Raw genomic sequence first — 64,102 nt, 5'->3', positions numbered from 1 at the left:
CCTGGACTGGAGTTCACAGCCTCCAGGCCAGAGCAACGCCTCATTTGAAAGCTAAGACCTACAAACCTCTTCCCAGCTTTTAAAGGGATGTTTGTTTGTAACTCATGCAGTTCTTATGTTTGAAGAGCTACGTGGTGCGAGGCTAATGCTAGGCTAATGCTAGGCTAATGCTAGGCTAGTGCTACCAAACTTCAAATATATATCTATCTCCTCCTGTCCTTGTTTTCCAGATTGAACCCGTGTGTGCGTGAGAGGCTCTGCCCGGGGCCTCACCTCTGCCCCGGAGCCTCGCTCTGACTCGCCCGCCATTCCTGGGCCATCTGGGGCGGCTAAAGCGTGTCCCGTAAACCCGAGGAGCACGAGGAGGAACAGGAGGAGGAACAGGAGGAGGAGGAACAGCTTTCCCTCATGTTATTCTGTCACTCCCTCATTAAAAACATGGCTGAAGTGTTGCCTTGGCACATTCACGTATTTCTGAGAAATCTGTAAAAACTCTGATGGCGGCCATTTTAGGGATAGGTTTGCCTGAGTCCTCCTAGGAACGCCCCCACCTCCTGGAGACGCCTCCGAGCTTTGGTCACCAGCCGAGTAACCGACCACTGCTCCTCAGCAGAACCCCCTCCCCACTGATGCCACAGACAGCGTGTGGAGGGGGCGTGTCTAAAGGCTCAGAGGTTCTTAAAGAGACAGAGGCCTATTTCAACACATTCACTACAGCCATTTTGAGAGAGACATTTAACCCCTTAACTCCCACCTGAACCGAGCACATTTTCTCCAGTTTGGCTTTACCCCAATCCAAAAGCTCCTGGACAAAAGCTGTGAAAATAGCAACAAAACTGAGACGAAAACAATGATGGAAATGTGACGAAAAAGTGAGAAAACATTGACAAAAAAGGGACGAAAAATTGATGATTAAGTGGCAAAAATGTCACAAGAAATTGCAGAAAAAAATACAAAAAATGTGACCAAAAAATTACAAAAATGTAACGAAAAAATGATAAAAATTTGATAAAAAAAAAAAAAGACAAAAATTGACAAAAAAAAGACAAGAAATTGATAAAAAATGGACGAAAACAATGATGGAAATGTGACAAAAAAGTGACGAAAAATTGATTAAAAAAAGTGGCAAAAATGTCACAAGAAATTGACAAAAATGTGACAAAAAAAAAAAAAATGTAACGAAAAAATGACAAAAATTTGATTTAAAAAAAAGACAAAAATTGACAAAAAATTACAAAAAAAAAAAGACAAAAATTTGATAAAAAATCAAAAAAATGTAACCAAAAAATGACAAAAATTGGATAAAAAGTTGACAAAAAAATGCAAAAAATGACGAAAAAAAGACAAAAATTTGATAAAAAATGGACGAAAAAATGACAAATGTGACAAAAAAAATACAAGAATGTGATTTAAAAAATTACAAAAATTGTGCTAAAAATGAGTTGAACACCCAGAAAAAAAAATGATGGAAAAAAAATGTGATGACGTGAGGAAAAAGATCCTCTCGGTTCAGGTGGGAGTTAAGAGGTTCTTAAAGAGACAGAGGCCGATTTCAAGACATTCACTACAGCCATTTTGAGAGAGACATTTTATACAAGGCAGTTATTCTAATTTACTGCATTTACAGACCAACAGAAGGTTTGTCATCATTGTAGTGAGATATAGACTGGTGCTGTGGGACTGACAAAAGCAGAACACCCCCTCTTTAAGACATTCCTTTTTTTTTACACCACAAATAATGTCTGATCTTTTGTCTGATGTCACTTCTTCCCCCCACGTTTCCTCCCAATTCCACACAACACCCCCCCCATCGGTCAATGATTTCTTCTCCAAACCTTTAAACACGTCTCGTTTATTTACACAAACAATATAAAAGTGAAAAAGTCGAGTGCAACAAAAACATGAAACGGATCGAAAACAGAAAGACTTTCACGGAACAGAAAACACGTTTCTATTTTCTGAACAGTCGCAGATTCTCTTCCTTTAAACGAGTGGAAACGTCCCTTTAAAGAGCGCCTTCACAATAAAAGTCTACAGTGTCGAGACGTCAAAATAAGAGCAGTAACTTGCATTGATCAATAATAATGAATAAAAAAAAAAGAAAATTCTCCTGTACACGATATTTACACATTTAAATTAAACCACAAACAAATATTTACAGCGGCTTTTCTACTCATTTCACTGTTATTATTATTTATTATTATTTATTATTGAAATATATTAAAAACATCACGAGTCCATTTTCTTTACGAAAGTCACAACGGAAGAGTTTAATCTGGTTTCATCCGTTTTTAACTGGTTTCATCTGGTTTATTCTGGTTTTATCTTTTTTTCATCTGGTTTTATTTGGTTTTAATCTGGTTTATTCTGGTTTTAATCTAGTTTTATCTAGTTTTATCTGGTTTTAATCTAGTTTCATCTGGTTTTATCTGGTTTTTATCTGGTTTTAATCTGGTCTCATCTGGTTTGATCTGTTTTTATCTGGTTTAATTCAGTTTATTCCGGTTTGAATCAGGTTTAATCCGGTTTGAATCAGGTTTAATCCGGTTTGAATCAGGTTTAATCCGGTTTGAATCAGGTTTAAACTTTTTTTTTCTGTTTCATCTGGTTTTATCTGGTTTAATCTGGTTTGAATCTGTTTTTTATCTGGTTTTATCTGGAGGCGGCGCTGCAGAGGAAACGCTTCAGTTTTAAGAAATCGATTTAAAACTTCCGTGACGTGTTGGAAGTTCATGTTTTTGTACAAAAATAAGTTTTTTCTGCAGAAAAACGGACAAAATGGACAAAATCAAATAATGAACAGGTTTAAATGTGACAGAAAAGTGAAAAAGATTCACTCAGAGGGATTTAGGATCTGGTTTAGTTTTGGAATAAACTCGTGAAGAATTGAAAAAAATGAAAAAATCTTGGAAAAAACTGTTTTTCACCTATTTTTTTCAAATTTTTCACCTATTTTATTTTTTTTCAATTCTCTTCTTGGAACAGATGGGGAATAATCTAATGCGGGGAAAGTTGTGAAAAAAGATTGAGGAAACGTTTAAAATAATGGTGAAAAATTTGAGGAAAAAAATTTGGAAAAGAATTGAAAAAAATGAAAAAAATCTTGGAAAAATGTTTTTCCCCATTTTTTTCAATTCTTTTCTTGGAAAAAAATGTTAAAAAGTTGGAAAAAAATCCTGGAGAAAAAAGTGAAAATCTTGAGATAAAAATGGGGAAAAACATCTTGGAAAAAATTGAGTCTTGAAAAATGTGGTAAAATCTAATAAAAATGGGGGGTGGGGTGTAAATAAAAGTAAAAAAAAGTAAAAAAAAAAAAAAAATGTAAAAATAAATAAATTATATATATAATGCGGGGGAAATTGTGAAAAAGATTGGGGGGAAAAGTTTGAAATAAAGAAAAAATGTGTAAATATTTTCTCAGAGGGATTTTGGATCTGGTTTAGTTTTGGAATAAACTGGTCATCAGATTCGAAGCTGAATAAACCCTCAGAATCAGATGAGTAAAAATCCTCATGAGGGATTTATGTCCCTTTAGTTTTGGATCTGTTTCAATCAAAGCCTGGTTTGGTTTCTCTGCATTTTTCAGGGAATCCGGCGACAGAAAAGCAGAAACGCTGAGAGGCACATTTTGATGAAAACGACTGGAACAGTTTATCCTGAGCTTTGAGTCGCGTGAAGGAAAGTGTGGGCGAAGTTTCAGGACCCGAGGAAACGGAAACGCTTTGAGTCACTGTCAGTGAAAGCGTTTCTTTCACTGACAGCGTATCTCTCTGTGGTTTGTCCCGGACGTGGAGTTTCTCTGGGTCTGAAGCAGCGACTGAAGGGCGGATGGGAAAGCTTAGTCCCTGTGGTGCTACACGTGGATACCAAACATGTGTGTTTGTGAAAGAATAAGCGTAGGAAAGACCAGGGACACAGACATGAGTTACTTCCTGGATAAACGTCAGAATAAACTTCGGAAAGAGAGTTTTTAAATCTGTGTTTCTAATCTGTCACTAAATAAAGTAAATGAACCTCGGTCTCTTTTCTTTCCTCTGCAGCGTCTCGTCTCGACTCGACTCGACTCGACTCAAAGTTCTTTTGTTGAAGCCAAACCTTAGCCCCGCCCCCGAGCCTCAGACCTCCTCTGATTGGCCGAGGAGGAAGCCGACGGGGCGGCGCCTCTGCAGCGGGGGCCTGTGATTGGCCGAGGCGGGCGGGTGGTGGTGCGAGCTGTGGTTGCCGTGGTGATGGGGCTGCGTGTCTCCGTGGTGAGGGCGAGCGCCGGGCGGCGGCTCGCGGAGAGAAGGCGGGACCGACGACGACTTTATGGGGACGATACGAGTGTCCATGACCTCACAGTCCACCTGCATCATCATCTCATATCCCCGCGACGCGTTATACAGGCTCTCTGTGGGTATATAACATATATATAACATGTATATAACATATATATAACATGTATATAACATATATATAACATGTATGACCTCACAGTCCACCTGCATCATCATCTCATATCCCCGCGACGCGTTATACAGGCTCTCTGTGGATATATAACATATATATAACATATATATAACATGTATGACCTCACAGTCCACCTGCATCATCATCTCATATCCCCGCGACGCGTTATACAGGCTCTCTGTGGGTATATAACATATATATAACATGTATATAACATATATATAACATGTATGACCTCACAGTCCACCTGCATCATCATCTCATATCCCCGCGACGCGTTATACAGGCTCTCTGTGGGTATATAACATATATATAACATGTATATAACATATATATAACATGTATGACCTCACAGTCCACCTGCATCATCATCTCATATCCCCGCGACGCGTTATACAGGCTCTCTGTGGGTATATAACATATATATAACATGTATATAACATATATATAACATGTATGACCTCACAGTCCACCTGCATCATCATCTCATATCCTCGCGACGCGTTATACAGGCTCTCTGTGGGTATATAACATATATATAACATATATATAACATGTATGTAACATGTATGACCTCACAGTCCACCTGCATCATCATCTCATATCCCCGCGAGGCGTTATACAGGCTCTCTGTGGATATATAATATATATATAACATATATATAACATGTATGACCTCACAGTCCACCTGCATCATCATCTCATATCCCCGCGACGCGTTATACAGGCTCTCTGTGGATATATAACATATATATAACATATATATAACATGTATGACCTCACAGTCCACCTGCATCATCATCTCATATCCCCGCGACGCGTTATACAGGCTCTCTGTGGATATATAATATATATATAACATATATATAACATGTATATAACATGTATGACCTCACAGTCCACCTGCATCATCATCTCATATCCCCGCGACGCGTTATACAGGCTCTCTGTGGGTATATAACATATATATAACATGTATATAACATGTATGACCTCACAGTCCACCTGCATCATCATCTCATATCCCCGCGACGCGTTATACAGGCTCTCTGTGGGTATATAACATATATATATAACATATATAAAACATACATACATATGTATATATATATATATAAACATGTATATAAACATGTATATAAACATATATATAAACACGTTTATATACATGTTTATATATATGTTTATATACACGTTTATATATATATATACATATGTATGTATGTTTTATATATGTTTATATACATGTTTATATACATGTATATAAACATATATATAAACGTGTATATAAACATATATATAAACGTGTATCTATCCCCGTCACGTCTGTTGGAAACACAGGCTGTCAGAAGGTTTGGATCAGAGGCTTAGACACTGACCGTTGACCGACATATATATATAAACATACTGTATATATAAATATATATATATATAAACATATATACATTTATATATATATATATATATATATATATATATATATATATATATATATATATATATATATATTTATATATATATATAAACATACTGTATATATAAACATATATACATTTATATATATATATATATTTATATATATATATAAACATATATATATATATAAACATATACATATATATATAAACATTTATACTTATATATAAACGTGTTTGGATCAGAGGACACTGACCGTTGACCGACATGGCCGGCATCACCAGGGACATCTTGGGCCTCCTGGTCTTGTTGTGGCTGATGGCCGGCAGCAGCAGATGGTCCTAAAGCAGAACACAGGTCATCTCAGGTCATCTCAGGTCATCTCAGACTCACGGAGATAAAGAGACGCTGGAGTCGTACCCGTCTGAAGGAAACCACGTAGAAGGTGTCCTCTCTGCGGTCGATGGCGTCCAGGAAGTCACTGTAGGAGAGTTCAGGCCCGGAGACCACCTGCAGCTGACTGTGGAAACATCAGGAGAACATCAGGAGAACATCAGGGGAACATCAGGAGAAACATCAGGACAAACATCAGGACAAACATCAGGGGAACATCAGGAGAAACCTCAAGGTAAACATCAGGAGAAACATCAGGGGAACATCAGGGGAACATCAGGAGAAACATCAGGGGAACATCAGGGGAACATCAGGAGAACATCAGGGGAACATCAGGGGAACATCAGGGGAACATCAGGGGAACATCAGGGGAACATCAGGGGAACATCAGGAGAAACATCAGGAGAAACATCAGGGGAACATCAGGAGAAACCTCAAGGTAAACATCAGGAGAAACATCAGGGGAACATCAGGGGAACATCAGGAGAAACATCAGGACAAACATCAGGAGAAACATCAGGAGAACATCAGGGGAACATCAGGGGAACATCAGGGGAACATCAGGGGAACATCAGGGGAACATCAGGGGAACATCAGGAGAAACATCAGGAGAAACATCAGGGGAACATCAGGAGAAACATCAGGAGAAACATCAGGAGAAACATCAAGGTAAACATCAGGAGAAACATCAGATATGAGATAATTTCTCACATATTTCTCGCATTTTTGTTGAATTTTTGTTGAATTTTTGTTGAATTTTTGTTGAATTTTTGTTTTTTTGTTGAATTTTTGTTGAATTTTTGTCACATTTTTGTTTTTTTGTTGAATTTTTGTTGAATTTTTGTTGAATTTTTGTTGAATTTTTGTTTTTTTGTTGAATTTTTGTTGAATTTTTGTCACATTTTTGTTTTTTTGTTGAATTTTTGTTGAATTTTTGTCACATTTTTGTTTTTTTGTTGAATTTTTGTTGAATTTTTGTTGAATTTTTGTTGATTTTTGTTGAATTTTTGTCACATTTTTGTCACATTTTTGTTGAATTTTTGTTGGATTTTTGTTGATTTTTGTTGAATTTTTGTTGAATTTTTGTTGATTTTTTGTTGATTTTTTGTTGAATTTTTGTCACATTTTTGTTGATTTTTTGTTGATTTTTGTTGAATTTTTGTTGATTTTTTGTTGAATTTTTGTTGAATTTTTGTCACATTTTTGTCACATTTTTGTTGAATTTTTGTTGAATTTTTGTTGAATTTTTGTTGAATTTTTGTCACATTTTTGTTGATTTTTTGTTGATTTTTTGTTGAATTTTTGTCACATTTTTGTTGAATTTTTGTTGATTTTTTGTTGAATTCTTGTCACATTTTTGTCACATTTTTGTTGAATTTTTGTTGATTTTTGTTGAATTTTTGTTGAATTTTGTTGATTTTTTGTTGAATTTTTGTTGATTTTTGTTGATTTTTTGTTGAATTTTGTTGAATTTTTGTTGAATTTTTGTCACATTTTTGTTTATAAAAAATTACAAAAAAAATGACAGAAAGTGACAAAAAAATGAGACAGGAGAAACATCAGGACAAACATCAGGACAAACATGAGGAGAAACATCAGGACAAACATCAGGACAAACATCAGGACAAACATCAGGAGAAACAACAGGACAAACATCAGGAGAAACAACAGGAGAAACATCAGGAGAAACATCAGGACAAACATCAGGAGAAACAACAGGAGAAACATCAGGACAAACATCAGGACAAACATCAGGACAAACATCAGGAGAAACAACAGGACAAACATCAGGAGAAACAACAGGAGAAACATCAGGAGAAACATCAGGACAAACATCAGGAGAAACAACAGGAGAAACATCAGGACAAACATCAGGACAAACATCAGGACAAACATCAGGACAAACATCAGGAGAAACATCAGGAGAAACATCAGGACAAACATCAGGAGAAACATCAGGACAAACATCAGGAGAAACATCAGGAGAAACATCAGGACGGCGATGGAGACGTTACCTCTCGATGGAGCGATGCGTCTGCACAGGCAGGTATCTGGAGAAGTTGGTCTTTCTCTGCTGAGCTTTCTGAGGAAACATCAAACAAACCCATGAGTGAGAAGATCCAGAGCTGCTCAGAGGAGGAGGAGCTTCAGGTCATTCTGTTTATACCACAGATACAGAGGGGGCGTGGCCTTGTCCAGAGGGAACAGAGGAGTCAGAGGAGGGGGCGTGGCCTTGTCCAGGGGGAACAGAGGCGTCAGAGGAGGGGGCGTGGCCTTGTCCAGGGGGAACAGAGGCATCAGAGGAGGGGGCGTGGCCTTGTCCAGGGGGAACAGAGGCGTCATAGGAGGGGGCGTGGCCTTGGCCTTGTCCAGGGGGAACAGAGGCGTCAGAGGAGGGGGCGTGGCCTTGTCCAGGGGGAACAGAGGCGTCATAGGAGGGGGCGTGGCCTTGTCCAGGGGGAACAGAGGCGTCAGAGGAGGGGGCGTGGCCTTGTCCAGGGGGAACAGAGGCGTCAGAGGAGGGGGCGTGGCCTTGTCCAGGGGGAACAGAGGCATCAGAGGAGGGGGCGTGGCCTTGTCCAGGGGGAACAGTCATAGGAGGGGGCGTGGCCTTGTCCAGGGGGAACAGAGGCGTCATAGGAGGGGGCGTGGCCTTGTCCAGGGGGAACAGAGGAGTCATAGGAGGGGGCGTGGCCTTGTCCAGGGGGAACAGAGGAGTCAGAGGAGGGGGCGTGGCCTTGTCCAGGGGGAACAGAGGAGTCATAGGAGGGGGCGTGGCCTTGTCCAGGGGGAACAGAGGAGTCATAGGAGGGGGCGTGGCCTTGTCCAGGGGGAACAGAGGAGTCATAGGAGGGGGCGTGGCCTTGTCCAGGGGGAACAGAGGAGTCAGAGGAGGGGGCGTGGCCTTGTCCAGGGGGAACAGTCATAGGAGGGGGCGTGGCCTTGTCCAGGGGGAACAGAGGAGTCATAGGAGGGGGCGTGGCCTTGTCCAGGGGGAACAGAGGAGTCAGAGGAGGGGGCGTGGCCTTGTCCAGGGGGAACAGAGGCGTCAGAGGAGGGGGCGTGGCCTTGTCCAGGGGGAACAGAGGAGTCATAGGAGGGGGCGTGGCCTTGTCCAGGGGGAACAGAGGAGTCATAGGAGGGGGCGTGGCCTTGTCCAGGGGGAACAGTCATAGGAGGGGGCGTGGCCTTGTCCAGGGGGAACAGTCATAGGAGGGGGCGTGGCCTTGTCCAGGGGGAACAGTCATAGGAGGGGGCGTGGCCTTGTCCAGGGGAACAGAGGCGTCAGAGGAGGGGGCGTGGCCTTGTCCAGGGGGAACAGTCATAGGAGGGGGCGTGGCCTTGTCCAGGGGGAACAGAGGCGTCAGAGGAGGGGGCGTGGCCTTGTACAGGGGGAACAGAGGAGTCATAGGAGGGGGCGTGGCCTTGTCCAGGGGGAACAGAGGAGTCAGAGGAGGGGGCGTGGCCTTGTCCAGGGGGAACAGTCATAGGAGGGGGCGTGGCCTTGTCCAGAGGGAACAGAGGCATCAGAGGAGGGGGCGTGGCCTTGTTCAGGGGGAACAGAGGAGTCAGAGGAGGGGGCGTGGCCTTGTCCAGGGGGAACAGTCATAGGAGGGGGCGTGGCCTTGTCCAGGGGGAACAGAGGAGTCATAGGAGGGGGCGTGGCCTTGTACAGGGGGAACAGAGGAGTCATAGGAGGGGGCGTGGCCTTGTCCAGGGGGAACAGAGGCGTCAGAGGAGGGGGCGTGGCCTTGTCCAGGGGGAACAGTCATAGGAGGGGGCGTGGCCTTGTCCAGAGGGAACAGAGGAGTCATAGGAGGGGGCGTGGCCTTGTTCAGGGGGAACAGAGGAGTCAGAGGAGGGGGCGTGGCCTTGTCCAGGGGGAACAGAGGCGTCAGAGGAGGGGGCGTGGCCTTGTCCAGGGGGAACAGAGGCGTCAGAGGAGGGGGCGTGGCCTTGTCCAGGGGGAACAGTTATAGGAGGGGGCGTGGCCTTGTCCAGGGGGAACAGAGGCGTCAGAGGAGGGGGCGTGGCCTTGTCCAGGGGGAACAGAGGCGTCAGAGGAGGGGGCGTGGCCTTGTCCAGGGGGAACAGAGGAGTCAGAGGAGGGGGCGTGGCCTTGTCCAGGGGGAACAGAGGCGTCAGAGGAGGGGGCGTGGCCTTGTCCAGGGGGAACAGAGGAGTCATAGGAGGGGGCGTGGCCTTGTACAGGGGGAACAGAGGAGTCATAGGAGGGGGCGTGGCCTTGTCCAGGGGGAACAGAGGCGTCAGAGGAGGGGGCGTGGCCTTGTCCAGGGGGAACAGAGGCGTCAGAGGAGGGGGCGTGGCCTTGTCCAGAGGGAACAGTCATAGGAGGGGGCGTGGCCTTGTCCAGGGGGAACAGAGGAGTCATAGGAAGGGGCGTGGCCTTGTCCAGGGGGAACAGAGGCGTCAGAGGAGGGGGCGTGGCCTTGTCCAGGGGGAACAGTCATAGGAGGGGGCGTGGCCTTGTCCAGAGGGAACAGAGGAGTCATAGGAGGGGGCGTGGCCTTGTCCAGAGGGAACAGAGGAGTCATAGGAGGGGGCGTGGCCTTGTCCAGGGGGAACAGAGGAGTCATAGGAGGGGGCGTGGCCTTGTACAGGGGGAACAGAGGAGTCATAGGAGGGGGCGTGGCCTTGTACAGGGGGAACAGAGGAGTCATAGGAGGGGGCGTGGCCTTGTCCAGGGGGAACAGAGGAGTCATAGGAGGGGGCGTGGCCTTGTACAGGGGGAACAGAGGAGTCATAGGAGGGGGCGTGGCCTTGTCCAGGGGGAACAGAGGCGTCAGAGGAGGGGGCGTGGCCTTGTCCAGGGGGAACAGAGGAGTCATAGGAGGGGGCGTGGCCTTGTCCAGGGGGAACAGAGGCGTCAGAGGAGGGGGCGTGGCCTTGTCTAGGGGGAACAGAGGCGTCAGAGGAGGGGGCGTGGCCTTGTCCAGGGGGAACAGAGGCGTCAGAGGAGGGGGCGTGGCCTTGTCCAGGGGGAACAGAGGAGTCATAGGAGGGGGCGTGGCCTTGTCCAGGGGGAACAGAGGCGTCAGAGGAGGGGGCGTGGCCTTGTCTAGGGGGAACAGAGGCGTCAGAGGAGGGGGCGTGGCCTCATATCTCACATATCAGATCTTTTATCAAATATAAGATCATTTCTCACATATTAGATCTTTTCTCACATATTAGATCTTTTCTCATATATTAGATCTTTTCTCACATATCAGATCTTTTCTCACATATAAGATCTTTTCTCACATATAAGATCTTTTCTCACATATCAGATCTTTTCTCACATATAAGATCTTTTCTCACATATTAGATCTTTTCTCACATATTAGATCTTTTCTCACATATAAGATCTTTTCTCACATATAAGATCTTTTCTCACATATAAGATCTTTTCTCACATATTAGATCTTTTCTCACATATCAGATCTTTTCTCACATATAAGATCTTTTCTCACATATCAGATCTTTTCTCACATATCAGATCTTTTCTCACATATCAGATCTTTTCTCACATATCAGATCTTTTCTCACATATAAGATCTTTTCTCACATATCAGATCTTTTCTCACATATAAGATCTTTTCTCACATATTAGATCTTTTCTCACATATTAGATCTTTTCTCACATATTAGATCATTTCTCACATATTAGATCTTTTCTCACATATTAGATCTTTTCTCACATATCAGATCTTTTCTCACATATTAGATCTTTTCTCACATATTAGATCATTTCTCACATATTAGATCTTTTCTCACATATCAGATCTTTTCTCACATATAAGATCTTTTCTCACATATCAGATCTTTTCTCACATATCAGATCTTTTCTCACATATCAGATCTTTTCTCACATATCAGATCTTTTCTCACATATAAGATCTTTTCTCACATATTAGATCATTTCTCACATATTAGATCTTTTCTCACATATCAGATCTTTTCTCACATATCAGATCTTTTCTCACATATCAGATCTTTTCTCACATATCAGATCTTTTCTCACATATAAGATCTTTTCTCACATATCAGATCTTTTCTCACATATAATATCAGATCTTTTCTCAAATATAATATCAGATCTTTTCTCACATATTAGATCTTTTCTCACATATAAGATCTTTTCTCACATATAAGATCTTTTCTCACATATCAGATCTTTTCTCACATATCAGATCTTTTCTCACATATAATATCAGATCTTTTCTCAAATATAATATCAGATCTTTTCTCACATATTAGATCTTTTCTCACATATCAGATCTTTTCTCACATATTAGATCTTTTCTCACATATTAGATCTTTTCTCACATATTAGATCTTTTCTCACATATAAGATCATTTCTCACATATCAGATCATTTCTCAAATATCAGATCTTTTCTCACATATAAGATCTTTTCTCACATATCAGATCTTTTCTCACATATCAGATCTTTTGTCACATATAAGATCTTTTCTCACATATTAGATCATTTCTCACATATGGCTTTACCCCAATCCAAAAGCTTCTGGGAAAAAAGGTGAGAAAATAGCAACAAAACTGAGACGAAAACAATGATGGAAATGTGACAAAAAAGTGAGAAAACTTTGACAAAAAAGTTGACGAAAAATTTATGAAAAAGTGGCAAAAATGTCACAAAAAATGTTACAAGAATTTGACGAAAAATTGGCGAGAAAATGACAAAAAACCTACAAAAAAATTGACAAAATTATGGAAAAGTGACAAAAAATTGACAAAAAATGATGAAAAAGTGGCAAAAAAATGGATAAAAAATGGACAAAAATTTGATAAAAAAAATGGACAAAAATGTAATTAAAAAATTGACAACAAATTATGAAAAAGTGGCCAAAATGTCACAAAAATTGACCAAAAAATGACATAAAAAATGACAGAAAGTGACAAAAGATGTTGTCTCACATATCAGATCTTTTCTCACATATCAGATCTTTTCTCACATATCAGATCTTTTCTCACATATCAGATCTTTTCTCACATATCAGATCTTTTCTCACATATTAGATCTTTTCTCACATATTAGATCTTTTCTCACATATTAGATCTTTTCTCAAATATCAGATCTTTTCTCACATATTAGATCTTTTCTCACATATTAGATCTTTTCTCACATATTAGATCATTTCTCACATATCAGATCTTTCTCACATATCAGATCTTTTCTCAAATATCAGATCTTTTCTCACATATTAGATCTTTTCTCAAATATCAGATCTTTTCTCACATATCAGATCTTTTCTCACATATTAGATCTTTTCTCACATATTAGATCTTTTCTCAAATATCAGATCTTTTCTCACATATTAGATCTTTTCTCAAATATCAGATCTTTTCTCACATATTAGATCTTTTCTCAAATATCAGATCTTTTCTCACATATCAGATCTTTTCTCACATATCAGATCTTTTCTCACATATAAGATCATTTCTCACATATTAGATCTTTTCTCACATATTAGATCTTTTCTCACATATTAGATCTTTTCTCACATATCAGATCTTTTCTCACATATCAGATCTTTTCTCACATATCAGATCTTTTCTCACATATCAGATCTTTTCTCACATATCAGATCTTTTCTCACATATCAGATCTTTTCTCACATATTAGATCTTTTCTCACATATTAGATCTTTTCTCACATATTAGATCTTTTCTCACATATAAGATCTTTTCTCACATATTAGATCTTTTCTTACATATAAGATCTTTTCTCACATATGGCTTTACCCCAATCCAAAAGCTTCTGGAAAAAAGGTGAGAAAATAGCAACAAAACTGAGACGAAAACAATGATGGAAATGTGACAAAAAAGTGAGAAAACATTGACAAAGAAGTTGACGAAAAAGTCATGAAAAAGTGGCAAAAATGTCAAGAATTAGACGAAAAATTGACGAGAAAATGACAAAAAACTTACAAAAAATTGACAAAAAAATTATGAAAAAGTGGCAAAAATGTCACAAAAATTGACCAAAAAAATTACAAAAAAATGACAGAAAGTGACAAAAGATCTTCTCACATATTAGATCATTTCTCACATATCAGATCATTTCTCACATATCAGATCTTTTCTCACATATCAGATCTTTTCTCAAATATAAGATCATTTCTCACATATTAGATCTTTTCTCACATATCAGATCTTTTCTCACATATCAGATCTTTTCTCACATATCAGATCTTTTCTCACATATAAGATCTTTTCTCACATATCAGATCATTTCTCACATATCAGATCTTTTCTCACATATCAGATCTTTTCTCAAATATAAGATCTTTTCTCACATATAAGATCTTTTCTCACATATCAGATCTTTTCTCACATATCAGATCTTTTCTCACATATCAGATCTTTTCTCACATATTAGATCTTTTCTCACATATTAGATCTTTTCTCACATATTAGATCTTTTCTCACATATAAGATCTTTTCTCACATATTAGATCTTTTCTTACATATAAGATCTTTTCTCACATATGGCTTTACCCCAATCCAAAAGCTTCTGGAAAAAAGGTGAGAAAATAGCAACAAAACTGAGACGAAAACAATGATGGAAATGTGACAAAAAAGTGAGAAAACATTGACAAAGAAGTTGACGAAAAAGTCATGAAAAAGTGGCAAAAATGTCAAGAATTAGACGAAAAATTGACGAGAAAATGACAAAAAACTTACAAAAAATTGACAAAAAAATTATGAAAAAGTGGCAAAAATGTCACAAAAATTGACCAAAAAAATTACAAAAAAATGACAGAAAGTGACAAAAGATCTTCTCACATATCAGATCATTTCTCACATATCAGATCATTTCTCACATATCAGATCTTTTCTCACATATCAGATCTTTTCTCAAATATAAGATCATTTCTCACATATCAGATCTTTTCTCACATATAAGATCTTTTCTCACATATCAGATCTTTTCTCAAATATAAGATCATTTCTCACATATTAGATCTTTTCTCACATATCAGATCTTTTCTCACATATCAGATCTTTTCTCACATATCAGATCTTTTCTCACATATTAGATCTTTTCTCACATATAAGATCATTTCTCACATATTAGATCATTTCTCACATATTAGATCTTTTCTCACATATCAGATCTTTTCTCACATATTAGATCTTTTCTCACATATCAGATCTTTTCTCACATATCAGATCTTTTCTCACATATCAGATCTTTTCTCACATATCAGATCTTTTCTCAAATATAAGATCATTTCTCACATATTAGATCTTTTCTCACATATCAGATCTTTTCTCACATATCAGATCTTTTCTCACATATCAGATCTTTTCTCACATATAAGATCTTTTCTCACATATCAGATCTTTTCTCAAATATAAGATCATTTCTCACATATTAGATCTTTTCTCACATATCAGATCTTTTCTCACATATCAGATCTTTTCTCACATATCAGATCTTTTCTCACATATTAGATCTTTTCTCACATATAAGATCATTTCTCACATATTAGATCATTTCTCACATATTAGATCTTTTCTCACATATCAGATCTTTTCTCACATATTAGATCTTTTCTCACATATTAGATCTTTTCTCACATATCAGATCTTTTCTCACATATCAGATCTTTTCTCACATATCAGATCATTTCTCACATATCAGATCTTTTCTCACATATCAGATCTTTTCTCAAATATAAGATCATTTCTCACATATTAGATCTTTTCTCACATATCAGATCTTTTCTCACATATCAGATCTTTTCTCACATATCAGATCTTTTCTCACATATTAGATCTTTTCTCACATATTAGATCTTTTCTCACATATCAGATCTTTTCTCACATATTAGATCTTTTCTCACATATCAGATCTTTTCTCACATATCAGATCTTTTCTCACATATCAGATCTTTTCTCACATATTAGATCTTTTCTCACATATCAGATCTTTTCTCACATATCAGATCTTTTCTCACATATCAGATCTTTTCTTACATATCAGATCTTTTCTCACATATCAGATCTTTTCTCACATATCAGATCTTTTCTTACATATCAGATCTTTTCTCACATATCAGATCTTTTCTCACATATCAGATCTTTTCTCACATATCAGATCTTTTCTCACATATCAGATCTTTTCTCACATATCAGATCTTTTCTCACATATAAGATCATTTCTCACATATTAGATCTTTTCTCACATATTAGATCTTTTCTCACATATTAGATCTTTTCTCACATATAAAGGAAACAGTCTGACCTGAGCGATCTTGGCTTTCTTGGCGCTCTTCGATTTCCCTCCCGATTTCTTCCTGTCGATCTGGTGTCTGTGGACCCAGCCCCGCAGCTCGTCCGCCAGCCTGCGCACACACACACAGACACACACACACAGACACACACACACACACACACACACACACACACACACAGCCGTTAGCTGACTGCGAGGCTCGCGTTGGCGTCGGTAAAGCCTCAGAAGTCCCCTCACCTGAGCGACTCGGAGCGGTTGAACTGTCTGCAGTCGGACGAGGAGAAGAACCTGTCGATGTCCTGAAGAACCAGGTCCTTCACGTCGGTGAAGGCGTCGCTGAGGTTCCTGAAGGCACCACACAAACGCTACATTAACCTCTTGCCACCAGCCTAAATGCATTCTGTCCTCCTGTGGAACACCTCATTTGAAAGCTAAGACCCACAAAACTCACCTTTTTCCTCACTTTGTTGCTGTGTTGTGTCATCTTTATATGTTTTTTTTTTTTCCATTTTTGTCACATTTTTGTTGAATTTTTGTCACTTTTTTGTCTCTTTTTTGTCACATTTTTGTCACATTTTTGTCAAATTTGTGTCGAATTTTTGTCACATTTTTGTCACATTTTTGTAGAATTTTTGTCACATTTTTGTTGAATTTTTGTCTCTTTTTTGTCACATTTTTGTCACATTTTTGTAGAATTTTTGTCACATTTTTGTTGAATTTTTGTCGATTTTTTGTCACATTTTTATTGAATTTTTGTCACATTTTTGTCACATTTTTGTCACATTTTTGTCACATTTTTGTCAAATTTTTGTCGAATTTTTGTCACATTTTTGTTGATTTTTTGTCGATTTTTTGTCACATTTTTGTCGAATTTTTGTCACATTTTTGTTGAATTTTTGTCAAATTTGTGTTCAATTTTTGTAGAATTTTTATAGATTTTTTTGTCAAATTGTTTTGTTGCTATTTTCTCACCTTTTTTCCAGAAGCTTTTGGATTGGGGTAAAGCCAAACTGGAGAAAATGTGCTCGGTTCAGGTGAGAGTTAAGGGGTTAAAGGAACTGTACCAGATTTCATTCACGTGAAACTCACATTATTATTGAATTTTATTTTATTTTGTAAATTTCCACTCACCATTTTTAAGCGTTCAGCTTTGATTGACTTTCTGCAGTGATTCATTTTTTTCTTTTTTCAAGAAGCTTTTAGATTTGGGTAAAGCCAAACAGGTTAACCCCTTAAATCCCGCCTGAACTGAGCACATTGTCTCCAGTTTGGCTTTATCCCAATCCAAAAGCTTCTGGAAAAAAGTTGTGAAAATAACGACAAAACTGAGGCGAAAACAATGATGGAAATGTGACAAAAAAGTGAGAAAACATTGACAAAAAAGTGATGAAAAATTTATGAAAAAGTAGCAAAAATGTCACAAAAAATGGACAAAAATGTGACAAAAAACTGACGAAAAAATGTCAAAAAATTACAAAAAATTGGCAAAAATGTCACAAAAATTTACCCAAAAAATTACAAAAAAATTACAAAAAATGGACAAAAAAATGATGGAAAAATGAAGTGGAAATTTTTTTTATACAAATGTGAAAAAAATGTGACAAAAAATTGACAAAAAACGGGCAAAAAATGAACAAAAAAGCACATGAAAAAATGGCAAAAAAATGTATAAAAAATTGATTAAAAAATGGACAAAATATTATGAAAAAGTGGCAAAAATGTCACAAAAATTAACCAAAAAAATTACAAAAAATGACAAAGTGACAAAAAAGTGATGAAAAATTGACCAAAAAAAGTTACAAAAATGAGTTGAAAACCCCCCAAAAATGATTGAGGCGGGAGTTAAGAGGTTAAATGAGAATGTTCCACCATGTCTCAGGTCAAACCATTACAACAGCGCCCCCTGCTGCTCACACACATGAACCTCAGGCTCTGTAAGACTCTGTAAGACTCTCCCTCTTCAGAGAGGAAGGGCATCCGGGTTACCTGAAGTGAAAGGCCTCAGAGTTGAACCTCTCGGGCTCCGTCCTCCAGCGCTGCTCCTCCTCCGCCTCCTCGGCCTCCGCTCGCTCCTCCAGCTCCTCCTGGGACAGGCCGGACCGAGGCTCCGTCTGCGGCTTCACCGCCAGGAGGTGCCGCCCGGGGAACGAGACGGAGCCGCCGTCCCCGGGACCCGCCCACTTCCTGTCCGTGAGGCTGAGACGGAGAAGATACGAGGTCACACACGCGGTCTGAACATCTGACTGAGCTACAGGAGGATCTGAGAACATCTGACTGAACTAAAGGAGGATCTAAGAACATGTGACTGAGCTACAGAACACCTGACTGAGCTACAGGAGGATCTAAGAACATGTGACTGAGCTACAGAACACCTGACTGAGCTACAGGAGGATCTAAGAACATGTGACTGAGCTACAGAACATCTGACTGAGCTACAGGAGGATCCAGGAACATCTGACTGAGGTAAAGGAGGATCTAAGAACATGTGACTGAGCTACAGAACATCTGACTGAGCTAAAGGAGGATCTAAGAACATCTGACTGAGCTACAGGAGGATCCAGGAACATCTGACTGAGCTAAAGGAGGATCCAGGAACATCTGACTGAGCTACAGGAGGATCCAAGAACATCTGACTGAGGTAAAGGAGCTAAAGTTGAGGGGAAATTAAAGAAAAATTGTGTAAAAAAATAGGGGGAAAAATATTACTAGTAAAAAATTTGCAAAAATTTGGGGGGGAAATGGGAAACGAAAAAATTGGGGCAAAAATATTAAAAATTCTGTAAAAAATAATAATAATAAAAAAAAAACATGGGGAAAATTTTAAGAAAAATCGGGAGGAAATTTAGAAAAAATGGGCAAAAATATGAAATATATAACCAATATAAAAGGAGCAAAAATGAGGGAACAAATGGGAAAGAAGAAAAAAATAGGGGCAAAAAATCTGAAAAATTCTGAAAAAAATAAAAATAAAAACATGAAAAATTAAAATAAAAAAATAGGGGAAAAAATATTATTAGTAAAAAAAATTGCAAAAATGGGAAACAAGAAAAAATTGGGGCAAAAATATGAAAATTTCTGTAAAACAAAAAAAAAACATGGGGAAATTTTAAAGAAAAATAGGGAAAAAAATTATAAAAATTGGCAAAAATATGAAATATATTACCAATATAAAAGGAGCAAAAATGAGGGAACAAATGGGAAACAAGAAAAAAATGGGGCAAAAATATGAAAATTTCTGTAAAAAAAAAAAAAAAACATGGGGAAAATTTAAAGAAAAATATGGGGAAAAAAATTATAAAAATTGGGCAAAAAAAAAAAAGGAAATATATTACTAATATAAAAGGAGCAAACACGAGGGAACAAATGGGAAAAAAGAAAAAATTGGGTCAAAAATCTGAAAAATTCGGAAGAAAAAAAAACATGAAAATTAAAGTAAAAAAATAGGGGAAAAAAATAAATGAAAATTGGGCAAAAATCCTTTATTTGAGCTGAAACAACCAAATAACTTTCTTTAATCCTTTCCCTGGATCAACAGCATCAACACTTGGATCTAAAGACTGATTTAACGGTGCCCAGATTTACAAATGACTAAACGCTGAACTGTTCAACGTGTGTCTTTGTGCGTGTATTTGTGTGTATTTGTGTATTTGTGTGTATTTGTGTATTTGTGTGTATTTGTGTGTATTTGTGTATTTGTGTGTATTTGTACCTGACGGGTCCGAAGCTGAAGGTCATGAAGAGCAGCAGAGCCATGACGCAGACGGCTCGTTTGTTACTCACGGAGTCTCCGCCCTGAAACAGAGGAAACAGACTTAGATTTAACCTCTTAACTCCCGCCTGAACCGAAAGAACCTTTTTCCTCACGTCAGATTTTTTTTTCCATCATTTTTTTGTTGGGGATTCAACAAATTTTTGTAACTTTCTTGTCATTTTTTTGGTCCTTTTTTGTGTCATTTTTTGTCACATTTCTGTCATTTTTTGGTCAATTTTTTATCAATTTTTTGTAATTTTTGTGTCACATTTTTGTCAGTTTTTTGTCCAATTTTTATTACATTTTTGTAATTTTTTTGGACATTTTTTTGTCAATTTCTTGTGACATTTTTGTTACTTTTTTTCATTGATGATTCGATATGGAAATGTGACAAAGTGACAAAAAATTTATGAAAAAATGACAAAAAAAAATGACAAAATTACAAAAAAATTACAAAAAAATGACAAAATTACAAAAAAATGACAAAAAAAATGACAAAAATGTGACAAAAGACAAAAAATAAGGATGAAAAAAAGACAAAAAATTGATGAAATTTTGACAAAAATGTAGCAAAAAATTACAAAAAAAATCATAAAATTGACAAAAAATTACAAAAAAAACGTGACAAAAAAATGACAAAAAAAGACAAAAATGTGAAAAAAATTTGACAAAAAAATGACAAAAATGTGACAAAAAATATATTCGATACTTTAGTGTTTTAGTCAGACCTGAGTGTTGGTGATTCGATACTTTAGTGTTTTAGTCGGACCTGAGTGTTGATGATTCGATACTTTAGTGTTTTAGTCAGACCTGAGTGCTGATGATTCGATACTTTAGTGTTTTAGTCAGACCTGAGTGTTGATGATTCGATACTGTAGTGTTTTAGTCGGACCTGAGTGCTGATGATTCGATACTTTAGTGTTTTAGTCAGACCTGAGTGTTGATGATTCGATACTTTAGTGTTTTAGTCAGACCTGAGTGCTGATGATTCGATACTTTAGTGTTTTAGTCAGACCTGAGTGTTGATGATTCGATACTGTAGTGTTTTAGTCGGACCTGAGTGTTGATGATTCGATACTTTAGTGTTTTAGTCAGACCTGAGTGTTGATGATTCGATACTTTAGTGTTTTAGTCAGACCTGAGTGTTGATGATTCGATACTTTAGTGTTTTAGTCAGACCTGAGTGTTGATGATTCGATACTTTAGTGTTTTAGTCGGACCTGAGTGTTGATGATTCGATACTTTAGTGTTTTAGTCGGACCTGAGTGTTGATGATTTGATACTTTAGTGTTTTAGTCAGACCTGAGAGTTGGTGATTCGATACTTTAGTGTTTTAGTCAGACCTGAGTGTTGGTGATTCGATACTTTAGTGTTTTAGTCAGACCTGAGTGTTGGTGATTCGATACTTTAGTGTTTTAGTCGGACCTGAGTGTTGGTGATTCGATACTTTAGTGTTTTAGTCAGACCTGAGTGTTGGTGATTCGATACTTTAGTGTTTTAGTCGGACCTGAGTGTTGGTGATTCGATACTTTAGTGTTTTAGTCAGACCTGAGTGTTGATGATTCGATACTTTAGTGTTTTAGTCAGACCTGAGTGTTGATGATTCGATATGGAAATGTGAATTTATGAAAAAATGACAAAAATGTGACAAAAAGACAAAAAAAAAAAAAAAAAAAAAAAATTAGATGAAAATTTGACAAAAATGTAGCAAAAAATGACAAAAAAATTATACAAATTAACAAAAAATAAAAAAATAAAATAAAAAAATGACAAAAAAATGACAAAAAAGACAAAAAATGTGATAAAAATTTGACAAAAAAATGACAAAAAAAGATATAAAAATATATTCGATACTTTAGTGTTTTAGTCGGACCTGAGTGTTGATGATTCGATACTTTAGTGTTTTAGTCACACCTGAGTGTTGATGATTCGATACTTTAGTGTTTTAGTCCGACCTGAGTGTTGATGATTCGATACTTTAGTGTTTTAGTCAGACCTGAGTGTTGATGATTCGATACTTTAGTGTTTTAGTCAGACCTGAGTGTTGATGATTCGATACTTTAGTGTTTTAGTCGGACCTGAGTGTTGGTGATTTGATACTTCAGTGTTTTAGTCAGACCTGAGTGTTGATGATTCGATACTTTAGTGTTTTAGTCAGACCTGAGTGTTGATGATTCGATACTTTAGTGTTTTAGTCAGACCTGAGTGTTGATGATTCGATATGGAAATGTGAATTTATGAAAAAATGACAAAAATGTGACAAAAAGACAACAAAAAAAAAAAAAAAAAAAAATTAGATGAAAATTTGACAAAAATGTAGCAAAAAATGACAAAAAAATTATACAAATTAACAAAAAATAAAAAAATAAAATAAAAAAATGACAAAAAAATGACAAAAAAGACAAAAAATGTGATAAAAATTTGACAAAAAAATGACAAAAAAAGATATAAAAATATATTCGATACTTTAGTGTTTTAGTCGGACCTGAGTGTTGATGATTCGATACTTTAGTGTTTTAGTCAGAGCTGAATGTTGATGATTCGATACTTTAGTGTTTTAGTCAGACCTGAGTGTTGGTGATTCGATACTTTAGTGTTTTAGTCGGACCTGAGTGTTGATGATTCGATACTTTAGTGTTTTAGTCGGACCTGAGTGTTGGTGATTTGATACTTCAGTGTTTTAGTCAGACCTGAGTGTTGATGATTCGATACTTTAGTGTTTTAGTCAGACCTGAGTGTTGATGATTCGATACTTTAGTGTTTTAGTCAGACCTGAGTGTTGATGATTCGATATGGAAATGTGAATTTATGAAAAAATGACAAAAATGTGACAAAAAGACAAAAAAAAAAAAATAAATAAAAATTAGATGAAAATTTGACAAAAATGTAGCAAAAAATGACAAAAAAATTATACAAATTAACAAAAAATAAAAAAATAAAATAAAAAAATGACAAAAAATGACAAAAAAGACAAAAAATGTGATAAAAATTTGACAAAAAAATGACAAAAAAAGATATAAAAATATATTCGATACTTTAGTGTTTTAGTCGGACCTGAGTGTTGATGATTCGATACTTTAGTGTTTTAGTCAGAGCTGAATGTTGATGATTCGATACTTTAGTGTTTTAGTCAGACCTGAGTGTTGGTGATTCGATACTTTAGTGTTTTAGTCGGACCTGAGTGTTGATGATTCGATACTTTAGTGTTTTAGTCGGACCTGAGTGTTGATGATTCGATACTTTAGTGTTTTAGTCAGACCTGAGTGTTGGTGATTCGATACTTTAGTGTTTTAGTCAGAGCTGAATGTTGATGATTCGATACTTTAGTGTTTTAGTCAGACCTGAGTGTTGGTGATTCGATACTTTAGTGTTTTAGTCAGACTTGAGTGTTGATGATTCGATACTTTAGTGTTTTAGTCAGACCTGAGTGTTGATGATTCGATACTTTAGTGTTTTAGTCAGACCTGAGTGTTGATGATTCGATACTTTAGTGTTTTAGTCAGACCTGAGTGTTGATGATTCGATACTTTAGTGTTTTAGTCGGACCAGAGTGTTGATGATTCGATACTTTAGTGTTTTAGTCAGACCTGAGTGTTGATGATTCGATACTTTAGTGTTTTAGTCAGACCTTAGTGTTGATGATTCGATACTTTAGTGTTTTAGTCAGACCTTAGTGTTGATGATTCGATACTTTAGTGTTTTAGTCAGACCTTAGTGTTGATGATTCGATACTTTAGTGTTTTAGTCGGACCTGAGTGTTGGTGATTCGATACTTTAGTGTTTTAGTCGGACCTGAGTGTTGGTGATTCGATATGGAAATGTGACAAAGTGATGAAAAATTTATGAAAAAATGACAAAAATGTGACAAAAAGACAAAAAAATGAAAAAAAATAATGAAAAAAATGTGACAAAAATGTAGCAAAAAATTACACACAAAAAAATGACAAAAAAAATGACAAAGACAAAAATGTGATAAAAAAATGACAAAAAATGACAAAAATGTGACAAAAGACAAAAAAATAAGAATAAAAAAAAGACAAAAATTTGATGAAATTTTGACAAAAATGTAGCAAAAAATTACCAAAAATTCATAAAATTGACAAAAAATGGAAAAAAAATGTGACCAAAAAATGTGACCAAAAAATGACAAAAAAAGACAAAAATGTGACAAAAAATATATTCGATACTTTAGTGTTTTAGTCAGACTTGAGTGTTGATGATTCGATACTTTAGTGTTTTAGTCAGACCTGAATGTTGATGATTCGATACTTTAGTGTTTTAGTCAGACCTGAGTGTTGATGATTCGATACTTTAGTGTTTTAGTCAGACCTGAGTGTTGATGATTCGATACTTTAGTGTTTTAGTCGGACCTGAGTGTTGATGATTCGATACTTTAGTGTTTTAGTCAGACCTGAGTGTTGATGATTCGATACTTTAGTGTTTTAGTCAGACCTGAGTGTTGATGATTCGATACTTTAGTGTTTTAGTCGGACCTGAGTGTTGGTGATTCGATACTTTAGTGTTTTAGTCGGACCTGAGTGTTGATGATTCGATACTTTAGTGTTTTAGTCGGACCTGAGTGCTGGTGATTCGATACTTTAGTGTTTTAGTCAGACCTGAGTGTTGGTGATTCGATACTTTAGTGTTTTAGTCAGACCTGAGTGTTGATGATTCAATACTTTAGTGTTTTAGTCGGACCTGAGTGTTGATGATTCGATACTTTAGTGTTTTAGTCAGACCTGAGTGTCGATGATTCGATATAGAAATGTGACAAAAAGACAAAAAAATGAAAAAATAAATAATAATGAAAAAAATGTAACAAAAATGTGGCAAAAAATTACAAAAAAAACATAAAAAAATGACACAAAAAAAAAGACAAAATCGAAAAAAAATGAAAAAAAAAGACAAAAATGTGATAAAAATTTGACAAAAATGACAAAAATGTGACAAAAGACAAAAAAATAAGAATAAAAAAAAGACAAAAAATTTATGAAATTTTGACAAAAATGTAGCAAAAAATTACAAATAAATCATAAAATTGACAAAAAATGAAACAAAAATGTGACAAAAAAATGTGACAAAAAATGACAAAAAAAGACAAAAATGTGATAAAAATGTGACAAAAAATATATTCGATACTTTAGTGTTTTAGTCGGACCTGAGTGTTGATGATTCGATACTTTAGTGTTTTAGTCTGACCTGAGTGTTGATGATTCGATACTTTAGCGTTTTAGTCAGACCTGAGTGTTGATGATTCGATACTTTAGTGTTTTAGTCAGACCTGAGTGTTGATGATTCAATACTTTAGTGTTTTAGTCAGACCTGAGTGTTGATGATTCAATACTTTAGTGTTTTAGTCGGACCTGAGTGTTGATGATTCGATACTTTAGTGTTTTAGTCAGACCTGAGTGTTGATGATTCAATACTTTAGTGTTTTAGTCAGACCTGAGTGTCGATGATTCGATATAGAAATGTGACAAAAAGACAAAAAAATGAAAAAATAAATAATGAAAAAAATGTAACAAAAATGTGGCAAAAAATTACAAAAAAAACATAAAAAAATGACACAAAAAAAAAGACAAAATCGAAAAAAAATGAAAAAAAAGACAAAAATGTGATAAAAATTTGACAAAAATGACAAAAATGTGACAAAAGACAAAAAAATAAGAATAAAAAAAAGACAAAAAATTTATGAAATTTTGACAAAAATGTAGCAAAAAATTACAAATAAATCATAAAATTGACAAAAAATGAAACAAAAATGTGACAAAAAAATGTGACAAAAAATGACAAAAAAAGACAAAAATGTGATAAAAATGTGACAAAAAATATATTCGATACTTTAGTGTTTTAGTCAGACCTGAGTGTTGATGATTCGATACTTTAGTGTTTTAGTCAGACCTGAGTGTTGGTGATTCGATACTTTAGTGTTTTAGTCAGACCTGAGTGTTGATGATTCGATACTTTAGTGTTTTAGTCGGACCTGAGTGTTGATGATTCGATACTTTAGTGTTTTAGTCAGACTTGAGTGTTGATGATTCGATACTTTAGTGTTTTAGTCGGACCTGAGTGTTGGTGATTCGATACTTTAGTGTTTTAGTCGGACCTGAGTGTTGGTGATTCGATACTTTAGTGTTTTAGTCAGACCTGAGTGTTGATGATTCGATACTTTAATGTTTTAGTCAGACCTGAGTGTTGATGATTCGATACTTTAGTGTTTTAGTCAGACCTGAGTGTTGGTGATTCGATACTTTAGTGTTTTAGTCAGACCTGAGTGTTGGTGATTCGATACTTTAGTGTTTTAGTCAGACCTGAGTGTTGGTGATTCGATACTTTAGTGTTTTAGTCAGACCTGAGTGTTGGTGATTCGATACTTTAGTGTTTTAGTCAGACCTGAGTGTTGATGATTCGATACTTTAGTGTTCTAGTCGGACCTGAGTGCTGGTGAGGCGCTCCCTCAGCTGCTGGTTCTCCCTCCGCAGCCGCTCGACCTCCTGCTGCGCCTCCCGTAGCGCCGCCTCCAGGTTCTGCACGTACTCCTTCTTCTTCCTCCGGGACTGACACGCAGACTCGCGGTTCTTGATCATTCGCTGCTGCCGCTTCAGCACCTTCATCTGCAGAAGAGACACGGGTTTAAGGTTTATGTGGTCGATTGCACCACCGCACCAGCAGAGGGCGCTCTAAGGGGAGTCAGAACAATAGCTGCGGGCGCCGTAGTGGATTAACCCCTTAACTCCCGCCTGAACCGAGCACATTTTCTCCAGTTTGGCTTTACCCCAATCCAAAAGCTTCTGGAAAAAAGGTGTGAAAATAGCGACAAAACTGAGACGAAAACAATGATTGAAATGTGACTAAAAATTTGACAAAAAATTGACCAAAAAAAAAATGACCAAAATGTAGCAAAAAATTACAAAAAATTTAAAAAATGAAAAAAGTGACAAAAAATGAGAAAATGTGACAAAAAAATGACATAAATGTGATAAAAAAGACAAAAAAATTGAGGAAAAATGAATTAAAAAAAATGAGACAAAAAATGACAAAAATCGGACAAAAAAATGACAAAAAAATGACCAAAAAAATGACAAAAATTGGACAAAAATGTGATAAAAAATTGACGAAAAATGGAAAAAAAAAAAAAAAAAAATGTGACAAAAATGTGATAAAAAATGGATGAAAAAATGACAAAATGTGACAAAAAATTGACGAAAAATGAATAAAAGACAAAAAATTGACAAAAATGTGATAAAAAATTGACGAAAAATGAAAAAATAGACAAAAAAAATTGACAAAAAAAAAAAAGACAAAAAATGTGATAAAATGTGACAAAAAATGGACAAAAAAATGTGACAAAAAATGTGATAAAAAAATGAAGAAAAATGAAGAAAAAAAGTGACAAAAAATGGACAAAAATGTGATAAAAAATTGACGAAAAATGAAACAAAAAATGACAAAAAATGACAAAAATGTGACAAAAATGTGATAAAAAATGGATGAAAAAAATGACAAAAAAGTTACAAAAAGGAGTTGAATACCCAACAAAAAAAGATGGTGAGAGTTAAGAGGTTAATGAGGGACATTTGAGCGCTGAAAGTGAGTAACGATGCGAGAAACTCACGTCGATGTCGTTGCCGCTGTTGCCGGGCAGACTGGGCGTCGCCGGGACGATGGGCTTGGCGGGCGGAGCCGTGGGGGCGCCGCACTGAGGCATGCTGGGAGAAACGGGTTCCACTTTGACGATGGCGGCGGCGGCGGGCGGAGACAGACACAGCGACTGGGAGAGGACGACTGAGAGAGGAGAGGGTTAGAGCGTCCTGTACCAAAGGGCCACTGAGCACGACTCTGGAGCTCGTTACCTGGGCGTCCCGGCTCCAGCCCCTGCAGCAGCAGCGTCCCGGTGGCGGTGGGCGGGGCCTGGGGGGACAGGGCGCTCACGCAGACGGGGCGCGGCTGCAGAGGGAGTTTACACCTGCTCTTGGCGCACGACGAGCTGGACACGACCGTGCTCTGGGTCTGCAGCGCGATGGCCTGCAGGGGGGGCTGGAGAGCGGCCGGGATCGTCTGGACCGGGGCCTGCTGAGTGACCGCCGTCGTGGCCACCGTGACCTCCAGAGACCCCAGAGGCGGAGACAGGACGTCCCCGAACATGTACGGGGGAGTGGGCGGGTTCTCCGCCTTCACCTGCATCTGTGAGGGAGAGTCAGGGTTATATAGGGAACAGCGCCTCCTACAGAGAGTCAGGGTTATTTAGGAAACAGCGCCCCCTACAGAGAGTCAGGGTTATTTAGGAAACAGCGCTCCCTACAGGAACAGACACAAGGTTATTTAATGACAAAAATGTCAGAAAAATTGATCATTAAATTAGGAAAAAATGACAAAAAATTGACAAAAATGTGACAAAACTGACAAAAAATATGAAAAAGTGACAAAAATGTTAGAAAAATTGATCAAAAAAATGACCAAAAAAATGACCAAAAAAAATGACAAAAAATTTACAAAAAATTTATAACAAAATATGAAAAAGTGGCAAAAATGTCACAAAAATTGATCAAAAAAATTATGAAAAATTGACAAAAAAATGACAAAAATGTGACAAAAAATTGACAAAAATGTGACAAAAATGTGACCAAAAAATATGAAAAAGTGGCTAAAAAATGACAAATAAAATGACAAAAAATGTACAACAAAATATGAAAAAGTGGCAATAGTGTCAGAAAAATTGATTAAAAAAATTAGGAAAAAATGACAAAAAATTGAAAAAAATGTGACAAAAACATATGAAAAAGTGGCAAAAAATTTACAAAAAATGATGAAGACAGAGTCAGGGTTATTTAGGAAACAGCGCCTCCTGTCTGTCACAGAACAAACCACACATTTAAACCTGGACCTGAACATTATTTAGATTTAGCTGAAAATATTCGACATTCTGACCATTTTTATGAATAAAATGACTTATTCCATCTTAACCTGTAGTTAACCTCTTAACTCCCGCCTGAACCGAGAGGATCTTTTTCCTCACGTCATCAGATTTCTTTTCCATAATTTTTTTTTGGATGACCAACTCGTTTTTGTAACTTTTTTGTCACATTTGTCATTTTTTAATCTCATTTTTGTAATTTTGTTGTAATTTTGTATCACATTTTTGTGATTTTTTTGTCAATTTTTTTTGTGATTTTTTTTTCATTTTTTATCACATTTTTTCAATATTTTTGTCAAATTTTAATCTCATTTTGTCATTTTGTTGTAATTTTTTGTCACATTTTGTCACATTTTGGGGATTTTTTTGTCAATTTTTTGCAATTTTTTTGTCAAATTTTCATCACATTTTTGTCACATTTTTGTAATTTTTTGGTCATTTTTTGTAATTTTATTTTCATTTTTTTAACACATTTTTTCAATATTTTTGTCAAATTTTTATCACATTTTTGTAATTTTTTGTCACATTTTTTGTCAAATTTTCATCACATTTTTGTCACATTTTTTCAATTTCTTTGTCAAATTTTTATCACATTTTCGTCCCATTTTTTTTGTCATTTTTGTCATTTTTTCGTCCATTTTTTGCCAATTTCTTGTGACATTTTTGTGACATTTTTTCCACTTTTTTGTCAATGTTTTAACACTTTTTCGTCACATTTCCATCATTGTTTTCATCTCAGTTTTGTTGCTTTTTTCCAGAAGCTTTTGGATTGGGGTAAAGCCAAACTGGAGAAAATGTGCTGGGTTCAGGCGGGAGTTAAGGGGTTAAAATGTAAAATCATATGTAAATCTATGAACACTTTAATTCTTCTGTGTGATTTTTAAGATATTGTGATTGGCGTTTCCAGGAGGATTTTACCTGAGGATCTGGAGACGGGGGCGGTGACTGCGGCGAGGACGAGGGCGAGGGCGGCTCCGTCTTCACCTGAAACACTGAAACGCACGTCACTGAGCATTTACACATACATGTTTATAAGCGTGTTTAAAGAGAGCGTACACATCTCCACGGGCAGCGGCTGAGCGATGGTCATCTCACTCTTCATCACCGGAGCTTCACCTGCAGAGCAAACAGGAAACATCACTAATAATGAGGCTTTTCGTCACAGTCGTGCAGCTCTGGCGCCATCTTGTGGCTGGAGGCTGGGTTAAACAGCAGCTGCTCGGTACCGACCGTAGAGCTCCACTAGAGGGCAGTATCGGAACACTCGAGTTCTTTATGTGCCTCATTATTGTGCTTTTCTCTCCAGGCGGAATATCTGACCTGCAGCAGCTTTAACCTCTTAACTCCCACCTGAACCGAGCACATTTTCTCCAGTTTGGCTTTACCCAAATATGAAACCGAGGAGGGAAATTTAAAAAAAAATCAACGAAAGTGCAGCAATGAGAAAAGAGCCGCAAAAATGATCACTTTTCTGTTCTGTCTTCACTGCACTTTCATTGCTTTTTTTTGGTCATTTTTGTTGCTCTTTTATTGCTTATTTTTTTCTCTTTGTTTTCCTCTCCTTTTTTTCAAGAAGCTTTTACATTTGGGTAAAGTGGAACTGGAGAAAACGTGCTTGTTTGAGGTTAAAATAACATGGGTATAAAAACTGTTTACTTCAGGACGTCCTAAAAAAAGCACAACAGAATTTCCACCATCTTTAATAATAAGTTTTAGTCAGATAAAGTAATATATGTTTCTCCTTTAACCTCTTAACTCCCGCCTGAACCGAGAGGATCTTTTTCCTCACGGCATCAGATTGTTTTTCCACTTTTTTTTGTGGGTATTCAACTCATTTTTGTAACTTTTTTCGTCATTTTTTTGTCAATTTTTTGTCAATGTTTTCTCACTTTTTAGTCACATTTCCATCACTGTTTTCGTCTCAGTTTTGTTGCCATTTTCACAGCTTTTTTCCAGAAGCTTTTGGATTGGGGTAAAGCCAAACTGGAGAAAATGTTCTCCAGTTTCATGCAGCTAAAATCTGGAACAGTCTTCACGAGGATGTGAGACAGGCCTCAACTCTGACAATGTTCAAATCCAGGCTGAAAACAGTTCTTTTTATCTGAGGATATGACTGAAAGTATTTTATCTGCACTCTCGCCTTTTACTGTCATTGATTAATTTTATGTTGATGTTTTTATTGATTCTATTTGTTTTCTTGTATTTATGCAACTGTGAAGCACTTTGAGTTGCCTTGTGTATGAATTGTGTTCTACAAATAAACTTGCCTTGCCTTGCCTTGCCTTCTCGGTTCAGGTGGGGGTGAAGAAGGTTAATTCAATCACACTAACCTGGGAAAAAGTCCCGTTAAGGCGCCGGTATCGTTAAAGGGACTATACGCAGTTTAACCTCTTACCACCCGCCTAAACCGAATGCATTGTGTCCTCTTTGGCTATAGGCCTGTGTAACACCTCATTTGAAAGCTAAGACTCACAAAACAGATCTTTTTCCTCGCGTTGTTGCTGTGTTGTCTCCTTTTGTATGTTTTTTTTGTCACATTTTTGTTGAAATTTTGTCACATTTTTGTTGAATTTTTGTCACATTTTAGTTGCGTTTACATCCTTGTTTTCTTCTCATTTTTTGTGGCTGTTTTGGTGCTTCTTTCCCCAAGAAGCTTTTTGATTAGGGTTAAGTCAAACTGGAGAAAATGGGGTCCGTTCAGGCGGGAGTTAAGGGGTTAACCTCTTAACTCCCGCCTGAGCCGAGAGAATCTTTTTCCTCACGTCATCAGATTTTTTTACCATCATTTTTTTGTTGGGGATTCAACTCATTTTTGTAACTTTTTTGTCACATTTTTGTCATTTTTTTATCACATTTTTTATCAATTTTTGTCATTTTTTTGTCACATTTTTTATCAAGTTTTTGTCATTTTTTGTCATTTTTTTGTCACATTTTTGTCACATTTTTTGTCATTTTTTTGTCACATTTTTGTCATTTTTTTGTCACATTTTTATCAAGTTTTTGTCATTTTTTTGTCACATTTTTGTCATTTTTTTGTCACATTTTTGTCATTTTTCCGTGTGAATAAATGGGGGTAAAGCCAAACTGGAGAAACCGTGCTTAAGAGGTTAATGCTAATATGAAGTATTTCCTCCCCTACACGTTCAGCCATGTCCTAATGAATGAGCTCAGGCCTGTTCACCACGACAGAGGCTGCAGTTACACGTCCGACCTGAGGGGGCAGCAGTGAGTGACCCATCCCTAACCCGGCGTGCGCTGGTGCAGAGCGTGTACCTGTCAGCAGATTGTCGTCCAGCTGTCGCCATGGAGACGCTCGGCTGTCGGGGTCAAGGGTCAGCACCAGGTCGTGGTCGAACTGGAACAAAAAAACACAAACAAATGTAAAAATATGTTTACTTAGGGCTGCTCGATTATTGAAAAAATAATAATCACGATTATTTTTGTCATAATTGAAATCACGATTATTCAAACAATTATTTGTTGCCTTTAAAAAAAATCCATCAAAAAAGTGACAAAAATCCAGCAAAAAAGTGACAAAAATCCAGCAAAAAAAGTGACAAAAATCCATCAAAAAAGTGACAAAAATCCATCAAAAAAAGACAAAAATCCATCAAAAAAGTGACAAAAATCCATCAAAAAAGTGACAAAAATCCAGCAAAAAAGTGACAAAAATCCAGCAAAAAAACGACAAAAATCCATCAAAAAAATGACAAAAATCCAGCAAAAAAGTGACAAAAATCCATCAAAAAAGTGACAAAAATCCAGCAAAAAAACGACAAAAATCCATCAAAAAAATGACAAAAATCCAGCAAAAAAGTGACAAAAATCCATCAAAAAAGTGACAAAAATCCATTAAAAAAATGACAAAAATCCAGCAAAAAAAACGACAAAAATTCATCAAAAAAGTGACAAAAATCCATCAAAAAAGTGACAAAAATCCATCAAAAAAGTGACAAAAATCCATCAAAAAAGTGACAAAAATCCATCAAAAAAAGACAAAAATCCATCAAAAAAGTGACAAAAATCCATCAAAAAAGTGACAAAAATCCATCAAAAAAATTACAAAAATCCAGCAAAAAAGTGACAAAAATCCATCAAAAAAGTGACAAAAATCCATCAAAAAAGTGACAAAAATCCAGCAAAAAAGTGAAAAAAATCCATCAAAAAAATGACAAAAATCCATCAAAAAAATTACAAAAATCCATCAAAAAAGTGACAAAAATCCACCAAAAAAAGACAAAAATCCAGCAAAAAAATGACAAAAATCCATCAAAAAAATGACAAAAATCCATCAAAAAAGTGACAAAAATCCCAAAATTAAAAATTAGGAAAAAAATGTGAAAAAAAATAAAATAAAAAAATAAAATTATAATCGATTTTTTGCGATTATGCTAATTTTGTAATCGTTTACTGTTGTAATCGAAATCGTAATCGAGTTTCTATTAATTGCACAGCCCTATTTTCACTGGATTTAGTTTTGGTTCAAAGTGTCGGGAATCACAATGATCCAAAGTGTCCCACACAGGAAATGACCATATTTGGATTACAGCGTCTTTACGTGTCAGTATTTGTGAATGAATGAGTGTGTTGGAGTCACTTCCTGGACAGATCTCAGAGAATAGACCTGGTAAAGAGAGAGTCTGTGCTGTTTTTGCTCTGACAGTGAAGGAGGAAACTCGTCAGGTCTTAGATAAATGTGGGAGGAGTGTGAGTCCCACCTCGGCGTCGTAGCGGAGCTCGGGGCTGCAGTCGTCTCCCTCCTCCATGTTCTCGAACTGGTACAGACAGGCATCTGCAGAGGAACACCAGAGGAATCAGAGGAAGCCAAACCTAAAAGCTCATTCCAAAGAATACAAAACATAGAACAAAGTGTATGTTCCAGCAAATTCATCACAAACAAGGAGGGAAACGGGAAAGCTGCAGCTGAAGCCGTGGCTCATTATGTCCGGCTCAGACTCTCCTTTTTGGGGCTGCAACGATTCATCGAATTATCGCTGGGCTCTGAAAGGTGGATGAAAACTGTATTTATTCATTTTTTTTCAAACTTGAAGACATGTTCATGGAGCAAACTTAAAGTGTTTGTTTGCTGGAGGCTCTTTGTGCTGATTCTGCTTCTGATTGGACGAGACACAGAGGGATATTTATGAAATTTAAAACATACAAAACACTACAGACCCTGACTTTACAATCAAAGCAGATTTCCAGCAAAATGACAACATTTTCAGGTCATTTTTGCTCTATTTCAATCAATCGATTAGTGGTTTCAGTCTTAACCCCTTAACTCCCGCCTGAACCGAGAGGAGCTTTTTCCTCACGTCAGCACATTTTTTTTCCCATTATTTTTTAGTATTCAACTCATTTGTCACTTTTTTGTCATTTTTTGTCAAATTTTTGTTACATTTTTGTAATTTTTTTTGTCATTTTTTGGTCAATTTTTGTCAATTTTTGGTATTTTTTTTGTCAATTTTTTGTCATTTTTTTGTAATTTTTTTGTCAATTTTTTGTCAATTTTTTGTCATTTTTTGTCAAATTTATCATTTTTTTGTCAAATTTTGGTCATTTTTTTGGCATTTTTTGTCAATTTTTTGTCAATTTTTTGTCATTTTTTGTCAAATTTATCATTTTTTTGTCAAATTTTTGTCATTTTTTTGTCATTTTTTGTCATTTTTTTGTCATTTTTTGTCAAATTTGTCATTTTTTTGGTCAATTTTTAGTCATTTTTTGTTATTTGTCATATTTTTGTCAAATTTTGGTCATTTTTTTGGCATTTTTTGTCAATTTTTTGTCATTTTTTTGTCATTTTTTTGTCAAATTTTGGTCATTTTTTTGGCATTTTTAGTCATTTTTTTGTCAAATTTTGGTCATTTTTTTGGCATTTTTTGTCATTTTTTTGTCATTTTTTTGTCTTTTTTTTGTCTTTTTTTTGTCACATTTTTGTCATTTTTTCATCCATTTTTTGTCACTTTTTTCAATGTTTTCTCACTTTTTTGTCACATTTCCATCATTGTTTTCATCTCAGTTTTGTTGCTATTTTCACAGCTTTTGTCCAGAAGCTTTTGGATTGGGGTAAAGCCAAACTGGAGAAACTGTGCTCGGCTCAGGCGGGAGTTAAGGGGTTAAATCATTTCCTCCAGAGTCTCCGTCTTCTGTATCAGATGAACTCTCCCGCCTGCACTGACACCTGAGTCTGAGGCCGCGGGACAAAGGCCGGTGTCTCTTACAGCCCGATCCGGTTTGAAATGATCCGGTTCTGACGTCCGTGAGAAACAAACCTGTGTTTATCTGTCAGGTCAGGACTTAAAGCAGCACTCAGTAACGTTTACCTGAATAAACCCTCCCCGTCGTCCCTGTGGGGGAGATACAGGTGTTAATGGGAGGACTGGGGGGTCTTTCATCGCCCCCTGGTGTCTCAGGCCAGAAACCCATGTTTGCAACTTCGCTGCCACCGGACCGGAGTCACCAATACACACTAATGGAATCACGAAGAAGAAGCTAACAGGCTAACGGGTGAAGCTAACTGCGGGCTAACACCACTTAACCTCTTTAACTCCCGCCTGAACCGAGAGCATTTTCTCCAGTTCAGCTTTACCCAAATCCTGTAGGCCAGTGTAACGCCTCATTTGAAAGACCTACAAAACTAAATGGATCTTTTTCCTCACGTCATCAGATTTTATTTCCATCATTTTTTGGGGGGGGTTTCAACTCATTTTTGTTACTTTTTTGTAATTTTTTTTGTCGAATAGTACATTTTTTGTCACTTTTTGTCACAGGTTCATCATTTAGTCAATTTTTTGTGACATTTTTGCCACTTTTTCATCATTTTTTTGTTGATTTTTTCATCATTTTTTGTTAATTTTTTATCATTTTTTTCATCATTTTTTCATCAATTTTGTCAATTTTTCATCATTTTTTTTGCTACATTTTTGTCCATTTTTTGTCCATTTTCTGTTAGTTTTTTTGTCAAAGTTTTCTCACTTTTTTGTCACATTTCCATCATTGTTTTCGTCTCAGTTCTGTCGCTATTTTCACACCTTTTTTCCAGAAGCTTTTGGATTGGGGTAAAGCCAAACTGGAGAAAATGCTCTCGGTTCAGGCGGGAGTTAAGGGGTTAAACATGTTTGTATTTTTTCGTCCTTGTTTACATCACGTTGAGAACAAACAAAGCAGAGGAACGAGAGTAAATAAGATTATAACAAATATGACAAAGTCGACTAAAACGACGCTAAAATAAACCTCTTACCCTCCGCCTCCAGTTCAGCTTTACCCAAATCTAAAAGCTTCTGGACTGGAGAGTTCACAGCCAATACGAGCGTTTAATGGGGAAAAGTCTTGTCGCTTGTTTGTTGTGTTTTTGTTGCTCTTTTGTTGTTTTTTCTTCCTCTTTGCTGAAGAAGCTTTATAGATTTAGGAACTGGAGGAAATGCGCTCGGTCCAGGTGGGGGTCAGAGGTTATTAAAAGACTAACAGTCAAAATTGGGTGAAAAATGGTGGAGGTAAATTAAAAAATGGGGAAAATAATGTAGTTTTTTCTGCCCTTTTGTCGTTTGTTCAGGGTCTTTATCAGCGACAGAGAAAGATATAAATATAGTCACTTGCTGCACATTTTTACATGTTTCTCCAGGAAGTCCCAGAAACATGTTATTTCTGGTGTGTTTCTCTGACAGACTTCGCTCGCTGACGGTTTGTGCTGAATCATAAAGGGCCAAAGCGCCTGTGGTCGAACCCGTGACGTCCTCACAGTTAAACTTTAACACATGTGCACATTTGCATCAGAAACAAATGACTTTCACACCAGGTTCAGTGGAAACGGGTGATATTAAACATGTGTGCGGGTCACAGACGACATTCACATCGCATTTAATAGTTTAGTAACAACATTATAAAGAAAAGAATTGCTGCTGCAGGAGCTGAGCTGAACGTTGTGGGTTAAAGTGCTTTGAACTTCTTCTACAATCTTGTGTTTTGTTTCTCTTTCTTCTGTGGGGGACTTTTCTGCTCAAATTAATAATTAAGTGGAAAAAAAACACAACCAAGAAACTTCCTTTAACCTCTTAACTCCCGCCTGAACGGATCCCGTTTTCTCCAGTTTGGCTTTACCCTAATCAAAAAGCTTCTTGGGTAAAAAAGCACCAAAACAGCCACAAATAATGAGAAGGAAACAAGGATGTAAACGCAACAAAGATGTGACAAAAACTAAAAAAAAAAGTGACAAAAATTCAACTAAAATTCAACAAAAATGTGTCTAAAATTCAACAAAAATGTGACAAAAATTCAACAAAAGTGTCAAAAATTCAACAAAAATGTGACAAAAATTCAACAAAAATGTGACAAAAATTCAACAAAAATGTGACAAAAATTCAACAAAAATGTGACAAAAAAAATGACAAAAATTCAACAAAAATGTGTCAAAAATTCAACAAAAATGTGACAAAAATTCAACAAAAATGTGACAAAAATTCAACTAAAATGTGACAAAAATTCAACTAAAATGTGACAAAAATGTGACAAAAATTCAACTAAAATGTGACAAAAATTCAACAAAAAAGTGACAAAAATTCAGCAAAAATGTGACAAAAATTCAACAAAAATGTGACAAAAAAAATGACAAAAATTCAACAAAAATGTGTCAAAAATTCAACAAAAATGTGACAAAAATTCAACTAAAATGTGACAAAAATTCAACTAAAATGTGACAAAAATGTGACAAAAATTCAACAAAAAAGTGACAAAAATTCAGCAAAAATGTGACAAAAATTCAACTAAAATTCAACCAAAAAAAGTGACAAAAATTCAACAAAAAGTAAAAAAAATTCAATCAAAAAATGACAAAAATGTGTCAAAAATTCAACAAAAATGTGACAAAAATTCAACCAAAATTCAACAAAAAAAATGACAAAAATTCTACAAAAATGTGACAAAAAAATGTCAAAAATTCAACAAAAATGTGACAAAAATTCAACTAAAATTCAACAAAAATGTGACTAAAATTCAACAAAAATGTGACAAAAATTCAACAAAAATGTGACAAAAAAAATGACAAAAATTCAACAAAAATTTAACAAAAAAATGTCAAAAATTCAACAAAAATGTGTCAAAAATTCTACAAAAATGTGTCAAAAATTCAACAAAAATGTGACAAAAATTCAACAAAAATGTGACAAAAATTCAACTAAAATGTCAAAAAAATCTGACAAAAATTCAGCAAAAAAATTACAAAAACTCTAAGCTCTAAACAAAACAAAAAAACATACAAAAGGTGACACAACACAGCAACAACGCGAGGAAAAAGATCCGTTTTGTGGGTCTTAGCTTTCAAATGACCGATATAATGGCCAAAGCGGACAGAAGGCATTCGGTTCAGGCGGGTGGTAAGAGGTTAAAGCCTTTCATGTTCATAGAATCATATTTTAGTGCAACAAAAAGGGGGGGGATTTTTTGTGTGATAATTGTCATAAATAAAAACATTGTGACAGAATACAGTCTGTATTTTCCATGTCTTGGACCAACTGAACTTTACTTACTTTATATTATTACAGGCCCGTGTAACGCCTTGTTTTGTCGCCCTTTTGCCACTTTTTTGGTGAGTTTTTGTCGTATTTTCATCCTTGTTTTCGTCTCTATCATGACGTTTTTTCCATTAGCTGTTAGATTGTGCTCGGTTCAGGCGGGGGTTAAGAGGTGAAAGGACATAAACTAAATGTAAACACTGTATCAGACGTTATTGTGCCGTTTTCAGGTCGACACGGACGCGGGGGAGGGAGAGAAGCTGCAGCTGCTGAAGCTAGTTAGCATCGAGAGGCTAAAAATACACCTTCATCCTCCTCTGTTCCGTCTCCAGACACAAACTCACCCCAGTCCTCGCTGGTCAGGAGGTTATCGGCGAAGAAGCGGGTGTCCAGGTCCGACAGAAGGTCCGCGCTCATGTTCACGGAGCTCCGACAACAACAGGAGGACGAGGAGGAGAAGCTAGCTCCGCGAAAACACACGCAAACAGGCTACACGCGCGACCAAACCCGCGCCGATCCCAACATTAAACTGTCCGGGGTCTAAACTGGAGCCACAGGGGGGGAAACGAGTCCGGCTCCTTCGGTAAACGTGAGGCTTTAGCGGGAATTTATGAAGAAGAAACGCAGAAAATAAAAGGATTCGCTTCGCAGATGTGACAGAACCAGGAAATATCTACTTCCGGGTTCGCACCGCCCATCTGTTTTCAAGCAGCCAATCAGCGGCGGGAATGCGGTGACTGACATGCGTTCGAACCAATGGGCTGCGTCACATGTTTCTAAACACGATTCACTCCAATGAAACCGCGGTGTGTTTGAGTGACAGGAGGCGTCGGCCAATCAGAGCCGCGGCTGATGTTTAAATTACAGTCACGTTGATCCGTGCGTGCTCCACGCGCCCTCATTGTTTTTACTGCACTGTCGACCACTTCTTCTTCTTTTACATCTAACTGATTTAAATATAAGCGAACGACCCATCACTGTTGAGGGTAGGGCTGTTCAATTAATCGAAATTCGATTACGATTTCGATTACAACAGTAAACGATGACAAAATTAGCATAATCGCAAAAAAATGATTATAATTTTTTTTTTCAATTTTTAATTTTTGGATTTTTGTCACTTTTTGATGGATTTTTGTCACTTTTTTGCTGTTTTTTTGTCACTTTTTTGATGGATTTTTGTCTTTTTTTGCTGGATTTTTGTCTTTTTTTTGCTGGATTTTTTTTAAAGGCAACAAATAATCGTTTGAATAATCGTGATTTCAATTATGACAAAAATAATCGTGATTATTATTTTTTCAATAATCGAGCAGCCCTAGTTGAGGGTTAGTCTCACTGATAAGAAATGTACAAATGAGTTTATTAGAGCTCATTTTGATGACTTTGCAAATCCTATATGTAACAAAAATGGATCCCTGTGAGTAGAAAACAATGGAGTACAATTGTTCTGTTACCTTATAGAGACCTCCCGCGGGAGGTTTTCCAGGCATGTCCTAGTGGGAAGAGGCCTCGTGGAAGGCCCAGGACCAGTGGGGGGTCCACCCCTTTACACCCGTCTCCAGTACGTGCCAGCAGCCCAAAAAGCCAATAATGTTTAGCTTCTTCTTCTTCTGTGACTGTTTAACGGCGGATGCGAACTACTCTAGCGCATTACCGCCACCCACCAGCAAGATTGTGTTTGATCATCGTCATGGCTTACATTCTCAAAAAAAAAAGTCAATTATTGGTTTTCATGTTCTTTATTATTATTCCTCTTCCATCTTTTCCCCGATTTTCTAGAGCTTTCAGCACCTTCATGCTTTATGCAAGTTATGCATCAAAATGTTCCGCATGTTGAGGAGAAGGTGCTGTTACTTTTGTTCCTCATGTTGAGGAGAAGGGTGCTATTACTTTTGGGACTTCTGCAACTTACGGTTTTTCCGCAATCGGCCAAAATGTCGGAGATTTTTCCCATTGACTTATAATGGGGCTGCCGCAAATCCAGGCTTTTCTGCACTTTTTTCTGCATTTTATGCAATTTCTGCACTTTGTGCATGTTCAGCTTCTGCAACTTGTGGGTTTTGAGAAAAAATTGTCCTTCTGCAGTTTTCCAGTTTTTTTATACGAGAGTTTGAAATGTTTGCATTGGTGTGTATGGGGGAATCCAGCCAATGGGGAAACTCCGCCTTTCAGCCATTTGTGCTTCTGCCAATCAAGCACTGAGGCCATTTCAACAGTTTGACCAGTTTATGGAATTTAAAAGTTTATGCAATATTAATAATTTATGCAAATTAACCACTTTATGGGATTTAACCAGTTAATGAATTTTAAAGCGTTTATGCAATTTACATAATTTATGCAAATTAACCCATTCATGCATTTTACCAGTTTATGCAAATTTGATTATGCAATTTGAAGAGTTTATGCCATTTCTGCATTCGCTTCCCGCATTTCCGCAGTCAATCGCAATGGCAGCCATTGCATTTCTAGTTATTAATGTTATTGTATTTTCTGTTTTCAAAATATCTGTTGGGTCGACCCAACATTTTTTATGGGCTAAGCCCCTGATGATTGGAGTGTCTAGCTCCGCCCCTGCCCTTTACCCTAAAGACACGCTGCCCCTCCCTACATGAACCAGCCTGGTCCGGTCCTGTGGAAATCCTCCTCTCTCCTCACTGACAAACCCTCGGACTCGTCTCGCACCACAGTCTGAGAAGGTAAGAACTTTTCATGTTTTTAGCCACGTTTCTGTTGCTCAAAGCTGATGCAGACCAGATGTTTCTTCTACAGAGAAATCCCTCTGTGTCAGAGAGAGTTTGGAGAGTTTCCCTTTCACTAATAATACTCCCACACGGAATAATAACCAGGGCCGTGTTCATTCATCCACTCATATTACGCTTCATTTCATTCAGATGCTTTTGTGACTTCAGTGGGACTAAGTTAAAGGTTTTTCATGAGACTAAAACTGTGACTAAAATGTCCAGATATTTTAGACTAAAATAAAGGATCAGCTGAGCTTTGATCACGTGGAGCAGAAACATGAAGCAGAGCAACAACTTTAAAGGAACAGGCCACCGTTTCTCCATACTGAGATATGTTCTTACCTGAGCTTTGACGAGTTCTTCAGGACCTGTCTGATCTAATCTTCACTTTACTGTGCGGATGCTAAACTACTCCTGGTATTATTACGCCTTACAATATAGTCCCCCCTTTTATCCGCTTAGAAAATCCACATTGTTTAATTGTGTGTAATTATACTTTGTAGTGGAACACTTCACGTAACCATATTTAAATAGGGAAAACGTGGAAGAGTTTGGTAGCTTCTATCTTGACCTGTTTTGGAGCTATAGAGGAGAGAGGGAGAGGCTAAATGCTAACGCCGTCTGCGCTGTGTTTACGTGACTGAAGATCAGACAGGTCCTAAAGAACTCGTCACAGCTCAGGTAAGAACATATCTCAGTGTGGAAAAACTCTGGCCTGTTCCTTTAAAGGGGATGATGCAAGATTGTCACTTTATACTCACTACTGACACCTCTGGTCTTATGTGTAACTGCAGCTTCTCCTCTTAACTCCCACCTGGATGGATCTCATTTTCTCCAGTTTGGCTTTACCCTAATCAAAAAGCTTCTTGGGAAAAAAGCACCAAAACAGCCACAAAAAATGAGAAGAAAACAAGGATGTGAACGCAACAAAAATGTGACAAAATTTCAACAAAAAAATGACAAAAATTCAATAAAAATGTGACAAAAAAATGACAAAATTTCAACAAAAAAGTGACAAAAATTCAACAAAAAATGTGACAAAAATTATACAAAAATGTGACAAAAATTCAACAAAAAAATGACATAAATTCAACAAAAATGTCACAAAAATGTGACAAAAAAAAGAAAAAGAAAAAAATCACACAAAAGGTGACACAACACGAGGAAAAAGATCAGTTTTGTGGGTCTTAGCTTTCAAATGAGGTGTTACTCACACTTTAAACTGCATAGTCCCTTTAAATAACATAGGACCTTCATTCATATGATTATAGTAAATATTATAAATGCAAAGTCGACTAAAACTTGAGTAAAACTGAATTACATTTTGGTCAAAAGACTAAACTGTGTCAGAACGAGCTCTGGAGCAGCTGCTGATGGAAACAGGTTATATGGAGCACAAACAGACCAGTTAAGAATGTCCTCGTGCAGATTCAGCAGCTCATGAGACACGACAGGTTAGATCAACATCTGGAACTAATGGACAGGAATACTGTTTATATTTATACATTAACAGAAGTGAAGGATTTAAAGAGTTTGAGGAAAATCAAACGGAGCTGAAGTCTGAGCCTGAGTTAAAGTGGAAGTTTCTGACATGAGGTCAGTGAGTTCATGTAGTGACTCAGTGCAGGTGGAGCTGCTGATGATAAAGAGACGGAGTCAGAACTGTGGCTGTACTGACTTTATAAAACAACCAAACGTCTGAAGACCTGATGCTGCGTCACTGACACATGTGGAGAGTCTGGTCAGCGTGTCGCCCTCCACACGGGCTCACGGGGGAAACTCGGACACTTAGACTCATTACATGCCAAGGGACATGTGTGGTGCACATGTATGTTCCTCAAAGCTGATCCAGAGGAAATGTTTCTTTTACAGAGAAATCCCCCAGTGTCTGAAGCGCGTCGGCAGGACAGAGCTGGTGAGTTCCACTTTCACTTCAGAGGCTTTATTTAACCTTTAGTGCAGAGCAGCTGCTGATGGAAACTATGGGCTGTTGGTCAGTGTTAGGTTTGACTCTCCGGGCGGCCCTGCACTCACGGCCCCCCCACATGTTTGGTTGTATCTGCTCTATAACACAACTTGTTCTAATGTGTTATGTGTCTCACATGTTTTAGTTCAGGAACAATAATAGGAGGATCCAGGTTATATTGGCCACAATAACCTTGTTTAATCATCCTTATAAACTCAAGGCCCAGATACTGTTCTTTTTAGATCCTCCTTTTAGCCCAGGCTGGTGAGGAGGCACTTATGGCTTGGGGTGGGTTTGCTCATGGCCCCCCAGCTCAGCCGTCACGTGTTGGAGTTCACCCCGGTGGACGAGAGGGTCGCGTCCCTACGCCTTCGGGTCGGGGACAGGTCTCTCACCGTTGTCTCGGCCTACGGGCCCAACATCGGTGCAGAGTACCCGGCCTTCTTGGAGTCCCTGGGAGGGGTACTAGATAGTGCTCCGACTGGGGACTCCATTGTTCTGCTGGGGGACTTCAACACCCACGTGGGTAACGACAGTGAGACCTGGGAGGGAGTGATTGGGAAGAACGGCCTCCCCGATCTGAACCCGAGTGGTGTTCTGTTATTGGACTTCTGTGCTAGTCACAGTTTGTCCATAACGAACACCATGTTCGAGCACAAGGGTGTCCATAAGTGCACGTGGCACCAGGACACCCTAGGCAGGAGGTCGATGATCGACTTTGTAGTTGTGTCGTCTGACCTCCGGCCGCGTGTCTCGGACACTCGGGTGAAGAGAGGGGCGGAGCTGTCAACTGATCACCACCTGGTGGTGAGCTGGATCCGCTGGCAGGGGAGGAAGCCGGTCAGACCTGGCAGGCCCAAGCGTGTTGTGAGGGTCTGCTGGGAACGTCTGGTGGATCCCTCTGTCAGTGGGGTCTTCAACTCCCACCTCCGGAAGAGCTTCACCCAGATTCCGGGGGAGGCGGGGGACATGGAGTCAGAGTGGACTCTGTTCTCCTCCTCCATTGTCGATGCGGCTGCTCGTAGTTGTGGCCGTAAGGTCTCTGGTGCCTGTCGCGGCGGCAATCCCCGAACCCGGTGGTGGCGCCCGGAAGTAAGGGATGCCGTCAAGCTGAAGAAGGAGTCCTACCTGGCCTTGTTGGCTTGTGGGACTCCTGAGGCAGCTGAGAGGTACCGGCAGGTCAAGCGTGCTGCAGCTCGTGCGGTCGCAGAGGCTAAAACTCGGGTCTGGGAGGAGTTCGGGGAGGCCATGGAGGAAGACTATCGGTCGGCCTCGAAGAGATTCTGGCAAACCATCCGGCGCCTCAGGAGGGGGAAGCAGTGCTTCACCAACACTGTTTACAGTGCGGGTGGGGAGCTGCTGACCTCGACTGGGGATGTCGTCGGGCGGTGGAAGGAGGACTTCGAGGACCTCCTCAATCCCGTCGTCACGTCTTCCAATGAGGAAGCAGAGGCTGGGGGCTCGGAGGTGGGCTCGCCCATCACCGGGGCTGAAGTCACCGAGGTGGTGAGAAAGCTCCTCGGTGGCTCCGGGGGTGGATGAGGTTCGCCCTGAGTACCTTAAGTCTCTGGATGTTGTAGGACTGTCTTGGCTGACACGTCTCTGCAGCATCGCGTGGTGGTCGGGGACAGTGCCCCTGGATTGGCAGACCGGGGTCAGGATTGGCAGACGGGGTCAGGATTGGCAGACGGGGTCAGGATTGGCAGACGGGGTCAGGATTGGCAGACGGGGTCAGGATTGGCAGACGGGGTCAGGATTGGCAGACGGGGTCAGGATTGGCAGACGGGGTCAGGATTGGCAGACGGGGTCAGGATTGGCAGACGGGGTCATGTCCGGGTTCACCCACAGTAAACAATAACGCTCAGCGTGCGTACAGGAAAATCAGTTGGATGTGACGTCATGTGCTTTAGAATGGCAGGTGTTTGTAAGTAATAATTATACTTTATTGTTTTGCAGAAGAAGTTCTCAGGAACGAGGGAGATGGTGAAGCAGAGGATCATGGGAGAACTGCCTCTCACTGAGGTTCACTACATGAGGAAGCTCCTGACTTTAGGAGACTCCGTCTGCAGGCTGAGGATTGGTGTTGAAGTTATGGGAACAGGATTTGTGCTGTTTGGAAACTACATCCTGACCAACGCACATTTACTCAAAGGAGTTTATGTAGACACAGGGTCCGGGAACAGACTGACTGTAACAGTGAAGGCTCAGTTTAACTATGAAGATCCTTCACTCAAACATCGGCCCGTCTCCTTCGAGGCTGACGGGCTCATCTATGCCATGGACTCCCATATGGACTATGCTCTTCTGCGGCTCGGCTCTAAACCTGGTCGGACGGTTCCTCCAGGTCTCATGAAAGAGTTTGGGCCCAAACCAGAGCGCGGTGAGGTCTGCATCATCGGACATCCTGAAGGGGACGTGAAAACAATGGATCTCACTCAGATCATCGAGAAAAACGAACAACCGAAAAGTGTGATAGAAAACCTTCAGGGCTGTAAGGGCTCAGAGAACGCCATCATTATGAATAAATTCAAAGGTCAGAACATAGAGGAGCTATATTCCTCAGACCATGAGATCACCTACGAGTCCTCCATGCCCCACGGCTCCTCGGGCTCTCCGCTGTTCGACCATGAGGGCAGAGTGATGGGTTTACACTCCGCCCGCTTTGTCTACAGCCCGTCCAAAGGACCAAAGGACCACAGCGTCATAGTGTTCGCTCACCCAATCCTGGAAATCCTTCAAAACCTCGTGGTCAGTTTGGGAAGAAGACGTGACTTCTCTCCTGAGTTCATCAAAGAAGAAGCAGAAGGCAACCCATACGTGGAGATGGTCCTTCGAGAGGCTGCTGCGGTAAGTGAATAAACTATCGATGATTCCTCAAGAGTGTTCCTGCTCAGAGTGTTTTCATATAGAAGCTTTCCAGATGTTTGCAGCTGTTGTCCACATTTAAGCCTGGTTATGTAAGGATTAAACACCTCAGAGCTGCGTTAAACGGTTGTAACGCCCGACACAGTGTTGTTCCTCCTGCATTATAACGTCTAACGCGGCTCCTCGTTGTTTAATCCGCTTATACCAGGGTCCCACAAACCTAACATTTATAATAAATGTGTTTTTCATTGACTAAAGTCACTAAATCTGCCAGACTACGGGACTATTTTGTGTGGGTTATTAGCCGGTCACTGAAGGCTGGTCTCAGAGCGAGTCATTCTCCGCAGCTATTACGAGGATCTCAGTCAGGCTCAACGACACAACATCAGCACAGAATCACAACACAACAGGACTAACCCGGAAACACTTTTATGTGAAAAAATGACAAAAAAATGACAAAAAAACACAAAAAAATGACAAAAAAATGACAAAAAATGATTTAAAAAAATGACAAAAAATGAAAAATAAATGAAAATGAAATGATTTTTTTTTTTTTAAATGACAAAAATGACAAAAAAAGACAAAAAAAAAAAAAAAAAAATAACAAAAAATGACGAAAAATGAAAAATAAATTAAAATAAAATGATTTTTTTTTTTAAATGACAAAAAAAGAAAAGAAAAAAAAAAAAAAAAAAAATAGAAAAAAAAAAAAAAAAAAAAAAGGAAAAATAATGAAAAAGAAATAAAAAAAAATGAAAAAAAACACTTTTCCCTGGAAGGAAACACCGATATGCGGCACTCGTGGGCAGGAGTTATTTACCTTTTACAAGGTTTAACCTGAAGCTAAAGCTAGCTAGCTCAACCAGCTCAACTGTTTATGGAAACAGCTGCGGTGGAGTCGCTCACACCTGGGCCCCCCCAACTCAAACTTTTATGTTTGACTTTACTAATCCAGACAAAGATGCTTCAATGCAGGATCATTTTATGTACGCCTGAAAATGATGAATAGCCTGAACCGTTTCCAATAGAAATGTAAAGCTCATATGTTATTAACAGTAGCTAACCTAGCTGCTCACTCTCCTCTACAAACATTTAGCAAACACTAAATCCATCTCATACGTTCCTGTCAGTCACTAATTACGCCTTTATCTGATTCAGCTGTGTCAGGCGTTGCTATGGCGACGCCACAGCGGAGTGACATCCCAGTGATTTAACTTCCGGACTAAAATAATGCACCAGCCAATCAGAATCCAGTATCACCCAGACCAGGGTGTAAGAATCCTTAAAGTGCAACTAAACGGGCGTGGCAGAGCCTTTCCCCACCCACAAACACAAGTCAAAAAGTGCTGAGAAAGGGGTGGTCTCGGAGGCTTTGGGGGAGATGAGGGGGGTGAGTGTGTGGGCGGGGTCTGCTCTGTTGACAGTCTCAGACCACGCCCCTAGATCTGACAGGACTGACAGACGGCTGTTACCGGAGTCACGACTGTGCGCAAGGTTGATTTTTTCGTAGGAGAGTTGGTGCATCTCATGACTTGTGATTGCTTGATGTAGCAACTAGTGATGCGGGTCAGGGTTTTTTTCAACCCGCAGGTCCCGCATTTGGAGCAGGTTCTAACCCGACCCAGCCCGACCCGCAACGTTGTTCTATTTTTACAACCCGCCCCGCACCCGCAACCATTAAATATTAGGCGTTACAAATATGATCCGTATGAACAGCACCGGCGTGTCATCGCGCGCTCTCTCTCTCTCTCTGAAGAGCGCTGGGCAAGAGGGAGAGAGGAAGAGAGCAGAGGTCAGCCTAACGCGAAGTCACACACAGTCACACATACGGTGGAAAACAGGAGACACGAGCTCCACAAAAGCGTTCTCTGGATCACAAGCTGCAAAACGCTGCTTGTTTTATGAAAATCCGACGTATATTTACGCCAAAAACCTGCTGTAAAGACGACGGTGGAACCCGCAACACGCGCATCACTAGTAGCAACTATCCTACGAAAAAAGATCGACTCGCTCGCTGTCAGTGACTGTGAACAGAGAGAGAGCATCGCACAGTAGCTTTTCTAAGGGATTTATTCCTCTACGCCACCTCAGCCGAAGTGTGACCATCGCGGGGGCGCCATCTACTGGTTTGACTCATGAGCTCAGGCGGTGTGTGCGCGACGCGTGTCCTGGTTGCTACGTGACGGAGGCGGAGGCGTGTGTGGGCGGGGCCACAGAGGCACAGAGGCAGAACCACGGGCAGAACTGATGACGTTTTGTGGACGCCGTGGACACACTCTCCTCCAACCACAAAATATCAAATGTAGTTGCTGCGTGAAACCAGTAGGGGGCGCGAACCCTGCAGTTTTAGACACAAAAGTGAGATTTTGAACAAGTTTGCCCCAAATGTCAACATATTGACTGGGACATGAAGCTAACTCTATTCAACAACCATTTAGACCGTTTATCAGCAAAAAAAAGTGGATTTGGTGTTTAGTTACTCTTTAATGAATGGATCAGACCTTTGGAGATGATTTAGATCAGAATGAGCCTAAATGAAGCTGATTAAAAGATCATGTGTTAAAGTGATCAAACGACAACATGAGATGTAACAATGACTTCATTAAAACTGGAGTCATGGTGAGAAGCTTTTACCCTCAGCACCATGAGCTTAAAGTGAACATCTGACAGAAACAGTGAAGCTCTTTACTCTGAGCTCTTCTTCTCTGATCTGCTCAGACTCTGAGGGCAGTGACCTCCACTTAGTCTGAGAACAAAGAGTTTGACACTTCCGTCCTTTATGACCTGGTGTTGTTTTTGTTTCCAGGCGTCTCGTGGAATCATGGACAAACCCAGAGCAGCCACTGAAGACCTGAGAGTGAAAGACGGCTCTGTCCACGATGAGGAGATCCACCACCTTCTGCAGAAGAAGTTCTCAGGACTGAGGGAGATTCCAGATGAAAGTTTCCAGAGCATCATGGAAGAAGGGCTTGGTAAATCTGAGCTGCCTCTTAATGAGGTTTACTACGTGAAGAAGCTCGTGGGTTATGGAGACTCCGTCTGCAGGCTGATGATTGATGGTCAACCGAGGGGAACGGGATTTGTGCTGTTTCATAGGTTCATCCTGACCAACGCACATGTGCTCACAGGCTCTTATGAAGGAAACGGGTGCTGGGTTGAGCTGACAGCAGAAGTGGAGGCTCAGTTTAACTATGAAGATCCTTCATTCGAAAAGCCGCACGACTCCTTCAGAGTTGTCGGTGTCTTCATTGGCACCGACTCCGATATGGACTATGCTCTTCTGTGGCTTAAACCTGGTCCTGGTCAGACGGTTCCTCCAGGTCTCCTGCCGCACTTTGGGCCCAAACCAGAGCGCGGTGAGGCCTGCATCATCGGACATCATGGAGGAGAGGTGAAAAGAATGGATCTCACTCGGATCATTGAGAAAAACCAACGAGAGAAAAGTGTGAATGAAAAACTACAGTCGTATGATGAGTCAGATAGAAGAAACATTCAGAAAGAATTAGACAATCAGAAGATAAAGGAGATGTTTAACTCAGACCGTTACATCTCCTACCACACCTCCATGTTCGCCGGCTCCTCGGGCTCTCCGCTGTTCCACGCTGAGTGCAGAGTGGTGGGTTTGCACTCGGGAGGATTTCCCCACAGTCTGTCAGACAAACCTGAGGAGCAGAACGTCATCGAGTTCGCTCGACCAGTCCTGGAAATCCTCGAAAGCCTTTTGGTCAAACGTTTCTTCTCTCCTGGTTGTATCAGCTATTACGCAGGAGAAAACAAACACATGAAGAGCGTCCTCGACGCCCTTGGTAAATAAAACATAAACCTGATTCCTGAAAAGGACTAGACGAGTTTAAACATGTTCAATAAAATGATGTATCGACATGTTACATACATGTTCCAGCCATGTCCTAACGTGTGGACTGACCTCAGACCTGTTACTTCAGGTCTGAAGCTCCATCAGCACGAGCTTAATATAGAAACTGCACTTACAGGGAAGACCTGAGGGGGCAGTAGTGCGCACGAAACGATCAACTTCCATCTAGTCCTTTTCAGAGCGTATAAAAGTGTCTTCATTTCTATGGGAGAGAACGTTTAAGAACTGTGTTTGTGGAAGTGGTTTCTGTGCGTTCATGAAGCTAACGTTAGCATCGCGGTTAGCATGAGTTAGCATGTTTTATTATAATCGGTGCAGTTTCTCAGTCATCTGCAGCTGTGGAGCTGTACGTTATTGTGATGATGAAGATCTGAGGATGTTCTCAGATCTTCATCGTGTGTTTTCTAAGCATTTGGAGGAAAAACAATGTTATTAGTTTATGTTTATTATTTTTTTGATTGACCTCTGATTGACCTGCCTTAAACCGGTCCAAACCAGGTCTAAACCAGGTCTAAATCAGGTCTAAACCAGGTCCAAACCAGGTCTAAACCAGGTCTAAACCAGGTCTAAACCAGGTCTAAACCAGGTCTAAACCAGGTCTAAATCAGGTCTAAACCAGGTCCAAACCAGGTCTAAACCAGGTCCAAACCAGGTCTAAACCAGGTCCAAACCAGGTCTAAACCAGGTCTAAACCAGGTCTAAACCAGGTCTAAACCAGGTCTAAACCAGGACTAAACCAGGTCTAAACCAGGTCTAAACCAGGTCTAAACCAGGTCTAAACCAGGTCTAAACCAGGTCTAAACCAGGTCTAAACCAGGTCCAAACCAGGACTAAACCAGGACTAATCCAGGTCTAAACCAGGACTAAACCAGGTCTAAACCAGGTCTAAACCAGGTCTAAACCAGGTCTAAACCAGGTCCAAACCAGGACTAAACCAGGACTAATCCAGGTCTAAACCAGGACTAAACCAGGTCTAAACCAGGTCTAAACCAGGTCCAAACCAGGTCTAAACCAGGTCTAAATCAGGTCTAAACCAGGTCCAAACCAGGTCTAAACCAGGTCTAAACCAGGTCTAAACCAGGTCTAAACCAGGTCTAAACCAGGTCTAAATCAGGTCTAAACCAGGTCCAAACCAGGTCTAAACCAGGTCCAAACCAGGTCTAAACCAGGTCCAAACCAGGTCTAAACCAGGTCTAAACCAGGTCTAAACCAGGTCTAAACCAGGTCTAAACCAGGACTAAACCAGGTCTAAACCAGGTCTAAACCAGGTCTAAACCAGGTCTAAACCAGGTCTAAACCAGGTCTAAACCAGGTCTAAACCAGGTCCAAACCAGGACTAAACCAGGACTAATCCAGGTCTAAACCAGGACTAAACCAGGTCTAAACCAGGTCTAAACCAGGTCTAAACCAGGTCTAAACCAGGACTAAACCAGGTCTAAACCAGGTCTAAACCAGGTCTAAACCAGGTCTAAACCAGGACTAAACCAGGTCTAAACCAGGACTAAACCAGGTCTAAACCAGGTCTAAACATGGTCTAAACCAGGACTAATCCAGGTCTAAACCAGGACTAAACCAGGTCTAAACCAGGTCTAAACCAGGTCTAAACCAGGTCTAAACCAGGACTAAACCAGGTCTAAACCAGGTCTAAACATGGTCTAAACCAGGACTAAACCAGGTCTAAACCAGGACTAAACCAGGTCTAAACCAGGTCTAAACCAGGTCTAAACCAGGTCCAAACCAGGACTAAACCAGGACTAATCCAGGTCTAAACCAGGACTAAACCAGGTCTAAACCAGGTCTAAACCAGGTCTAAACCAGGTCTAAACCAGGTCTAAACATGGTCTAAACCAGGTCTAAACCAGGACTAAACCAGGACTAAACCAGGACTAATCCAGGTCTAAACCAGGACTAAACCAGGTCTAAACCAGGTCTAAACCAGGTCCAAACCAGGACTAAACCAGGACTAATCCAGGTCTAAACCAGGACTAAACCAGGTCTAAACCAGGTCTAAACCAGGTCTAAACCAGGTCCAAACCAGGACTAAACCAGGTCTAAACCAGGTCTAAACCAGGACTAAACCAGGTCTAAACCAGGTCCAAACCAGGTCTAAACCAGGACTAAACCAGGACTAATCCAGGTCTAAACCAGGTCTAAACCAGGTCTAAACCAGGACTAAACCAGGTCTAAACCAGGTCTAAACCAGGACTAAACCAGGTCTAAACCAGGTCTAAACCAGGTCTAAACCAGGTCTAAACCAGGACTAAACCAGGACTAAACCAGGTCTAAACCAGGTCTAAACCAGGACTAAACCAGGTCTAAACCAGGTCTAAACCAGGTCTAAACCAGGTCTAAACCAGGACTAAACCAGGTCTAAACCAGGTCTAAACCAGGTCTAAACCAGGTCTAAACCAGGTCTAAACCAGGACTAATCCAGGTCCAAACCAGGACTAAACCAGGTCTAAACCAGGACTAAACCAGGTCTAAACCAGGTCTAAACCAGGTCTAAACCAGGACTAAACCAGGTCTAAACCAGGTCTAAACCAGGACTAAACCAGGTCTAAACCAGGTCTAAACCAGGTCTAAACCAGGTCTAAACCAGGACTAAACCAGGTCTAAACCAGGTCTAAACCAGGTCTAAACCAGGACTAAACCAGGACTAAACCAGGACTAAACCAGGTCTAAACCAGGTCTAAACCAGGTCTAAACCAGGACTAAACCAGGTCTAAACCAGGACTAAACCAGGTCTAAACCAGGTCTAAACCAGGTCTAAACCAGGACTAAACCAGGTCTAAACCAGGTCTAAACCAGGACTAAACCAGGACTAAACCAGGTCTAAACCAGGACTAAACCAGGTCTAAACCAGGTCTAAACCAGGTCTAAACCAGGACTAAACCAGGACTAAACCAGGTCTAAACCAGGTCTAAACCAGGTCTAAACCAGGTCTAAACCAGGACTAAACCAGGTCTAAACCAGGTCTAAACCAGGACTAAACCAGGTCTAAACCAGGTCTAAACCAGGTCTAAACCAGGTCCAAACCAGGTCCAAACCAGGTCTAAACCAGGTCTAAACCAGGTCTAAACCAGGTCTAAACCAGGTCTAAACCAGGTCTAAACCAGGTCCAAACCAGGTCTAAACCAGGTCTAAACCAGGTCTAAACCAGGTCTAAACCAGGTCTAAACCAGGTCCAAACCAGGTCCAAACCAGGTCTAAACCAGGTCTAAACCAGGACTAAACCAGGTCCAAACCAGGACTAAACCAGGTCTAAACCAGGTCTAAACCAGGTCTAAACCAGGACTAAACCAGGTCTAAACCAGGACTAAACCAGGTCTAAACCAGGTCTAAACCAGGACTAAACCAGGTCTAAACCAGGTCTAAACCAGGACTAAACCAGGACTAAACCAGGTCTAAACCAGGTCTAAACCAGGTCTAAACCAGGTCTAAACCAGGTCTAAACCAGGACTAAACCAGGTCTAAACCAGGTCTAAACCAGGTCTAAACCAGGTCTAAACCAGGACTAAACCAGGACTAAACCAGGTCTAAACCAGGTCTAAACCAGGTCTAAACCAGGTCTAAACCAGGTCTAAACCAGGTCTAAACCAGGTCTAAACTGGTATAAACCGTAAACCAGTCCGAACTAGTCCGACCCCAACCTATACTAGTCCAGACTGGATATTTTGAGTATTACAAACTTGAACTGAATGGTAGTGACAACACATGATTGGATAAAGTTAGCTTTCCAAACTATTAAAGGGTTAAGTAGTGATTATATAGTTACATAATGTTATATATTGTTATATAATGTTACCTAACGTTACAAAATGCATGTGTTTGAATGATAAATGTTTTTCTACGAACAATAAAAGGCCATGTTTGAAACTCGTGCCTGGTTTTCTCTTTTTGCCTCTAAAGGAAAAACCTTCTGCTGCAGCTCACGTGTTAAACGTGTTTTATTTGAATTACAAATCAGTCCAGGTCATGTTTCCTGTGACCAACGCAGAAAATATCACCACAGCCAGAAAACAACACATTAGACTTTTTATTTGTGCTCCTGAAGTGTTGGAAATGAAGTAAAATAATATAAAAGCTTATTACTGAGTCAAGTATGATGTACTTCTCAGAGTACTTTCAGCATATAGTACTCATGGTCTGGTTGCTTTGTCACTGACGGGGGCGGGTCACAGCGGAGTAAATGACGCGCTCCTGGACCAATGGGACGACAGCTCTGCCTGGGGGGCGGGGCTGGTGCCGCACACTGGAATAACGCAGAGGATCCTCCTGGAAAAGACTCGGTTCAGCTTCACTTTCAAACATTTAATGAGTCATTTATTGATCGGACTGACCTCTGTGACCCCTGTGACCCCTGTGACCCCTGTGACCCCTGAGCAGCTGCACGCGCCGCCTCTACCTGGAAAACAACAACACATAAACATCTGCAGTCACAGCCCTCTGCGCCACGTGGACCCACACTGCCCCCTGCTGGGCCCTGGAACATGTTTCCTCCAGATTATTGTGTTTTATTCAGGAAATGTGGCTTTGACTCGTGTTTAAACCATAACATTAAATATATTTGATCATCTTTATCCACTTTTAGCCCCGCCTTCACCGAGTGCATTTTTTTTCCATCATTTTTTTGTTGGATATTCAACTCAATTTTGTAACTTTTTTTGTCTTTTTTTTAATCAATTTTTTGTCACATTTTGGTCAATTTTTTGTCACATTTTTGTCACATTTTAGTATTTTTTTGTCATTTTTTTGGTCATTTTTTTGTCATTTTTTTGTCAATTTTTTGTCATTTTTTTGCCATTTTTTGTAATTTTTTTGTCATTTTTTGTCATTTTTTTTGTCAATTTTTTGTCATTTATTTGGTCATTTTTTTGAATTTTTTTGTCATTTTTTTTGCCATTTTTTGTAATTTTTTTGTCTTTTTTTTTAAAATCATTTTTGTCTTTTTTTGTCATTTTTTTGTCATTTTTTTGTCATTTTTTTGTCATTTTTTTTCATTTTTTTGTCATTTTTTGTCATTTTTTCTTTCTTTTTTTTTAATCATTTTTGTCATTTTTTTGTCTTTTTTTTTGTCATTTTTTGTCATTTTTTGTCATTTTTTTGTCATTTTTTGTCCTTTTTTAGAAATTTTTTGTAATTTTTTTGTAATTTTTTTGTCTTTTTTTTTGTCATTTTTTTGTCATTTTTTGTCATTTTTTTGTCATTTTTTTGTCATTTTTTTGTCATTTTTTTGTCATTTTTTTAGTCATTTTTTGTCATTTTTTTGTCATTTTTTGTCATTTTTTTTAAATCATTTTTGTCATTTTTTTGTCATTTTTTTGTCATTTTTTTTGTCATTTTTTTGTCATTTTTTTGCAATTTTTGTCAATTTTTTGTCATTTTTTTTGCAATTTTTGTCATTTTTTTGTCGGTTTTTTTGTCATTTTTTGTCATTTTTTTTGTCATTTTTTTGTCATTTTTTTGCAATTTTTGTCATTTTTTTGTCATTTTTTAGTCACTTTTTTCCCATTTTTTTTTTTGCCATTTTTTGTCATTTTTTTTGTCATTTTTTTTGTCTTTTTTTGGCATTTTTTTGAAATTTTTTGTAATTTTTTTGTCATTTTTTGTCATTTTTTTAAATCATTTTTGTCATTTTTTTGTCATTTTTTTGTCATTTTTCCATCATTCTTTTCGTCTCAGTTTTGTCACTATTTTCTCACCTTTTTTCCAGGAGCTTTTGGATTGGGGTAAAGCCAAACTGGAGAAAACGTGCTCGGTTCAGGCGGGAGTTAAGGGGTTAAATAAACTTCATTTATTAAAACTTCCTATAGCTCCTTTTCCCACTCTGCTCACCGACAGACTGGGGTGGTGCGTTCATGGAACTACTCTACCCGGTTACACCAACACTATCGGGCGCCCTGAGATTCGGCTCCCGCCAAAGAGCCATGAATCCCGCCCCTGGAAGTGGAATGGAAAGCGAAAGTGCTTTAGCTCCGCAGCAGCAGAGGCGCAGGGTCCGTGTGTGTGCGGCTGTTTGACCCCGGACCCCCCGCTCTCACCCCCGCAGCGCCTCACACCCCGGGGGGATGGACCCTGCTCTGCTCCTGGAGGCCCTGTCCGCGCTCTCCGGCCTCTCGGTGCAGCGGGGCGCGGGGCCCTCTCAGCTGGGGCCCCAGGACTTCGTGAACATCGTGGCCCTGAGACAGTTCTACAAACAGGAGGGCTTCGCGGAGCTGGAGTACCCGAGCCTGGGCTCCCTGTCCCTGCGGGAGGAGGAGGACCCCGAGGCGGACATGTACAGCTCTCCCCCCGCCCTGGAGGCGCCTCAGGCCGGGCACGGCGGCTCGGGCTCCGGGGGCTCCGGGGGCTCCGTGGTCCGAGTCAACCCGGAGGAGTTCTTCGACCGGAGATTCAACTACGACTTCACCCACGTGCAGGTACGACAGAAAAAACATGTACAACAAAACTACAGCGGATTTAAAGCTACGTTTGTTTACGTCACTGCGTCACGGCTTCGCCAAACAGAAAACGAAACTCCTGAAACTGCAGAGTCACGACGTCAGAGTCACGATGACAGATGACACTTATTCATCATTAAGTTATATTTACCTCAACACTAAAACACTTAACCTCTTAACTGCCGCCTGAACCGAGAGGAGCTTTTTCCTCACGTCATCGGGTTTTATTTTTTTCCATCATTTTTTTGTTGGGTATTCAACTCCTTTTTGTAACTTTTTTTTCATTTTTTGTCTTTTTTTTTGTCGAAGTTTTTTGTCAATTTTTGTCACATTTTTTTCATTTTTGGTCGAATTTTTGTCATTTTTTGGTCATATTTTTTTCATATTTTTTTAATTTTTTGTCACATTTTTGTCACTTTTTTGTCACTTTTTTGTCACATTTTTGTCATATTTTTGTCACTTTTTTGTCACTTTTTTGTCACTTTTTTGTCATATTTTTGTCATTTTTTTTATCACATTTTTGTCACATTTTTTGTCATTTTTTTCGTCATTTTTTTATCACATTTTTGTCACATTTTTGTCATTTTTTTGTCACTTTTTTGTCATTTTTTGTCATTTTTTTGTCATTTTTTGTCACATTTTTGTCACATTTTTTGTCATTTTTTTGTCACATTTTTGTCATTTTTTGTCACATTTTTGTCATTTTTTTGTCACATTTTTGTCATTTTTTGTCATTTTTTCGTCAATTTCTTGTGACATTTTTGTGACATTTTTGCCACTTTTTCATCAATTTTCCGTCACTTTTTTGCCACATTTCCATCATTGTTTTCGTCTCAGTTTTGTTGCTTTTTCTCACCTTGTTTCCAGAAGCTTTTGGATTGGGGTAAAGCCAAACTGGTTCAGGCGGGAGTTAAGGGGTTAAACACTGAGGCTCATTTACATAAAAACATGAAGGATTTAGAGCTGTTTGTCAATAACCAGAGGTGGAAAGTAAAAGTAAAAAGTACAAATTAAGTGATAAATATACTTTTTACTTTTACTTCAATACATTTTAGAGCCTGTATCTTTACTTTCTTCTCCACTACATTTTTAAATCGTGTTAAAAGTGTTTTATTTTCAAAGTGACCTCTGGTTTAGTCCCAGTTTAGACCTGGTTTAGTCCTGGTTTAGTCCTGGTTTAGACCTGCTTTAGACCCGGTTTAGTCCTGGTTTAGACCTGGTTTAGACCTGGTTTAGACCTGGTTTAGACCTGGTTTAGACCTGGTTTAGACCTGGTTTAGTCCTGGTTTAGACCTGGTTTAGACCTGGTTTAGACCCGGTTTAGACCTGCTTTAGACCCGGTTTAGACCCGGTTTAGTCCTGGTTTAGACCTGGTTTAGACCTGGTTTAGACCTGGTTTAGACCTGGTTTAGTCCTGGTTTAGACCTGGTTTAGACCTGGTTTAGACCCGGTTTAGACCTGCTTTAGACCCGGTTTAGACCTGGTTTAGTCCTGGTTTAGACCTGGTTTAGTCCTGGTTTAGACCCGGTTTAGACCTGCTTTAGACCCGGTTTAGACCCGGTTTAGTCCTGGTTTAGACCCGGTTTAGACCCGGTTTAGTCCTGGTTTAGACCTGGTTTAGTCCTGGTTTAGACCTGCTTTAGACCCGGTTTAGTCCTGCTTTAGACCTGGTTTAGACCTGGTTTAGACCTGGTTTAGTCCTGCTTTAGACCTGGTTTAGACCTGGTTTAGACCTGGTTTAGACCTGGTTTAGACCTGGTTTAGTCCTGCTTTAGACCTGGTTCAGTCCTGGTTTAGACCTGGTTTAGTCCTGGTTTAGTCCTGCTTTAGACCTGGTTCAGTCCTGGTTTAGTCCTGGCTTAGACCTGGTTTAGACCTGGTTTAGACCCGGTTTAGACCTGGTTTAGACCCGGTTTAGACCCGGTTTAGACCCGGTTTAGACCTGGTTTAGACCCGGTTTAGACCCGGTTTAGACCTGCTTTAGACCCGGTTTAGACCTGCTTTAGACCTGGTTTAGACCTGGTTTAGTCCTGGTTTAGACCTGGTTTAGTCCTGGTTTAGACCTGGTTTAGACCTGCTTTAGACCTGGTTTAGTCCTGGTTTAGTCCTGGTTTAGACCTGGTTTAGTCCTGCTTTAGACCCGGTTTAGACCCGGTTTAGACCTGGTTTAGACCTGGTTTAGTCCTGGTTTAGACCTGGTTTAGACCTGGTTTAGTCCTGCTTTAGACCTGGTTTAGACCTGGTTTAGACCCGGTTTAGACCTGGTTTAGACCTGCTTTAGACCCGGTTTAGACCTGGTTTAGACCTGGTTTAGACCTGCTTTAGACCTGCTTTAGACCTGGTTTAGTCCTGGTTTAGACCTGGTTTAGTCCGGGTTTAGTCCGGGTTTAGTCCGGGTTTAGTCCGGGTTTAGACCTGACCTAGTTTAGTCCGGGTTTAGTCCGGGTTTAGACCTGGTTTAGACCTGGTTTAGACCTGGTTTAGACCTGGTTTAGTCCTGGTTTAGACCTGGTTTAGACCTGGTTTAGACCCGGTTTAGACCTGCTTTAGACCCGGTTTAGACCTGGTTTAGTCCTGGTTTAGACCTGGTTTAGTCCTGGTTTAGACCCGGTTTAGACCTGCTTTAGACCCGGTTTAGACCCGGTTTAGTCCTGGTTTAGACCCGGTTTAGACCCGGTTTAGTCCTGGTTTAGACCTGGTTTAGTCCTGGTTTAGACCTGCTTTAGACCCGGTTTAGTCCTGCTTTAGACCTGGTTTAGACCTGGTTTAGACCTGGTTTAGTCCTGCTTTAGACCTGGTTTAGACCTGGTTTAGACCTGGTTTAGACCTGGTTTAGACCTGGTTTAGTCCTGCTTTAGACCTGGTTCAGTCCTGGTTTAGTCCTGGCTTAGACCTGGTTTAGACCTGGTTTAGACCCGGTTTAGACCTGGTTTAGACCCGGTTTAGACCCGGTTTAGACCCGGTTTAGACCTGGTTTAGACCCGGTTTAGACCCGGTTTAGACCTGCTTTAGACCCGGTTTAGACCTGCTTTAGACCTGGTTTAGACCTGGTTTAGTCCTGGTTTAGACCTGGTTTAGTCCTGGTTTAGACCTGGTTTAGACCTGCTTTAGACCTGGTTTAGTCCTGGTTTAGTCCTGGTTTAGACCTGGTTTAGTCCTGCTTTAGACCCGGTTTAGACCCGGTTTAGACCTGGTTTAGACCTGGTTTAGTCCTGGTTTAGACCTGGTTTAGACCTGGTTTAGTCCTGCTTTAGACCTGGTTTAGACCTGGTTTAGACCCGGTTTAGACCTGGTTTAGACCTGCTTTAGACCCGGTTTAGACCTGGTTTAGACCTGGTTTAGACCTGCTTTAGACCTGCTTTAGACCTGGTTTAGTCCTGGTTTAGACCTGGTTTAGACCTGCTTTAGACCTGCTTTAGACCTGGTTTAGACCTGGTTTAGACCCGGTTTAGACCTGGTTTAGACCTGCTTTAGACCCGGTTTAGACCTGGTTTAGACCTGGTTTAGACCTGCTTTAGACCTGCTTTAGACCTGGTTTAGTCCTGGTTTAGACCTGCTTTAGACCTGCTTTAGACCCGGTTTAGACCTGGTTTAGACCTGGTTTAGACCTGCTTTAGACCTGCTTTAGACCTGGTTTAGTCCTGGTTTAGACCTGGTTTAGTCCGGGTTTAGTCCGGGTTTAGTCCGGGTTTAGTCCGGGTTTAGACCTGACCTAGTTTAGTCCGGGTTTAGTCCGGGTTTAGACCTGGTTTAGACCTGGTTTAGACCTGGTTTAGACCTGGTTTAGTCCTGGTTTAGACCTGGTTTAGACCTGGTTTAGACCTGGTTTAGACCTGGTTTAGACCTGGTTTAGACCTGGTTTAGACCTGGTTTAGACCTGACCTAGTTTAGTCCGGGTTTAGTCCGGGTTTAGACCTGGTTTAGACCTGGTTTAGACCTGGTTTAGTCCTGGTTTAGTCCTGGTTTAGACCTGGTTTAGACCTGGTTTAGACCTGGTTTAGACCTGGTTTAGACCTGGTTTAGACCTGGTTTAGACCTGGTTTAGACCTGACCTAGTTTAGTCCGGGTTTAGTTAGTTACTCCTTTTGACCTGGTTTGAATAAAATGATTTAAAAAATCCTGCGCATTAGACTCTTAAATACTTTTACTTTTTACTTATAAAGTACATTTTACGATACATACTTTTGTACTTTTACTTAAGTACATTTTTGGCCCTGTATCTGTACTTGTACTTAAGTCAGAATATCGAGTACTTCTTCCACCACTGTCACTAACCTCTCATTACAAAGACACAGATCTACACGGTCTTAGCTTTCAAATGAGCTATAGAGCTATATATAGTGCTAGCCCGCAGTTAGCTTAGCCCGTTAGCCTGTTAGCTTCTTCTGCGTGATTGCATTAGCGTGTATTGGGGAAAGCTGCAGGGGTTTATTCTGTCCAGAGACACCAGGGGGCGATGAAGGACCTTGTTTACTGGTTAAGAGGTTAAAACATGTACACTAGCTCCTCTGATGTGCGTGTTCAGGACGGCGAGCGGACGTTCCTGCGCGGTAACGAGCGCTACATCCGCCCGTGTGGTTGGCGTCGCGCGGCGCTGAGCGTGACAAAGAAATACGACGACGGCAGCGACGTGTGGCTGAGCACCGGCGCCACCTCCTGGCCAGTGTCCTACCAAGGCCTGCACATGGACGGCTCGCTGGGCGTCATCCTCACGCGCAAAGGTAGCTACTTCCTGTCTGTAAAGGTACTACTTCCTGTCTGTAAAGGTACTACTTCCTGTTTTCAAAGGTAGCTACTTCCTGTTTGTAAACGTAACTACTTCCTGTTTACAAAGGTAACTACTTCCTGTCTGTAGAGGTACTACTTCCTGTCTGTAGAAGTACTACTTCCTGTTTACAAAGGTAACTACTTCCTGTCTGTAGAGGTACTACTTCCTGTTTACAAAGGTAGCTACTTCCTGTTTACAAAGGTAACTACTTCCTGTTTGCAAAAGTCACAACATCCTGTTTTCAAAGGTAACTACTTCCTGTTTACAAAAGTCACTACTTCCTGTTTTCAAAGGTAACTACTTCCTGTTTACAAAGGTAACTACTTCCTGTCTGTAGAGGTACTACTTCCTGTCTGTAGAGGTACTACTTCCTGTCTGTAAAGGTACTACTTCCTGTTTACAAAGGTAACTACTTCCTGTCTGTAGAGGTACTACTTCCTGTTTGTAAAGGTACTACTTCCTGTTTTCAAAGGTAACTACTTCCTGTTTACAAAGGTAACTACTTCCTGTCTGTAGAGGTACTACTTCCTGTCTGTAGAGGTACTACTTCCTGTCTGTAAAGGTACTACTTCCTGTTTACAAAGGTAACTACTTCCTGTCTGTAAAGGTACTACTTCCTGTTTTCAAAGGTAGCTACTTCCTGTTTGTAAACGTAACTACTTCCTGTTTACAAAGGTAACTACTTCCTGTCTGTAAAGGTACTACTTCCTGTCTGTAGAAGTACTACTTCCTGTTTACAAAGGTAACTACTTCCTGTCTGTAGAGGTACTACTTCCTGTTTACAAAGGTAGCTACTTCCTGTTTACAAAGGTAACTACTTCCTGTTTGCAAAAGTCACAACATCCTGTTTTCAAAGGTAACTACTTCCTGTTTACAAAAGTCACTACTTCCTGTTTTCAAAGGTAACTACTTCCTGTTTACAAAGGTAACTACTTCCTGTCTGTAGAGGTACTACTTCCTGTCTGTAGAGGTACTACTTCCTGTCTGTAAAGGTACTACTTCCTGTTTACAAAGGTAACTACTTCCTGTCTGTAGAGGTACTACTTCCTGTTTGTAAAGGTACTACTTCCTGTCTGTAGAGGTACTACTTCCTGTTTTCAGAGGTAGCTACTTCCTCTCTGTAGAGGTACTACTTCCTGTTTTCAAAGGTAACTACTTCCTGTCTGTAGAGGTACTACTTCCTGTCTGTAGAGGTACTACTTCTGTTTACAAAGGTAGCTACTTCCTGTCAGTAGAGGTACTACTTCCTGTTTTCAGAGGTAGCTACTTCCTCTCTGTAGAGGTACTACTTCCTGTTTTCAAAGGTAACTACTTCCTGTCTGTAGAGGTACTACTTCCTGTTTTCAGAGGTAGCTACTTCCTGTCTGTAGAGGTACTACTTCCTGTTTTCAAAGGTAACTACTTCCTGTCTGTAGAGGTACTACTTCCTGTTTTCAGAGGTAGCTACTTCCTCTCTGTAGAGGTACTACTTCCTGTTTTCAAAGGTAACTGCTTCCTGTCTGTAGAGGTACTACTTCCTGTTTTCAGAGGTAGCTACTTCCTCTCTGTAGAGGTACTACTTCTGTTTACAAAGGTAGCTCCTTCCTGTCTGTAGAGGTACTACTTCCTGTTTTCAAAGGTAACTACTTCCTGTTTACAAAAGTCACTACTTCCTGTTTTCAAAGGTAACTACTTCCTGTTTACAAAAGTCACTACTTCCTGTTTTCAAAGGTAACTACTTCATGTCTGTAAAGGTACTACTTCCTGTTTTCAGAGGTAGCTACTTCCTGTCTGTAGAGGTACTACTTCCTGTTTTCAAAGGTAACTGCTTCCTGTCTGTAGAGGTACTACTTCCTGTTTTCAGAGGTAGCTACTTCCTCTCTGTAGAGGTACTACTTCTGTTTACAAAGGTAGCTCCTTCCTGTCTGTAGAGGTACTACTTCCTGTTTTCAAAAGTCACTACTTCCTGTTTGCAAAAGTCACTACTTCCTGTTTACAAAGGTAGCTACTTCCTGTCTGTAAAGGTACTACTTCCTATTTTCAAAGGTAACTACTTCCTGTTTACAAAAGTCACTACTTCCTGTTTACAAAGGTAACTACTTCCTGTTTACAAAGGTAGCTACTTCCTGTTTACAAAGGTAACTACTTCCTGTCTGTAAAGGTAACTACTTCCTGTCTGTAGAGGTTCTACTTCCTGTTTTCAAAGGTAACTACTTCCTGTCTGTAGAGGTACTACTTCCTGTTTACAAAATTCACTACTTCCTGTTTTCAAAGGTAACTACTACCTGTCTGTAGAGGTACTACTTCCTGTTTTCAAAGGTAACTACTTCCTGTCTGTAGAGGTACTACTTCCTGTTTACAAAATTCACTACTTCCTGTTTACAAAGGTAACTACTTCCTGTCTGTAAAGGTAACTACTTCCTGTCTGTAGAGGTTCTACTTCCTGTTTTCAAAGGTAACTACTTCCTGTCTGTAGAGGTACTACTTCCTGTTTTCAAAGGTAACTACTTCCTGTCTGTAAAGGTACTACTTCCTGTTTACAAAGGTAACTACTTCTTGTTTACAAAAGTAGCTACTTCCTGTTTTCAAAGGTAACTACTTCCTGTCTGTAAAGGTACTACTTCCTGTTTACAAAGGTAACTACTTCTTGTTTACAAAAGTAGCTACTTCCTGTTTGTAAAGGTAACTACTTCCTGTTTACAAAAGTAGCTACTTCCTGTTTGTAAAGGTAACTACTTCTTGTTTACAAAAGTAGCTACTTCCTGTTTGTAAAGGTAAC

General features: G+C 39.4%; 3 protein-coding genes across 4 annotated transcripts in view; 2 read left to right on the top strand and 1 right to left on the bottom strand.

Moving 5' to 3' along the window:
- LOC306973768 (uncharacterized protein) overlaps positions 1-347 on the top strand; it is a gene marked incomplete at both ends in the record, with an annotated part of 23,817 nt that extends 23,470 nt beyond the window's left edge. Inside the window, one exon of the mRNA XM_079570761.1 lies at positions 255-347. Within this exon, the coding sequence (XP_079426887.1) occupies positions 255-347 (93 nt within the window). The remainder of the gene's footprint in view (positions 1-254) is intronic.
- A 3,728-nt stretch (positions 348-4,075) lies between these two features.
- On the bottom strand, positions 4,076-39,345 carry atf6b (activating transcription factor 6 beta). Of its 2 annotated transcripts, XM_079570622.1 has the most exons (17): positions 39,038-39,345; positions 33,906-33,979; positions 32,461-32,542; positions 30,244-30,303; positions 30,106-30,179; positions 28,127-28,457; positions 27,889-28,058; positions 26,708-26,887; positions 20,232-20,314; positions 18,509-18,718; positions 16,760-16,867; positions 16,532-16,631; positions 8,274-8,341; positions 6,286-6,385; positions 6,122-6,206; positions 4,923-4,966; positions 4,076-4,346 (listed from the first exon to the last, which is right to left on the bottom strand). In XM_079570622.1, the coding sequence occupies exons 1-17, from the start codon at positions 39,108-39,110 to the stop codon at positions 4,116-4,118; spliced, it is 2,073 nt and encodes a 690-aa protein (XP_079426748.1). In that variant the 5' UTR covers positions 39,111-39,345; the 3' UTR covers positions 4,076-4,115. The 2 variants fall into 2 exon arrangements, with proteins under 2 accessions (XP_079426748.1, XP_079426749.1); XM_079570623.1 differs by lacking the exon at positions 4,923-4,966 and having other exon boundaries at positions 4,076-4,390.
- Positions 39,346-56,159: 16,814 nt separating this feature from the next.
- The window catches only part of LOC306973647 (uncharacterized protein), an 8,490-nt gene continuing 547 nt past the window's right edge, over positions 56,160-64,102 (top strand). Inside the window, exons 1-2 of the mRNA XM_079570624.1 lie at positions 56,160-56,555; positions 61,102-61,297. Coding sequence (XP_079426750.1) covers positions 56,205-56,555; positions 61,102-61,297 — 547 coding nt within the window. The 5' untranslated portion in view covers positions 56,160-56,204. The remainder of the gene's footprint in view (positions 56,556-61,101; positions 61,298-64,102) is intronic.

Source organism: Gobius niger, assembly GCF_951799975.1.
Source record: "Gobius niger genome assembly, chromosome: 14".
Lineage (NCBI taxonomy): Eukaryota > Metazoa > Chordata > Actinopteri > Gobiiformes > Gobiidae > Gobius > Gobius niger.
This window is presented reverse-complemented; position numbering and strand designations above follow the sequence as displayed.

Bases quoted from the DNA above. Each gene is read 5' to 3' on its own strand.
- atf6b (XM_079570622.1), bottom strand. From the start codon at position 39,110: ATGAGCGCGGACCTTCTGTCGGACCTGGACACCCGCTTCTTCGCCGAT. The intron at 16,868-18,508 runs GTAACCCGGATG...TGGTGCCTTCAG, and splicing joins TCTGAGGCCTTTCACTTCAG to GAACCTCAGCGACGCCTTCA. The intron at 4,347-4,922 runs GTGGACTGTGAG...ATGATGATGCAG, and splicing joins GATATGAGATGATGATGCAG to GTGGACTGTGAGGTCATGGA.